At 46.3% G+C, this 60948-nt stretch overlaps 4 protein-coding genes and 5 pseudogenes across 4 annotated transcripts; 7 read left to right on the top strand and 2 right to left on the bottom strand.

Moving 5' to 3' along the window:
* Window positions 1-1690: 1690 nt before the first annotated feature.
* On the top strand, window positions 1691-1965 carry LOC132382808 (histone H2AX-like; annotated as a pseudogene).
* Window positions 1966-11878: 9913 nt separating this feature from the next.
* LOC132382807 (histone H2AX-like) lies at window positions 11879-12153 on the top strand (annotated as a pseudogene).
* A 9968-nt stretch (window positions 12154-22121) lies between these two features.
* Window positions 22122-22770, top strand: LOC132383197 (late histone H2A.2.2-like; annotated as a pseudogene).
* An 8215-nt stretch (window positions 22771-30985) lies between these two features.
* On the top strand, window positions 30986-31414 carry LOC132383201 (late histone H2A.2.2-like). The gene has a single exon (XM_059954090.1). It carries the CDS (start codon window positions 30986-30988, stop codon window positions 31376-31378), a length of 393 nt encoding a protein of 130 aa, XP_059810073.1. The 3' UTR covers window positions 31379-31414.
* Window positions 31415-32921: 1507 nt separating this feature from the next.
* LOC132383206 (histone H2B 7-like) lies at window positions 32922-33499 on the bottom strand. The gene has a single exon (XM_059954095.1). The coding sequence runs from the start codon at window positions 33447-33449 to the stop codon at window positions 33087-33089; it is 363 nt and encodes a 120-aa protein (XP_059810078.1). The 5' UTR covers window positions 33450-33499; the 3' UTR covers window positions 32922-33086.
* Window positions 33500-40467: 6968 nt separating this feature from the next.
* On the top strand, window positions 40468-40742 carry LOC132382806 (histone H2AX-like; annotated as a pseudogene).
* Window positions 40743-50702: 9960 nt separating this feature from the next.
* On the top strand, window positions 50703-51095 carry LOC132382805 (late histone H2A.2.2-like; annotated as a pseudogene).
* Window positions 51096-51834: 739 nt separating this feature from the next.
* LOC132383205 (histone H2B 7-like) lies at window positions 51835-53210 on the bottom strand. The gene has a single exon (XM_059954094.1). The coding sequence runs from the start codon at window positions 53157-53159 to the stop codon at window positions 52797-52799; it is 363 nt and encodes a 120-aa protein (XP_059810077.1). The 5' UTR covers window positions 53160-53210; the 3' UTR covers window positions 51835-52796.
* A 3884-nt stretch (window positions 53211-57094) lies between these two features.
* LOC132383200 (late histone H2A.2.2-like) lies at window positions 57095-57575 on the top strand. The gene has a single exon (XM_059954088.1). The coding sequence runs from the start codon at window positions 57130-57132 to the stop codon at window positions 57520-57522; it is 393 nt and encodes a 130-aa protein (XP_059810071.1). The 5' UTR covers window positions 57095-57129; the 3' UTR covers window positions 57523-57575.
* The last annotated feature ends 3373 nt before the right edge of the window (window positions 57576-60948 follow it).

Raw genomic sequence — 60948 nt, 5'->3', positions numbered from 1 at the left:
ATACCAGGTTGGGGATTTAAGAAAAAAGACCACTGATGGCCCGGAGCTGGGCAATCCCAGTATTACGCTGTAACTCTCTCTGATAAACTTCCTCAGCATCGTACTGTAGGAAATAGATCTTTACTAAAACCAGTTGTAGAAACGTGAACATTAAAGAAAATTTACAAATACTGAAAATCTAAAATAAAAATAGAAAATGCTGAAACACTACCATAACACGCTACATCTGGCAATTATTTCCAGCGTTTCCAGGGTAATCTAGAACCAGGAGAGACCCTGAAGGACTGGTGAGTGTCCAATGTTGTACCTCCATTTAAGAAGGGAATAGGAGAAAATCCTGGGAACTATAAACTGATGAGTCTCACTTCAGTTGTTGGAAAATTGCTGGAGAAGCCTCTTAGCGACAGCATATATGAACATTTGGAAACTCATGGCCTAGTTGGTGAGAGCCAATATCGCTTTGAGCATGTCAGGCTGTGCTTGACTAAATTGACTGAGTTTGACTAGGTAACAAGAGAGACTGATGAGAGTAAGGCAGTAGATATTGTGTACATGGACATAGGCGTTTGACGAATTCCCTCATGGGAGATGAATCCAGAAGATTTAGATGCATGGGATCTGCCGCGAATTGTCTGTTTGGAATCAGAATTGGCTTGCCACTGGAAGACAGTGGGTCATGGTTGAAGGGACCGATTCGAGCAGGAGGTCTGTAAATAGTGGAGGTCTGCAGGGATCTGTGATGTATATAAGAGGCCTGTGTAAAAAGTAGAAGGGCGGGTTAGTTAATTTGTGGATGATACCAAGATTGCTGGAGTTCTGGATACTGTAGCAGTCTGGCAAAGACTACAGCACCGTGTTTGAAGGGACAAAGAAGATGAACAATACACCAGCTCCAAGTATATCACCAAAGGTTGCTGAAACCCCAAATGGCTCTATCTTTCCAAGAAAGGTCTCCATTTTCAATCACTTGTCTCAGTGAAACTTTTCGGTGACAATGAATGAGGTTGAATAGGATTTATGTGTTTGCTGTTGTTTGTATTCGAGTTATGAAGTAAAGCCTCTCAATTACTCCACTATACTGTTTCCTAAGTGCCCTGAATCTGTATGAGAATAAATTAACTCTCATATCGCTGTTTCTGTGCTTCCACCATAGTTTGTGAAGAGACCTTTCGATGATGTGATGTGTTTTCACAAAAAGGGATACATTCCCAGAGACAGTTATGATATAATTAATTTACTTTCCGTGCGGACAGAATAGGACTGGTCATGTGGGCTGTATATGCTCGCTCAGATATTGCTGACAGCTTTGTTTGTACTACAGTTTAATTTTTTTCCCTTGGCGGGCTTTTAAAATTTCAGGTAATTTTAGGTACTGACAGTCATTTTCCGCACTTTTCCCGCTGCCGTCTGGTCATTGGAGAATTGGACACTCGCTGATTGGTTAATTCCAAAGCAGCAATTGGAGAAAGTGCTGCAGCACCAATCGTAAGTGCCCCTCCGCAATCCCCCAGAACCTATAAAAACGGCGAACGTGGAACAATCTTCTCATTCTCTGTTCAGGAGTGTGTGGAAATGAGTGGATGAGGGAAAACCGGTGGTAAGGCTAAGAGCAAGCCCAAGTCTCGCTCGTCTCGGTCCGGACTGCAGTTCCCGGTGGGCCGTGATCACAGGCACCTGAGAAAGGGTAATTATGCTGAACGAGTGGGTGCCGGAGCCCCAGTCTACCTGGCTGCGGTACTCGAGTACCTGACGGCTGAAATCCTCGAGTTGGCCGGCAACGCGGCCCGAGACAACAAGAAGACCCGCATCATCCCCAGGCACCTGCAGCTGGCCGTCCGCAACGACGAGGAGCTCAACAAGCTGCTGGGAGGGGTGACCATCGCTCAGGGCGGGGTACTGCCCAATATCCAGGCCGTGCTTTTGCCCAAGAAATCCGGCGGACCCGCCAACCCCAAGGACAAATAAACATGTGAAACGTCAGTTAAAAGACCCAAAGGTTCTTTTCAGAGCCACCTATATTGTCTACAGAAAGGGCTGATACAGACTGGGGAGACTCCGGGTGTTTTCCATCTGCGCGTCAATCCTAGTTTATTACACACTGTCTGAAACGCTTTTCCTCCCCTGAAAATAATATTAATCTGCAGACGGAGCGCGCTCTCTGAACCTGGCCTCCATCATCGTCCCGTATATTACTGAAAATTAATATTTTTTTGCTTCTGGATGACTGCAGAGCGGTGCTTGATTGGCGGTAAATTGCCTAATCTCATTTCTCAGTCCCAGATGGAAACGCCCAAAAAGAGAGCGTCCTTAATCGCCAATGAACAGGCAATAGGAGAAGCGCCAAAACTGACGGCCAGACCGCTAAAATTGTGAAAGTTGTAACGTCCGCCAAGAGAAAGATAATTTTATAGAACCGTCCGAAAGTTCGTGTGTGTACTTATATTACACGGTTTGTGAATGGGGCCACATGATCCTGATCCGTTTATAATAGACTGGGCGAATTAATTTTAATGTTCAAAGTAAAATTATCAAACAGTGTGGACAATGTACAGCCTTGAAATTCTTCTTGCAGAAACCCGCAAAACAAAGACAATTGAATCCACCAGAAACCATACTTAAAGACCGATGACCAACCAATGTGCAGGAGGATAAATCACGCAAATAATTGAAAAACAAATAAAATTGTGAAATTTGTAAACTCAGCCAGGAGGAAAATAACTTTATATAAAAGTTTATGTTTGGACTGCTATATACATATGCCTGTGAGAAAGACACCATGATCCTGATCCACTTATACTGTGTGAATTTAGTTTACAGTTGAAGAGAAAATTTATTATCAGAGTACACCCGTGTCACCATTTTCAACCCGGAACTTCACTTTCCTGAGAGCAAGGTAATGTTTCAGAGTAAAATTACCAAATTATGTACACTATACACAGTCTTGAAATTCTTCTTTCAGGAACCCACTAAACAAAGGCACATAAACTACCCAACAAAGACTGACTGCAACCAATGCGCAAAAGACGACGAATCGGGTTACTAATCCCAAAAACACACAAACAAGCAATTAATTCACATTAATTACAATTACATTCACCGGCAGGGTCGCCGAACGTTAGTATTCCGATATGAGAGTGACTGTGAATTAAATTTCCATTTTTATCACCGATCGGTACAAATACGGCATCAGAATATGACAGGGTTCTGTTTTAATTTGAAACGCATCCGGCTATGGACGGTTCGCTGTTCATAACTTATCGAAGCCGAGACGGCAATGTGAAAAAACCGTGCACCTATACTGAATCACAAGTACAAATTGCCAGCAATGTCTCCCAATACCCAGTCCATCTGGAGTGACTTTCTAACCCATTTCAAACGGCAGTGGTCCGTCACGCCACTGTGCCTGGAGTTGCACAGAGGCTGTCGAAAGGACGGCAGATTTCCTCCCCTAAAGGGTATTAGAAAGATAGAAAACGTACAGCAGAATACAGGCTCTTCGGCCCACAAATTTGTGTCGATCATGTCCCTACCTCGGAAATTACTAGGCTAACATATAGCCCTCTATTTTTCGAAGCTCCATGTACCTATCGAAAAGGCTCTTAGAAGACCCTAATGTATCCGCCTCAGCATCGTTACCGGCGGCCCATTCCACGCACTCACCACTGTGAGTAAAAAACTTGCCCCGACATCTCCTCTGTACCTACTCACCAGCCCCTTAAACCAGTGTCCTCTTGCGGCAGCAACCATTTCAGCCCTGGGAAAAAGCCTCTGACTATCCACACGATCAATGCCTCTTATCATCCTGTACACCTCTATCAGGTCACCTCTCATCCTCCTTCACTCCAAAGAGAAAAGGCCAAGTTCACTCAACCTATTCTCACAAGGCATGCTCCCCAATCCAGGCAACATCCTTGTAAATCTCCTCTGCACCCTTGCTATCTCTTCCGCATCCTTCCCGTAGTGAGGCGACCAGAACTGAGCACAGTACTCCAAGTGGGATCTGACCCTATATAGATGCAACATTACCCCTCGGCTCCTAAACTCAATCCCACGATTGATGAAGGCCAATAAACCGTATGGTTTCTTAACCAAAGAGTCAATCTGCTCAACTGCTTTGAGCGTCCTATGGACTCAGATCCCAAGTCATCCGATCCTCCACACTGTCAAGAGCCTTACCATTAATACAATATTCTGCCATCATATTTGACCGTCCGAAATGAACCACTTCACACATATCTGGATTGAGCTCCATCTGCCACTTGTCAGCCCAGTTTTGCATCCTATTCTTGTCCCGCTGTACCTTTGACAGCCCTCCACACTGTCCACAACACCTCCAACCTTTGTGTCATCAGCAAACCTACTACCCCATCCCTCCACTTCCTCGTCCAGGTCATTTATAAAGATCACGAAGAGGAAGGGTCCCAGAACAGATCCCTGAGGCACTCCACTGGCGACCAAACTCCAGGCAGATTATGATACGTCTACAACCACTCTTTGCCTTCTGTGGGCAAGCCAGTTCTGGATCCACAAAGCAATGTCCCCTTGGATCCCATGCCTCCTTACTTCCTTAATAAGCTTTGCGTGGGGTACCTTATCAAATGCCTTGCTGAAATCCATACACACTACATCTACTGCTCTTCCTTCTTCAATGTGTTTAGTCACATCCTGAAAAAAATTCAATCAGGCTCGTAAGGCACGACCTGCCCTTGACCAATCCGTGTTTGCTACTCCTAGTCATATTATTGTCATAAGGAGGGCGTTGGGAATGGACCCAAATGCAAGACACAGACTCTGAAGTACTAGGGAGAGGACTGGGTGTATCAAGAAAGCAAGGGAAGTGGCGAAGAAACGACACTGGACAAGACTCGGTGTCAGGTCATGGGCTAGGACCTGACATGGGCAGGAAAGTGGGACCTTGACGAGGAACTAGGAACTGGGAACCTGGGCAAGGAATCCGAGCCAGAGACGGGACACGGACCCGGAACCTGGGTCTTGACTCGGGCTCAGACACCGGATCTAGCTGAGGACTGGACGCGGCAAGGCAACAGGACTGGACGTGGGGCAGGATGCGGGACTCCAGGGGTGAACAAAGACTTGAAGATCAGACCTGGACGAGGACATGAAGCTCAGACTTGGTCTTGATCGACGGAGAGCAGGAACACAGAGCCTAGGTCGAGGGAGAGCAAAGCAGAAGCGTGGAGACATGGACACTCGCCCCGGACGGGACCAGGAATCAGGGCCTCGGCTACGACTTGGACTTGGTCATGGACTGAAACCTCCTTGGAGCCTTGGACATGGAATGGAACCTCCTCAGAACCTCGGACTTGAGCACAGGAACACTCAGACTAGGACTAGAGCACAGGAACACAGAACACAGAGCCAGGATCCTTTTTTGGGAACAGGACGTAGGGCCGGGGCTTTATACAGAGTCAGATCCCCTCCTGGGGATAGGACATAGGACCGGCACTCATACATGGACACTAAACACAGGGACACAAAGAGACAGTTCCAAGCTTAACGATATATAGTTCCTTCTGTTGGCATGGCAAGGCTCCGGTCTCACTCCGGCTGCTGAACTTGACGGCAATACACGCAAGGACGCAGGTGAGGTAACCGGCAAGGCTTCAGAGCGAAGGAAGTGCCCAGCCCAGCCTCAAGGTAACGGCAAGGACAGCTGACTTACCCACCGGAGGCAAGGGCAGGAAGGGACAGATCACACCATAGGTTGACAGCAAGACCAGCCTGACTTACCCCACAGGGGCAAGGACAGGATACCGACAAGACAAACCAACATCTGCACTCGAACCCAGGGCCACTTATATTCCAGGTCCCAATATGAGAATCAGGTGCCTATGATTAAGCCCGAATGAAACAACGGAAAGCTAGAAGACCCCGAGTCTGGACTTAATGGACCGGACCATGAACCAGAACGCGGTCTTCACGGACTGGACCATGACAATTAGACCTCTCCAGATGTTCATAAATCTTGCTTCTCAGGATCTTCTCCATCAGTTACCAACCACTGAGGTAAGACTCACTGTTCTATAATTTCCTGGGCTATCTCTATTCCCTTACTTGAATAAAGGTACAACGTTCACAACCCTCCAATCCTCTGGAACCTCTCCTGTCCCCACTGATGACGCAAAGATCATCATCAGAGGCTCAGCAATCTCCTCCCTCGCCTCCCACCGTAGTCTCGGGTACATTTCGTCCGGTCCCGGCAACTTATCCAACTTGATGATTTCCAAATGCTCCAGCACATCCTCTTTCTTAATATATACATGCTCAAGCTTTTCAGTCTGCTGCAAGTCATCACTAAGATCCTTTTCCATAGTGAATACTGAAGTAAAGTATTCATTCAGTACCACTTCTATTTCCGTCGGTTCCATACACACTTTCGCACTGTCACACTGTCACACTGTCTGGCTCTCCTAATTTCCTTTTGCAGCTCAGTTCTAGTAGCCTTATAATCTTCTAGATCTCTAACATTAACTGGCTCCCTGAACCTTTTGTAAGCTTTTCATTTCTTCTTGATTATATCTATTACAGCTTTTGTACACCACGGTTCCTGTACCCTACAATAACTTCCCTGTCTCATTGGAAAGTACCTATACAGAACTGTACACAGATATCCTCTGAATATTTGCCACATTTCTTAGGTACTTTTCCTTGAGAACATCTGTTTCCAATGTAAGCCTCCAATTTCCAGTCTGATAGCCTCATAATTCCCCTTACTCAAATTAAACGCTTTTCTAACTTGTCTGTTCCTGTCCCTCTCCAATGCTGTTATAAAGGAGATGGAATTATGATCACTATCTCCAAAATGCTCTCCCACCGAGAGATCTGACATCTGACCAGGTTCATTTCCCAATACCAAATCAAGTACAGCCTCTCCTCTTGTAGGCATATCTACATACTGTGTCAAGACACCTTCCTGAACACACCAAACAAACTCCACCCCATTTAAACCATTGCTCTAGGGAGATGCCAATTGATATTTGGGAAATTAAAATCTCCCATCATGACAACTCTGTTGTTATTACACCTTCCCAGGAACTGTTTCCTTAACTGCTCCTTAATAACTCAGTTGCTATTGGGCAGCCTACAAAAATCATCCAGTAAAGTTATTGACCCCTTCCTTTTCCAAAGCTCCACCCACAGAGACTCCGTATACAATCCTTTCATGGCGTCCATATTTTCTGCAGCCATGACACTATCTCTGATCAGCAGTGCCACGACCCTACATCTTTTGCTTCCCTTTATGTCCTTTATGAAACATCCAAAACCCGGCACTTGAAGTAACCAATCCTGTCCCTGAGGCATCCAAGTCTCTGTAATGGCCACCACATCATATCTCCAAGTACTGATCCACGCTCTAAGCTCATTCGCTTTGTTCACAACACACCTTGCATTAAAATAGACACATCTCAAGCCTCTAGTCTGAGATTATCTATCTCTATCATCTGCCTATCCTCCTTCTCGCACTGTCTACGAGCTTTCTCTATTTGTGAGCTAACCTCTTCTTCCTCAGTCTCTTCAGTTCTGTTCCCAACCCTCAACAATTCTAGTTTAAATTGTCCCCATTGGCCTTAGCAAACCTCCCTGCCAGGATATTGGTCTCCCTGCGAAAGTACAACCCATCCTTTTTGTACAGGTCACACCTGCTCCAAAAGAACTCCCAATCATCCAGAAATCTGAAGCCCTGCCCCCTGCTCAAATCCCCCAGCCACACATTTATCCTCCACCTCATTGTATTCCTATTCTCACTGCCGCGTGGCACAGTCAGTAATACCGAGATGACTACATTTGCCGTCCAGCTTTTCAACTTCCTTCCAACCTCCCTGTAGTCTTTCTTCAGGACCTCTTCCCTTTTCCTACCTACGTAACCGGTACCAATTTTTACCACGACCTCTGGCTGTTCACGTTCCCACGGCAGGATATTTTGGATGCGATCCGAAAATCCCGGACCCTGGCACCTGGGAGGCAAACTGCCATCCGAGTTTCGTTCCTGCATCCACAGAATCGCCTGTCTGACCCCTTAACTATAGAGTCCCCTGTCACTACTGCCTTCCTCTTCCCTTCCCTGCCCTTCTTAGCCACAGGGCCAGACTCCGTGCCAGAGGCATGGCCACTGCCGATTCCCCTAGGTAGGCTGTCCCCCCTACAGTATAACAGGAGTACTTCTTGTCAAGGGGTTCAGACACAGGGATACTCTGTAGTACCTGAATATTTACCTTCCCCCTCCGGAACGTAACCGACTTGTCTGTCTCCTGTGACCCCGGTGTGACCACCGGCCTATAACTCCTCTCTATCACCTCCTTGCTTCCCTGACCAGGCGAAGGTCATCGACCTGCATATCCAGTTCCCCAACTCGGTTCCCTCAGGAGCTGCAGCTCAACACACCTGGTGCGGACATGGCCGTCCGGGAGGCTGGGAGACTCCAGGATCCCCCACATCTGACACTGCGCACAGAAAACTGGCCTCGCACACATGCTTCCTACCTTGCCTTGTCCCAATACCGCATAAGCCCATTGAGCCAAAGCCCTACCACTCTGCTGCCTCTCACTCCGTTGTCCGCTGGATACAGCGATCTTCATTTAAAAACTTTCGTGCTTTACTGGCTGATGTCATGCGCCTGCGCAGTCTCGCCCCTCTTTTACCCCAGTGTTAAAAATCTCACTTTGCTCTGAAAAATTAGCAGTTTACTCTGCGCCTACTTGATCTTGATGGGTTTTCACATCAGGCCAGTACTGACAACAATGGACTAACCGTTTAATCCAACGCAGGTAGTCTGCTGTGGTGCCGACTGCCTTTGGGCCCCCACACACTAAATGTTTAGAAGTTGAAAGTAAGTACAGTATGCTGATGAGGGCAGTGTTGTTTACATAGACTTATCTGAGGCCTTTGCATTTCAGGCATGCGAGTCTGGTCCAAATGATCAGAACCCATGAGATACAAAGTGAAGAGCAAACTGGGTCTAAAAGCAGCTTGGCTTATGGGAGGCACAGGGTAGTGGTGGAGAGTTGTTGTTCTCACTCTACGTTGGTGACCAGTGGTGTGGTGTGTCACGTCGATTGGGGCTAGGATCCTTTCTGTTTCTGGTAGACATCAACAACTTGGATGTTAATGTAGTTGGTGAGATCAGCACGATACAAAAAATCTGCTGATGTGAAGATAGTGAGGAGGATTGTCTTAGACATGACATGGTCTTCATCATCTGGATATCCAGGCAGAGGAATGGCAGATGGAATTTAATCTTGTCTAGTGAGAGGGAAATAGTACATTGGTCTTTATTAAAGGTGGGTTGGAAATTAGAAATAGGGAATTATGTTTTCGTTTGACAGGGAGTTGTTGAGGTCACACTGGAGGGCTGGGGACAGTTCTGGTCCCCTCACTGAAGAACAGATCACTCAATGGATTCAACAGGACAATTCCAGGGATGACAGAGTTGTTTTATTACAAAATTCCAAAGAAATCAGATCCAAGACCTTCAGGGTTTAGAAAGATGAGTAGTGACTTTCTTGAACCTCACAAGGTCCCTAAGAGGTGTTGACAGGGAGATGTTGTGATGTTTCTAGCAGTGGCTGAAGCTGGAATGGTGGGACACAGGTGAGGGAGTGGTCATTTAAAGTTGAAGTGCAGGAAAGTCTTGCAAAGGGTGAGGAAAACTTGGAGGATGGTTCACTGGAGGAAATTAAAGAGGAGGGTGATACAATTTGGAAAGACCAGGGATTTGAGGGTATGTGCAACTGGTATAGAAGAGGAGCTGAGGCCTGGGACAGATCCATGATCACATTGGGTAGTGGGAAAGGGGTGAGGTGCCAGGTGGGAACTCCTGCTCCTGTTGTCTTGAATTCCTCTGAGTGTGGTTCTCATGTGGGACACTGTCTGCAGGGGTCTTTCAGGGGAAACGACCTGCAGAGTGGTTAGGAGTGAGTGGGGCACAGGACTGATGAGTGTGTTGTACATGGTGATAGCACCTACTGGGTGATTCAAATGGTCTCTTGTGGCCATATATTCCCTCGTATCACATCCCACCCACGTTTAGAGTTCAGAATGGACAATCTTAGTTTGTTAAGTAAGGACACACTGCTGTTAAGACACTGGCACTGTATTCCAAGTACACTGAGCTGCCATAACACAGGACCGGCCAGTGAGGACACAGACCAATACAACACACCACTCCTTAATACCAGGTTGGGGATTTAAGAAAAAAGACCACTGATGGCCCGGAGCTGGGCAATCCCAGTATTACGCTGTAACTCTCTCTGATAAACTTCCTCAGCATCGTACTGTAGGAAATAGATCTTTACTAAAACCAGTTGTAGAAACGTGAACATTAAAAAAATTTACAAATACTGAAAATCTAAAATAAAAATAGAAAATGCTGAAACACTACCATAACACGCTACATCTGGCAATTATTTCCAGCGTTTCCAGGGTAATCTAGAACCAGGAGAGACCCTGAAGGACTGGTGAGTGTCCAATGTTGTACCTCCATTTAAGAAGGGAATAGGAGAAAATCCTGGGAACTATAAACTGATGAGTCTCACTTCAGTTGTTGGAAAATTGCTGGAGAAGCCTCTTAGCGACAGCATATATGAACATTTGGAAACTCATGGCCTAGTTGGTGAGAGCCAATATCGCTTTGAGCATGTCAGGCTGTGCTTGACTAAATTGACTGAGTTTGACTAGGTAACAAGAGAGACTGATGAGAGTAAGGCAGTAGATATTGTGTACATGGACAAAGGCGTTTGACGAATTCCCTCATGGGAGATGAATCCAGAAGATTTAGATGCATGGGATCTGCCGCGAATTGTCTGTTTGGAATCAGAATTGGCTTGCCACTGGAAGACAGTGGGTCATGGTTGAAGGGACCGATTCGAGCAGGAGGTCTGTAAATAGTGGAGGTCTGCAGGGATCTGTGATGTATATAAGAGGCCTGTGTAAAAAGTAGAAGGGCGGGTTAGTTAATTTGTGGATGATACCAAGATTGCTGGAGTTCTGGATACTGTAGCAGTCTGGCAAAGACTACAGCACCGTGTTTGAAGGGACAAAGAAGATGAACAATACACCAGCTCCAAGTATATCACCAAAGGTTGCTGAAACCCCAAATGGCTCTATCTTTCCAAGAAAGGTCTCCATTTTCAATCACTTGTCTCAGTGAAACTTTTCGGTGACAATGAATGAGGTTGAATAGGATTTATGTGTTTGCTGTTGTTTGTATTCGAGTTATGAAGTAAAGCCTCTCAATTACTCCACTATACTGTTTCCTAAGTGCCCTGAATCTGTATGAGAATAAATTAACTCTCATATCGCTGTTTCTGTGCTTCCACCATAGTTTGTGAAGAGACCTTTCGATGATGTGATGTGTTTTCACAAAAAGGGATACATTCCCAGAGACAGTTATGATATAATTAATTTACTTTCCGTGCGGACAGAATAGGACTGGTCATGTGGGCTGTATATGCTCGCTCAGATATTGCTGACAGCTTTGTTTGAACTACAGTTTAATTTTTTTCCCTTGGCGGGCTTTTAAAATTTCAGGTAATTTTAGGTACTGACAATCATTTTCCGCACTTTTCCCGCTGTCGTCTGGTCATTGGAGAATTGGACACTCGCTGATTGGTTAATTCCAAAGCAGCAATTGGAGAAAGTGCTGCAGCACCAATCGTAAGTGCCCCTCCGCAATCCCCCAGAACCTATAAAAACGGCGAACGTGGAACAATCTTCTCATTCTCTGTTCAGGAGTGTGTGGAAATGAGTGGATGAGGGAAAACCGGTGGTAAGGCTAAGAGCAAGCCCAAGTCTCGCTCGTCTCGGTCCGGACTGCAGTTCCCGGTGGGCCGTGATCACAGGCACCTGAGAAAGGGTAATTATGCTGAACGAGTGGGTGCCGGAGCCCCAGTCTACCTGGCTGCTGTACTCGAGTACCTGACGGCTGAAATCCTCGAGTTGGCCGGCAACGCGGCCCGAGACAACAAGAAGACCCGCATCATCCCCAGACACCTGCAGCTGGCCGTCCGCAACGACGAGGAGCTCAACAAGCTGCTGGGAGGGGTGACCATCGCTCAGGGCGGGGTACTGCCCAATATCCAGGCCGTGCTTTTGCCCAAGAAATCCGGCGGACCCGCCAACCCCAAGGACAAATAAACATGTGAAACGTCAGTTAAAAGACCCAAAGGCTCTTTTCAGAGCCACCCATATTGTCTAAGAAAAGGGCTGATACAGACTGGGGTGACTTCGGGTGTTTTCCATCTGCGCGTCAATCCTAGTTTATTACACACTGTCTGAAGCGCTTTTCCTCCCCTGAAAATAATATTAATCTGCAGACGGAGCGCGCTCTCTGAACCTGGCCTCCATCCTCGTCCCGTATATTACCGAAAATTAATATTTTTTTTGCTTCTGGATGACTGCAGAGCGGTGCTTGATTGGCGGTAAATTGCCTAATCTCATTTCTCAGTCCCAGATGGAAACGCCCGAAAAGAGAGCGTCCTTATTCGCCAATGAACAGGCAATAGGAGAAGCGCCAAAACTGACGGCCAGACCGCTAAAATTGTGAAAGTTGTAACGTCCGCCAAGAGAAAGATAATTTTATAGAACCGTCCGAAAGTTCGTGTGTGTACTTATATTACACGGTTTGTGAATGGGGCCACATGATCCTGATCCGTTTATAATAGACTGGGCGAATTAATTTTAATGTTCAAAGTAAAATTATCAAACAGTGTGGACAATGTACAGCCTTGAAATTCTTCTTGCAGAAACCCGCAAAACAAAGACAATTGAATCCACCAGAAACCATACTTAAAGACCGATGACCAACCAATGTGCAAGAGGATAAATCACGCAAATAATTGAAAAACAAATAAAATTGTGAAATTTGTAAACTCAGCCAGGAGGAAAATAACATTATATAAAAGTTTATGTTTGGACTGCTATATACATATGCCTGTGAGAAAGACACCATGATCCTGATCCACTTATACTGTGTGAATTTAGTTTACAGTTGAAGAGAAAATTTATTATCAGAGTACACCCGTGTCACCATTTTCAACCCGGAACTTCACTTTCCTGAGAGCAAGGTAATGTTTCAGAGTAAAATTACCAAATTATGTACACTATACACAGTCTTGAAATTCTTCTTTCAGGAACCCACTAAACAAAGGCACATAAACTACCCAACAAAGACTGACTGCAACCAATGCGCAAAAGACGACGAATCGGGTTACTAATCCCAAAAACACACAAACAAGCAATTAATTCACATTAATTACAATTACATTCACCGGCAGGGTCGCCGAACGTTAGTATTCCGATATGAGAGTGACTGTGAATTAAATTTCCATTTTTATCACCGATCGGTACAAATACGGCATCAGAATATGACAGGGTTCTGTTTTAATTTGAAACGCATCCGGCTATGGACGGTTCGCTGTTCATAACTTATCGAAGCCGAGACGGCAATGTGAAAAAACCGTGCACCTATACTGAATCACAAGTACAAATTGCCAGCAATGTCTCCCAATACCCAGTCCATCTGGAGTGACTTTCTAACCCATTTCAAACGGCAGTGGTCCGTCACGCCACTGTGCCTGGAGTTGCACAGAGGCTGTCGAAAGGACGGCAGATTTCCTCCCCTAAAGGGTATTAGAAAGATAGAAAACGTACAGCAGAATACAGGCTCTTCGGCCCACAAATTTGTGTCGATCATGTCCCTACCTCGGAAATTACTAGGCTAACATATAGCCCTCTATTTTTCGAAGCTCCATGTACCTATCGAAAAGGCTCTTAGAAGACCCTAATGTATCCGCCTCAGCATCGTTACCGGCGGCCCATTCCACGCACTCACCACTGTGAGTAAAAAACTTGCCCCGACATCTCCTCTGTACCTACTCACCAGCCCCTTAAACCAGTGTCCTCTTGCGGCAGCAACCATTTCAGCCCTGGGAAAAAGCCTCTGACTATCCACACGATCAATGCCTCTTATCATCCTGTACACCTCTATCAGGTCACCTCTCATCCTCCTTCACTCCAAAGAGAAAAGGCCAAGTTCACTCAACCTATTCTCACAAGGCATGCTCCCCAATCCAGGCAACATCCTTGTAAATCTCCTCTGCACCCTTGCTATCTCTTCCGCATCCTTCCCGTAGTGAGGCGACCAGAACTGAGCACAGTACTCCAAGTGGGATCTGACCCTATATAGATGCAACATTACCCCTCGGCTCCTAAACTCAATCCCACGATTGATGAAGGCCAATAAACCGTATGGTTTCTTAACCAAAGAGTCAATCTGCTCAACTGCTTTGAGCGTCCTATGGACTCAGATCCCAAGTCATCCGATCCTCCACACTGTCAAGAGCCTTACCATTAATACAATATTCTGCCATCATATTTGACCGTCCGAAATGAACCACTTCACACATATCTGGATTGAGCTCCATCTGCCACTTGTCAGCCCAGTTTTGCATCCTATTCTTGTCCCGCTGTACCTTTGACAGCCCTCCACACTGTCCGCAACACCTCCAACCTTTGTGTCATCAGCAAACCTACTACCCCATCCCTCCACTTCCTCGTCCAGGTCATTTATAAAGATCACGAAGAGGAAGGGTCCCAGAACAGATCCCTGAGGCACTCCACTGGCGACCAAACTCCAGGCAGATTATGATACGTCTACAACCACTCTTTGCCTTCTGTGGGCAAGCCAGTTCTGGATCCACAAAGCAATGTCCCCTTGGATCCCATGCCTCCTTACTTCCTTAATAAGCTTTGCGTGGGGTACCTTATCAAATGCCTTGCTGAAATCCATACACACTACATCTACTGCTCTTCCTTCTTCAATGTGTTTAGTCACATCCTGAAAAAAATTCAATCAGGCTCGTAAGGCACGACCTGCCCTTGACCAATCCGTGTTTGCTACTCCTAGTCATATTATTGTCATAAGGAGGGCGTTGGGAATGGACCCAAATGCAAGACACAGACTCTGAAGTACTAGGGAGAGGACTGGGTGTATCAAGAAAGCAAGGGAAGTGGCGAAGAAACGACACTGGACAAGACTCGGTGTCAGGTCATGGGCTAGGACCTGACATGGGCAGGAAAGTGGGACCCTGACGAGGAACTAGGAACTGGGAACCTGGGCAAGGAATCCGAGCCAGAGACGGGACACGGACCCGGAACCTGGGTCTTGACTCGGGCTCAGACACCGGATCTAGCTGAGGACTGGACGCGGCAAGGCAACAGGACTGGACGTGGGGCAGGATGCGGGACTCCAGGGGTGAACAAAGACTTGAAGATCAGACCTGGACGAGGACATGAAGCTCAGACTTGGTCTTGATCGACGGAGAGCAGGAACACAGAGCCTAGGTCGAGGGAGAGCAAAGCAGAAGCGTGGAGACATGGACACTCGCCCCGGACGGGACCAGGAATCAGGGCCTCGGCTACGACTTGGACTTGGTCATGGACTGGAACCTCCTTGGAGCCTTGGACATGGAATGGAACCTCCTCAGAACCTCGGACTTGAGCACAGGAACACTCAGACTAGGACTAGAGCACAGGAACACAGAACACAGAGCCAGGATCCTTTTTTGGGAACAGGACGTAGGGCCGGGGCTTTATACAGAGTCAGATCCCCTCCTGGGGATAGGACATAGGACCGGCACTCATACATGGACACTAAACACAGGGACACAAAGAGACAGTTCCAAGCTTAACGATATATAGTTCCTTCTGTTGGCATGGCAAGGCTCCGGTCTCACTCCGGCTGCTGAACTTGACGGCAATACACGCAAGGACGCAGGTGAGGTAACCGGCAAGGCTTCAGAGCGAAGGAAGTGCCCAGCCCAGCCTCAAGGTAACGGCAAGGACAGCTGACTTACCCACCGGAGGCAAGGGCAGGAAGGGACAGATCACACCATAGGTTGACAGCAAGACCAGCCTGACTTACCCCACAGGGGCAAGGACAGGATACCGACAAGACAAACCAACATCTGCACTCGAACCCAGGGCCACTTATATTCCAGGTCCCAATATGAGAATCAGGTGCCTATGATTAAGCCCGAATGAAACAACGGAAAGCTAGAAGACCCCGAGTCTGGACTTAATGGACCGGACCATGAACCAGAACGCGGTCTTCACGGACTGGACCATGACAATTAGACCTCTCCAGATGTTCATAAATCTTGCTTCTCAGGATCTTCTCCATCAGTTACCAACCACTGAGGTAAGACTCACTGTTCTATAATTTCCTGGGCTATCTCTATTCCCTTACTTGAATAAAGGTACAACGTTCACAACCCTCCAATCCTCTGGAACCTCTCCTGTCCCCACTGATGACGCAAAGATCATCATCAGAGGCTCAGCAATCTCCTCCCTCGCCTCCCACCGTAGTCTCGGGTACATTTCGTCCGGTCCCGGCAACTTATCCAACTTGATGATTTCCAAATGCTCCAGCACATCCTCTTTCTTAATATATACATGCTCAAGCTTTTCAGTCTGCTGCAAGTCATCACTAAGATCCTTTTCCATAGTGAATACTGAAGTAAAGTATTCATTCAGTACCACTTCTATTTCCGTCGGTTCCATACACACTTTCGCACTGTCACACTGTCACACTGTCTGGCTCTCCTAATTTCCTTTTGCAGCTCAGTTCTAGTAGCCTTATAATCTTCTAGATCTCTAACATTAACTGGCTCCCTGAACCTTTTGTAAGCTTTTCATTTCTTCTTGATTATATCTATTACAGCTTTTGTACACCACGGTTCCTGTACCCTACAATAACTTCCCTGTCTCATTGGAAAGTACCTATACAGAACTGTACACAGATATCCTCTGAATATTTGCCACATTTCTTAGGTACTTTTCCTTGAGAACATCTGTTTCCAATGTAAGCCTCCAATTTCCAGTCTGATAGCCTCATAATTCCCCTTACTCAAATTAAACGCTTTTCTAACTTGTCTGTTCCTGTCCCTCTCCAATGCTGTTATAAAGGAGATGGAATTATGATCACTATCTCCAAAATGCTCTCCCACCGAGAGATCTGACATCTGACCAGGTTCATTTCCCAATACCAAATCAAGTACAGCCTCTCCTCTTGTAGGCATATCTACATACTGTGTCAAGACACCTTCCTGAACACACCAAACAAACTCCACCCCATTTAAACCATTGCTCTAGGGAGATGCCAATTGATATTTGGGAAATTAAAATCTCCCATCATGACAACTCTGTTGTTATTACACCTTCCCAGGAACTGTTTCCTTAACTGCTCCTTAATAACTCAGTTGCTATTGGGCAGCCTACAAAAATCATCCAGTAAAGTTATTGACCCCTTCCTTTTCCAAAGCTCCACCCACAGAGACTCCGTATACAATCCTTTCATGGCGTCCATATTTTCTGCAGCCATGACACTATCTCTGATCAGCAGTGCCACGACCCTACATCTTTTGCTTCCCTTTATGTCCTTTATGAAACATCCAAAACCCGGCACTTGAAGTAACCAATCCTGTCCCTGAGGCATCCAAGTCTCTGTAATGGCCACCACATCATATCTCCAAGTACTGATCCACGCTCTAAGCTCATTCGCTTTGTTCACAACACACCTTGCATTAAAATAGACACATCTCAAGCCTCTAGTCTGAGATTATCTATCTCTATCATCTGCCTATCCTCCTTCTCGCACTGTCTACGAGCTTTCTCTATTTGTGAGCTAACCTCTTCTTCCTCAGTCTCTTCAGTTCTGTTCCCAACCCTCAACAATTCTAGTTTAAATTGTCCCCATTGGCCTTAGCAAACCTCCCTGCCAGGATATTGGTCTCCCTGCGAAAGTACAACCCATCCTTTTTGTACAGGTCACACCTGCTCCAAAAGAACTCCCAATCATCCAGAAATCTGAAGCCCTGCCCCCTGCTCAAATCCCCCAGCCACACATTTATCCTCCACCTCATTGTATTCCTATTCTCACTGCCGCGTGGCACAGTCAGTAATACCGAGATGACTACATTTGCCGTCCAGCTTTTCAACTTCCTTCCAACCTCCCTGTAGTCTTTCTTCAGGACCTCTTCCCTTTTCCTACCTACGTAACCGGTACCAATTTTTACCACGACCTCTGGCTGTTCACGTTCCCACGGCAGGATATTTTGGATGCGATCCGAAAATCCCGGACCCTGGCACCTGGGAGGCAAACTGCCATCCGAGTTTCGTTCCTGCATCCACAGAATCGCCTGTCTGACCCCTTAACTATAGAGTCCCCTGTCACTACTGCCTTCCTCTTCCCTTCCCTGCCCTTCTTAGCCACAGGGCCAGACTCCGTGCCAGAGGCATGGCCACTGCCGATTCCCCTAGGTAGGCTGTCCCCCCTACAGTATAACAGGAGTACTTCTTGTCAAGGGGTTCAGACACAGGGATACTCTGTAGTACCTGAATATTTACCTTCCCCCTCCGGAACGTAACCGACTTGTCTGTCTCCTGTGACCCCGGTGTGACCACCGGCCTATAACTCCTCTCTATCACCTCCTTGCTTCCCTGACCAGGCGAAGGTCATCGACCTGCATATCCAGTTCCCCAACTCGGTTCCCTCAGGAGCTGCAGCTCAACACACCTGGTGCGGACATGGCCGTCCGGGAGGCTGGGAGACTCCAGGATCCCCCACATCTGACACTGCGCACAGAAAACTGGCCTCGCACACATGCTTCCTACCTTGCCTTGTCCCAATACCGCATAAGCCCATTGAGCCAAAGCCCTACCACTCTGCTGCCTCTCACTCCGTTGTCCGCTGGATACAGCGATCTTCATTTAAAAACTTTCGTGCTTTACTGGCTGATGTCATGCGCCTGCGCAGTCTCGCCCCTCTTTTACCCCAGTGTTAAAAATCTCACTTTGCTCTGAAAAATTAGCAGTTTACTCTGCGCCTACTTGATCTTGATGGGTTTTCACATCAGGCCAGTACTGACAACAATGGACTAACCGTTTAATCCAACGCAGGTAGTCTGCTGTGGTGCCGACTGCCTTTGGGCCCCCACACACTAAATGTTTAGAAGTTGAAAGTAAGTACAGTATGCTGATGAGGGCAGTGTTGTTTACATAGACTTATCTGAGGCCTTTGCATTTCAGGCATGCGAGTCTGATCCAAACGATCAGAACCCATGAGATATAAAGTGAAGTGCAAACTGGGTCTAAAAGCAGCTTGGCTTATGGGAGGCACAGGGTAGTGGTGGAGAGTTGTTGTTCTCACTCTACGTTGGTGACCAGTGGTGTGGTGTGTCACGTCGATTGGGGCTAGGATCCTTTCTGTTTCTGGTAGACATCAACAACTTGGATGTTAATGTAGTTCAGCACGATACAAAAAATCTGCTGATGTGAAGATAGTGAGGAGGATTGTCTTAGACATGACATGGTCTTCATCATCTGGATATCCAGGCAGAGGAATGGCAGATGGAATTTAATCTTGTCTAGTGAGAGGGAAATAGTACATTGGTCTTTATTAAAGGTGGGTTGGAAATTAGAAATAGGGAATTATGTTTTCGTTTCATAGGGAGTTGTTGAGGTCACACTGGAGGGCTGGGGACAGTTCTGGTCCCCTCACTGAAGAACAGATCACTCAATGGATTCAACAGGACAATTCCAGGGATGACAGAGTTGTTTTATTACAAAATTCCAAAGAAATCAGATCCAAGACCTTCAGGGTTTAGAAAGATGAGGAGTGACTTTCTTGAACCTCACAAGGTCCCTAAGAGGTGTTGACAGGGAGATGTTGTGATGTTTCTAGCAGTGGCTGAAGCTGGAATGGTGGGACACAGGTGAGGGAGTGGTCATTTAAAGTTGAAGTGCAGGAAAGTCTTGCAAAGGGTGAGGAAAACTTGGAGGATGGTTCACCGGAGGAAATTAAAGAGGAGGGAGATACAATTTGGAAAGACCAGGGATATGAGGGTGATGTGCAACTGGTATAGAAGAGGAGCTGAGGCCTGGGACAGATCCATGATCACATTGGGTAGTGGGAAAGGGGTGAGGTGCCAGGTGGGTACTCCTGCTCCTGTTGTCTTGAATTGCTCTGAGTGTGGTTCTCATGTGGGACACTGTCTGCAGGGGTCTTTCAGGGGAAACGACCTGCAGAGTGGTTAGGAGTGAGTGGGGCACAGGACTGATGAGTGTGTTGTACATGGTGATAGCACCTACTGGGTGATTCAAATGGTCTGTTGTGGCCATATATTCCCTCGCATCACATCCCACCCACGTTTAGAGTTCAGAATGGACAATCTTAGTTTGTTAAATAACGACACACTTCTGTTAAGACACTGGCACTGTATTCTAAGTACACTGAGCTGCCATAACACAGGACCGGCCAGTGAGGACACAGACCAATACAACACACCACTCCTTAATACCAGGTTGGGGATTTAAGTAAAAAAGACCACTGATGGCCCGTAGCTGTGCAATCCCAGTATTACGCTGTAACTCCCTCTGATAAACTTCTTCAGCATCGTACTGTAGGAAATAGATCTTTACTAAAACCAGTTGTAGAACCGTGAACATTAAAAAAAATTGACATACTGAAAATCTAAAATAAAAATAGAAAATGCTGAAACACTACCATAACACGCTACATCTGGCAATTATTTCCAGCGTTTCCAGGGTAATCTAGAACCAGGACAGACCCTGAAGGACTGGTGAGTGTCCAATGTTGTACCTCCATTTAAGAAGGGAATAGGAGAAAATCCTGGGAACTATAAACTGATGAGTCTCACTTCAGTTGTTGGAAAATTGCTGGAGAAGCCTCTTAGCGACAGCATATATGAACATTTGGAAACTCATGGCCTAGTTGGTGAGAGCCAACATCGCTTTGAGCATGTCAGGCTGTGCTTGACTAAATTGACTGAGTTTGACTAGGTAACAAGAGAGACTGATGAGAGTAAGGCAGTAGATATTGTGTACATGGACATAGGCGTTTGACGAATTCCCTCATGGGAGATGAATCTAGAAGATTAAGATGCATGGGATCTGCCGCGAATTGTCTGTTTGGAATCAGAATTGGCTTGCCACTAGAAGACAGTGGGTCATGGTTGAAGGGACGTATTCGAGCTGGAGGTCTGCAGTGATCTGTGCTGGGATCTCTGCTGTTTGTGATGTATATAAATGGCCTGTGTAAAATGTAGAAGGGTGGGTTAGTAAATATGTGGATGATACCAAGATTGCAGGAGTTCTGGATAGTGTAGCAGTCTGGCAAAGACTACAGCACCGTGTTTGAAGGGACGAAGAAAGTGAACAATACACCAGCTCCAAGTATATCGCCAAAGGATGCTAAAACCTCAAATGGCTCTATCTTTCCAAGAAAGATTTATCTTAATATTTCAACAATATTTTTCTGCAACTGCTTCAATATTTCAGTCTTAGGAGATAACGTTTATCAGAATTTTGATGATGACAATTAGTCGTCCCACTACCTGCTGAAATTCTAGTGTTCCTGCACACTGGACTAACACGGAACTTCCCCTTCCTCTCCATTAGTTGGTCTCCATTTTCAAACACTTGTCCCAGTGGAACTTTTCGGCGACAATGAATGAAGTTGAATAGGATTCATGTGTCTGCTGCTGTTTCTATTCGAGTTATGAAGTAAAGCCTCTGAATTACTCCACTATCCTGTTTCCTAAGTGCCCTGAATCTGTATGAGAATAAATTAACTCTCATATCGCTGTTTCTGTGCTTCCACCATAGTTTTGGAAGACACCTTTCGATGATGTGATGTGTTTTCACAAAAAGGGATACATTCCCAGAGACAGTTATGATATAATTAATTCACTTTCCGTGCGGACAGAATAGGACTGGTCATGTGGGCTGTATATGCTCGCTCAGATATTGCTGACAGCTTTGTTTGTACTGCAGTTTAATTTTTTTTCCCTTGGCGGGCTTTTAAAATTTCAGGTAATTTTAGGTACTGACAGTCATTTTCCGCACTTTTCCCGCTGCCGTCTGATCATTGGAGAATTGGACACTCGCTGATTGGTTAACTCCAAAGCAGCAATTGGAGAAAGTGCTGCAGCACCAATCGTAAGTGCCCTTCCGCAATCCCCAGAACCTATAAAAACGGCGAACGTGGAACAATCTTCTCATTCTTTGTTCAGGAGTGTGTGGAAATGAGTGGATGAGGGAAAACCGGTGGTAAGGCTAAGAGCAAGCCCAAGTCTCGCTCGTCTCGGTCCGGACTGCAGTTCCCGGTGGGCCGTGATCACAGGCACCTGAGAAAGGGTAATTACGCCGATCGGGTGGGTGCCGGAGCCCCAGTCTACCTGGCTGCTGTACTCGAGTACCTGACGGCTGAAATCCTCGAGTTGGCCGGCAACGCGGCCCGAGACGACAAGAAGACCCGCATCATCCCCAGACACCTGCAGCTGGCCGTCCGCAACGACGAGGAGCTCAACAAGCTGCTGGGAGGGGTGACCATCGCTCAGGGCGGGGTACTGCCCAATATCCAGGCCGTGCTTTTGCCCAAGAAATCCGGCGGACCCACCAACCCCAAGGGCAAATAAACAAGTGAAACGTCAGTTAAAAGACCCAAAGGCTCTTTTCAGAGCCACCCGTATTGTCTAAGAAAAGGGCTGATTAAGACTGGGGAGACTCCGGCTGTTTTCCATCTGCGCGTCAATCCTAGTTTATTACACACTGTCTGAAACGCCTTTCCTCCCCTGAAAATAATATTAATCTGCAGACAGAGCGCGCTCTCTGAACCTGGCCTCCATCATCGTCCCGTATACTACCGAAAATTAATATTTTTTTGCTTCTGGATGACTGCAGAGCGGTGCTTGATTGGCGGTAAATTGCCTAATCTCATTTCTCAGTCCCAGTTGGAAACGCCCGATAAGAGAGCGTCCTTATTCGCCAATGAACAGGCAATAGGAGAAGCGCCAAAACTATCGGCCAGACCACTAAAATTGTGTAAGTTGTAACGTCCGCGAAGAGAAAGATAATTTTATAGAACCGTCCGAATGTTTGTGTGTGTATTTATATTATACGGTTTGTGAATGGGGCCACATGATCCTGATCCGTTAATAATATACTGCGCGAATTAAGTTTAATGTTCAAAGTAAAATTATCAAACTGTGTAGACAATGTACAGCCTTGAAATTCTTCTCGCAGAAACCCGCAAAACAACGACCATTGAATCCACCAGAAACCATACTTAAAGACCGATGACCAACCAATGTGCAGGAGGATAAATCGCGGAAATAATTGAAAAACAAATAAAATTGTGAAATTTGTAAAGTCAGTCAGGAGGAAAATAACTTTATATGAAGGTTTATGTTCGGACTGTTATATATATATGCCTGTGAGAAAGACAACATGATCCTGATCCACTTATACTGTGTGAATTTAGTTCACAGTTGAAAGTAAAATTTATTATCAGAGTACACCCGTGTCACCACAATCAACCCGGAACTTCACTTTCCTGAGAGCAAAGTAAAGTTTCAAAGTAAAATTACCAAATCATGTACACTATACACAGTCTTGAAATTCTTCTTTCGGGAACCTACAAAACAAAGGCACATAAACTACCCAACAAAGACTGACTGCAACCAATGCGCAAAAGACGACGAATCGGGTTACTAATCCCAAAAAAACACAAACAAGCAATTAATTCATATTAATTACAATTACATTCAGCAGCACGGTCGCCGAAAGTCAGTTTTCCGATATGAGAGTGACTGAATTCAATTTTCATTTTAATCACCGATCGGTACAAATACGGAATGAGAATATGACAGGGTTCTGTTTTAATTTGAAACGCATCCGGCTATGGACGGTTCGCTGTTCATAACTTATCGAAGCCGAGACGGCAATGTGAAAAAACCGTGCACCTATACTGAATCACAAGTACAAATTGCCAGCAATGTCTCCCAATACCCAGTCCATCTGGAGTGACTTTCTGACCTATTTCAAACGGCAGTGGTCCGTCACACCACTGTGCCTGGAGTTGCACAGAGGCTGTCGAAAGGACGGCAGATTTCCTCCCCTAAAGGGTATTAGAAAGATAGAAAACGTACAGCAGAATACAGGCCCTTCGGCCCACAAATTTGTGTCGATCATGTCCCTACCTCGGAAATTACTAGGCTAACATATAGCCCTCTATTTTTCGAAGCTCCATGTACCTATCTAAAAGCCTCTTAAAAGACCCTAACGTATCCGCCTCATCATCGTTACCGGCGGCCTATTCCACGCACTCACCACTGTGAGTAAAAAACTTGCCCCGACATCTCCTCTGTACCTACTCACCAGACCCTTAAACCAGTGTCCTCTTGTGGCAGCAACCATTTCAGCCCTGGGAAAAAGCCTCTGACTATCCACACGATCAATGCCTCTCATCATCCAGTACACCTCTATCAGGTCACCTCTCATCCTCCTTCACTCCAAGGAGAAAAGGCCAAGTTCACTCAACCTATTCTCACAAGGCATGCTCCCCAATCCAGGCAACATCCTTGTAAATCTCCTCTGCACCCTTGCTATCTCTTCCGCATCCTTCCCGTAGTGAGGCGACCAGAACTGAGCACAGTACTCCAAGTGGGATCTGACCAGGGTCCTATATAGATGCAACATTACCCCTCGGCTCCTGAACTCAATCCCACGATTGATGAAGGCCAATAAACCGTATGACTTCTTAACCAAAGAGTCAATCTGCTCAACTGCTTTGAGCGTCCTATGGACTCAGATCCCAAGACATCCGATCCTCCACACTGTCAAGAGCCTTACCATTAATACTATATTCTGCCATCATATTTGACCGTCCGAAATGAACCACTTCACACATATCCGGGTTGAGCTCCATCTGACACTTGTCAGCCCAGTTTTGCATTCTATTCATGTCCCGCTGTAACTTTGACAGCCCTCCACACTGTCCACAACACCTCCAACCTTTATGTCATCAGCAAACCTACTACCCCATCCCTCCACTTCCTCGTCCAGGTCATTTATAAAGATCACGAAGAGGAAGGGTCCCAGAACAGATCCCTGAGGCACTCCACTGGCGACCAAACTCCAGGCAGATTATGATACGTCTACAACCACTCTTTGCCTTCTGTGGGCAAGCCAGTTCTGGATCCACAAAGCAATGTCCCCTTGGATCCCATGCCTCCTTACTTCCTTAATAAGCTTTGCGTGGGGTACCTTATCAAATGCCTTGCTGAAATCCATATACACTACATCTACTGCTCTTCCTTCTTCAATGTGTTTAGTCACATCCTGAAAAAAATTCAATCAGGCTCGTAAGGCACGACCTGCCCTTGACCAATCCGTGTTTGCTACTCCTAGTCATATTATTGTCATAAGGAGGGCGCTGGGAATGGACCCAAATGCAAGACACAGACACTGAAGTACTAGGGAGAGGACTAGGTGTATCAAGAAAGCAAGGGAAGTGGCGAAGAAACGACACTGGACAAGACAAAGGCTCTGGACAGGACTATGAGTCAGGGCATGGGCTAGGACCTGACATGGACAGGAAAGTGGGACCTTGACGAGGAACTAGGAACTGGGAACCTGGGCAAGGAATCCGAGCCAGAGACGGGACAGGGACCCGGAACCTGGGTCTTGCCTCGGGCTCGGACTCCGGATCTAGCTGAGGACTGGACGTGGCAAGGCAACAGGACTGGACGTGGGGCAGGATGCGGGACTCCAGGGCTGGACGAAGACATGAAGCTCGGACGTGGTCGAGAACGTGATGCTCATACTTGGTCTTGATCGAGGGAGAGCAGGAACACAGAGCTTAGGTCGAGGGACAGCAAAGCAGAAGTGGGGAGAAGCATAGCTGGACATGGACACTAGCCCTTGACGAGACCAGGACTTAGTGCCCAGGCTACGACTTGGACTTGTTAACGGACTGGATCCTCCTCGGAACCTTGGACACGGAATAGAACCTTGGACAAGGACTGGAACCCCCTTGAGCACAGGTAACACTCAGACTAGGACTGGAGCACAGGAACATAGAACACAGAGCCAGGAGCTTTTCCTGGGAACAGAACGTAGGGCCAGTTGTTTACACAGTGTCGGGACCCCTCCGGGGGACAGGACATAGGACCGGGACTCATACATGGACACTAAACACAGGGACACAAAGATAGTTCCAAGCTTAACAATAAATAGTTCCTTCTGTTGGTATGGCAAGGCTCCGATCTCACTCCAGCGGCTGAACTTCATTGCGATACAGGCGAGGACGCAGGTGAAGTAACCGGCAAGGCTTCAGGCGTGGGTAGCCGGCAAGGATTCAGAGTGAAGGAAGGGAACAGTCCAGCTTCAGAGTAACGGCAAAGACAGCTGACTTACACAACAGAGGCAAGGACAGGAAGAGACAGAACCTACCGTAGGGTGACAGCAAAAACGGCCTGACTTACCCCACTGAGGCGAGGACAGGATACCGACGAGACGAACCAGCACCTACATTGGAACCCAGGGCCACTTATATTCCCATCCCGAGACGAGAATCAGGTGCCTATCCTTAACCCCAAATGAAACAAGGGACAGCCAGAAGACTCGGAGTCTGGAGTACATAGTCCGGACGGTGAACCAGAACACGGTCTTTATGGACCGGACCATGATAACTATACCTCTCCAAATGTTCAGAAATCCTGCCTCCCAGGATTTTCTCCATCGATTACCAACCGCTGAGATAACTCTCACTGATTTATAATTTCCTGGGCTGTCTCTACTCCCTTACTTGAATAAAGGAACAACATTCACAACCCTCCAATCCTCTGGAACCTCTCCTGTCCCCACTGATGACGCAAAGATCATCACCAGAGGCTCAGCAATCTCCTCCCTCGCCTCCCACCGTAGCCTCGGGTACATTTCGTCCGGTCCCGGCAACTTATCCAACTTGATGCTTTCCAAAAGCTCCAGCACATCCTCTTTCTTAATATATACATGCTCAAGCTTTTCAGTCTGCTGCAAGTCATCACTACAATCACCAAGATCCTTTTACATAGTGAATACTGAAGTAAAGTATTCATTCAGTATCACCGCTATTTCCTTCGGTTCCGTACACACTTTCCCACTGTCACACTTGATAGGTCCTATTCTTTCACGTCTTATCCTCTTGCTCTTCAGATACTTGCAGAATGCCTTGGGGTTTTCATCAATCCTGCTCGCCAAGGCCTTCTCTTGGCCCCTTCTGGCTCTACTAATATCCTTCTTACGCTCGTTCCTAGTAGCCTTATAATCTTCTAGATCTCTAACATTTCCTAGTTCTGAGCCCTTTGTAAGATTTTCTTTTCTTCTTGATTACAGCCTTTACAGCCTTTGTACACTACGATTCCTGTACCCTACAATAACTTCCCTGTCTCATTGGAAAGTACCTAGACAGAACTCTACTCAAATATCCTCTGAATACTTGCCACATTTCTTCCGTACTTTTCCCTGAGAACATCTGTTTCCAATGTAAGGCTCCAATTTCCAGCCTGATAGACTCATAATTCCCCTTACTCCAATTAAACGCTTTTCTAACTTGTCTGTTCCTATCTCTCTCCAATGCTGTTATAAAGGAGATAGAATTATGAGCACTATCTCCAAAACGCTCTGGCCCCGAGAGATCTGACACCTGACCAGGTTCATTTCCCAATACCAATTCAAGTACAGCATCTCGTCTTGTAGGCTTATCTACATACTGTGTCAAGACACCATCCTGAATACACCTAACAAACTCCACCCCATCTGAACCCCTTGCTCTAGGGAGATGCCAATCGATATTTGGGAAATTAAAATCTCTATTATTATTACTCCTTCCCAGGATCTGTTTCTGTATCTGCTCTTCGATATCTCTGTTGCTATTGGGCAGCCTACGAAAAGCACCCAGTAAACTTATTGACCCCTTCCTGTTCCTAAACTCCACTCACAGAGACCCCGTAAACAATTCTTCCATGGTGTCCTCCTTTTCTGCAGCCATGACTCCATCTCTGATCAACAGTGCCAAGCCCCTACATCTTTTGCTTCCCTCCCTGTCCTTTATGAAACATCCAAAACCCGGCACTTGAAGTAACCAATCCTGTCCCTGAGCCATCCAAGTCTCTGTAATGGCCACCACATCATATCTCCAAGCACTGATCCACACTCTCTCATCTGCTTTGTTCACAACACTCCTTGCATTAAAATAGACACATCTCAAGCCTCTGGGCTGAGCGCATCCCTTCACTATCACCTGCATATCCTCCTTCTGGCACTGTCTACAAGCTTTCTCTATCTGTGAGTAACCTGCTCTTCCCCAGTCTCTTCAGTTCGGTTCCCAACCCCCAACAATTCTAGGTTAGACGGTCCCCACTAGCCTTAGCAAACCTCCCTGCCAGGATGTTGGTCCCCCTATGATTCAAGTGCAACTCGTCCTTTTTGTACAGGTCACACCTGCTCCAAATGAGGTCCCAATGATCCAGAAAACTGAATCTCTGCCGCCTGCTCAAATCCCTCAGCCACACATTAATCTTCCACCTCAATCTATTCTTTTTCTCACTGTTGCATGGCACAGACAGTAATCCCGAGATTACTAGCTTTGCAGTCCTGCTTTTCAACTTCCTTCCGAACTCCCTGTAGTCTTTCTTCAGGACCTTTTCCTCTTTCCTACCTATGTAATTGGTAACAATTTGTAAAACAACCTCTGGCTTTTCACCCTCACACTGCAGGATATCTTGGATGCGATATCTTGGGTTTTAACTTCAGGCCAGTACTGACAACAATGGACTAACTATTTATTCCAACATAGGTCTTCTGCTGTGCTGCCGACTGCAATTGGGACCCCACACACTAAATGTTTTGAAGTTGAAAGTAAGTACAGTATCTGCGTCAGGAGTGGCTGGATGTACCCAATCGCAGGACGCAGGCACTGAAGTACTAGGGGGAGGACAGGATGGGGATGCAATGGCATTTAAGGGTAGAGCTGGGGTTCAGCTAGATAGAGTGTCAGGCAGGCGGAGCGGAGCGGGCTCCCGGGGTTCGAGTTCAGGTAGACAGTCTCCCGGGGTTCAGGCGGGCAGGTCCCCGAGTGTCAGCAGGCAGAGCGGAGCGGGGTCCCGGGGTTCGAGTTCAGGTAGACAGTCTCCCGAGGTTCAGGCGGGCAGGTCCCCGAGTGTCAGCAGGCAGAGCGGAGCGGGGTCCTGAAGTTCCAGTCAGGTAGACAGGCTCCCTGAGTTCAGGCAGGTCTAGCTGGCGATAGGGTAGCCGAGAGCCCACCCTGGGCGGGCCGCATGTATCCCGGGTAGGAACGCCTCCCAGGCGGAAACACCGGAGGCCTGGGCACGACGCGGACCCCTAGGCGGGTGCGGGGCACTATCCCAGTGTTCGGGCGGAAGACGAGGACGGGGCAGGCCACGGCGTGTCGGCCGGATCCGCCCGACGGAGGCGAGGGATGGGAACAGGCAGAACCCTCGCCGGACCACGGCGGGTCGGCCAGACTTGCCCGACAGGGGCAAGGGGTAGGAACGGGCATAGGTCCAGGTCGACCAAAACAACAGCAATGTCAACGGGAAATTCGGAAACGGCCGGCAGACAGGGCGACCGCGCGAAAAACAAAACCGAGCGGAGAAGCGGGACCACAGCATGGGAAGAGAGGTGGGAGAGCGGACCAACATGGCAGTACTGGTACGGGTATAGAAGCATGTTGAAGAATAGGTCTGAGCCCGGGCGGGACAACAGAATGTAGAGATGAGTTCGGAGCCGGCGGGGAAACAGAACAAAACAACCACCCGCCTGGTCTAAGTCCCAAGGCCCCTTATAAGCACCGGCAGCTCAATGAGTTACAGGTGTGCCTTCTTGAACCAGGAGGGTCCTAACTAGATCAGGGGTGACGGGAGGCACAACTGCAGGACCCGGAGTCCGGTGCCCTCGGACCGGATCAAAACCCGGGAAGTGGTTCCGGACCGGACCCTGACACAGTGTTGTTTACTTAGACTTCTTTGAGGCCTTTGCATTTCAGGCATGAGGGTAAGGCTCATATTGTGTACACGGACATTGGCATTTGACGAATTCCCTCATGGGAGATGAATCTAGAAGATTAAGATGCATGGGATCTGCCGCGAACTGTCTAGTTTGGAATCAGAATTGGCTTGCCACTAGAAGACAGTGGGTCATGGTTGAAGGGACCGATTCGAGCTGGAGGTCTGCAGTCTGGGACCTCTGCTGTTTGTGATGTATATAAATGGCCTGTGTAAAATGTAGAAAGGCGGGTTAGTAAATTTGTGGATGATACCAAGATTGCTGGAGTTCTGGATACTGTAGCAGTCTGGCAAAGACTACAGCACCGTGTTTGTAGGGACCAAGAAGGTGAAGAATACACCAGCTCCAAGCATATCGCCAAAGGATGCTGAAAGCCAAATGGCTCTATCTTTCCAAGAAAGATTTATCTTAATATTTCAACAATATTTTTCTGCAACTGCTTCAATATTTCAGTCTTAGGAGATAACGTTTATCAGAATTTTGATGATGACAATTAGTCGTCCCACTACCTGCTGAAATTCTAGTGTTTCTGCACACTGGACTAACACGGAACTTCCCCTTCCTCTCCATTAGTTGGTCTCCATTTTCAAACACTTGTCCCAGTGAAACTTTTCGGTGACAATGAATGAAGTTGAATAGGATTTTTGTGTTTGCTGTTGTTTGTATTCGAGTTATGAAGTAATGCCTTCGATGATGTGATGTGTTTTCACAAAAAGGGATACATTCCCACTGACAGTTATGATATAATTAATTCACTTTCCGTGCGGACAGAATAGCACTGGTCATGTGGGCAGTCTATGCTCGCTCAGATATTATTGACAGCTTTGTTTGGACTACAGTTTAATTTTTTTTCCCTTGGCGGGCTTTTCAAATTTCAGGTAATTTTAGGTACTGACAGTCATTTTCCACACTTTTCCCGTTGCAGTCTGATCATTGGAGAATTGGACCAATCGTAAGTGCCCTTCCACAATTCCCCAAAAACTATAAACAGGGCGAACGCGGGACAATTTTCTCATTCTCTGTGTAGCAGTGTGTGGAAATGAGTGGACGAGGGAAAACCGGTGGTAAGGCTAAGAGCAAGCCCAAGTCTCGCTCGTCTCGGTCCGGACTGCAGTTCCCGGTGGGCCGTGTTCACAGGCACCTGAGAAAGGGTAATTATGCTGAACGGGTGGGTGCCGGAGCCCCAGTCTACCTGGCTTCTGTACTCGAGTACCTGACGGCTGAAATCCTCGAGTTGGCCGGCAACGCGGCCCGAGACAACAAGAAGACCCGCATCATCCCCAGACACCTGCAGCTGGCCGTCCGCAACGACGAGGAGCTCAACAAGCTGCTGGGAGGGGTGACCATCGCTCAGGGCGGGGTACTGCCCAATATCCAGGCCGTGCTTTTGCCCAAGAAATCCGGCGGATCCACCAACCCCAAGGGCAAATAAACAAGTGAAACGTCAGTTAAAAGACCCAAAGGCTCTTTTCAGAGCCACCCATATTGTTTAAGAAAAGGGCTGATTAAGACTGCGGAGACTCCGACTGTTTTCCATCTGCGCGTCTAACCTAGTTTATTACACACTGTCTGAAACGCTTTTCCTCCCCTGAAAATAATATTAATCTGCAGAAAGAGCGCGCTCTCTGAACCTGGCCTCCATCATCGTCCCGTATATTACTGAAAATTAATATTTTTTTGCTTCTGGATGACTGCAGAGCGGTGCTTCATTGGCGCTAAATTGGCTAATCTCATTTCTCAGTGCCAGTTGGAAACGCCCGATAAGAGAGCGTCCTTAATCGCCAATGAACAGGCAATAGGAGAAGCGCCAAAACTAACGGCCAGACCACTAAAATTGTGAAAGTTGTAACGTCCGCCAAGAGAAAGATAATTTTATAGAACCGTCCGAAAGTTTGTGTGTGTATTTATATTATACGGTTTGTGAATGGGGCCATATGATCCTGATCCGTTTATAATATACTGCGCGAATTAATTTTAATGTTCAAAGTAAAATTATCAATGTGTAGACAATGTACAGCCTTGAAATTCTTCTCGCAGAAACCCGCAAAACAAAGACCATTGAATCCACCAGAAACCATACTTAAAGACCGATGACCAACCAATGTGCAAGAGGATAAATCACGCAAATAATTGAAAAACAAATAAAATTGTGAAATTTTTAAAGTCAGTCAGGAGGAAAATGACATTATATAAAGGTTTATGTTCGGACTGTTATATACATATGCCTGTGAGAAAGACACCATGATCCTGATCCACTTATACTGTGTGAATTTAGTTTACAGTTCAAAAGAAAATTTATTATCAGAGTACACCCGTGTCACCATTTTCAACCCGGAACTTCACTTTCCTGAGAGCAAAGTAAAGTTTCAAAGTAAAATTACCAAATCATGTACACTATACACAGTCTTGAAATTCTTCTTTCAGGAACCCACAAAACAAAGGCAGATAAACTACCCAACAAAGACTGACTGCAACCAATGCGCAAAAGACGACGAATCGGGTTACTAATCCCAAAAAAACACAAACAAGCAATTAATTCACATTAATTACAATTACATTCAGCAGCAGGGTCGCCGAAAGTCAGTATTCCGATATGAGAGTGACTGTGAATTTAATTTTCATTTTAATCATCGATCGGTACAAATACGGAATCAGAACACGACAGGATTTTGTTTTAATTTGAAACGCATCCGGCTATGGACGGTTCGCTGTTCATAACTTATCGAAGCCGAGACCGCAATGTGAAAAAACCGTGCACCTATACTGAATCACAAGTACAAATAAGACGCAGGACAGTTCCAGCACAGGGAACTGTTGGTGATAAAGCGAATCAGTAACAGCAAGTATCTGCCTCACAACGATGCACTTTGTGTATAGTTGTGTGTGTGCATGTCTGAAGACAGAAACAAGCCGATAACAAAAGGGGAAAATGCTCCGTGACGGACATAGGGTAGTGAGAGCGAGTCCGAGGTTAAAACGGACATACGGATCGCAATAAACAATAATTATTTCTAAACTGAAAATCTGCAAGGAAGGGTTAGTTGTTAATCACTGCTGAAATACTGGAGCAACTCTTTCAGCGATGGAGTGAGTGGCTCTTAAAAGAGCCGTTGTTTTCGGTTTGTTTAGTTGATAGAGCTTCACTTGGAGCTGGTGTACTTGGTGACCGCCTTTGTCCCTTCCGACACGGCGTGCTTGGCCAGCTCCCCGGGCAGCAGCAGGCGCACGGCGGTCTGGATCTCCCGAGAGGTGATGGTCGACCGCTTGTTGTAATGGGCCAGGCGGGAAGCCTCGCGCGCGATGCGCTCGAAAATATCGTTCACGAACGAGTTCATGACGCTCATGGCCTTGGAGGAGATGCCGGTGTCGGGGTGAACCTGCTTCATCACCTTGTAGACGTAGATGGAGTAACTCTCCCTCCTCGACCTCCTGCGCCTCTTGGTGCCCTTGGCCTTGGACACGGCTTTCTTGGCGCCTTTCTTCGGAGCTTTGGTTTCAGGCATTTCTTCAGTCAGTTACCGACCCAGAAAATGCGGAACTCACTCGGAGTGCGGATTAAATCGGCAATGTGGCTCCACCCTATGCTAATGAAGGATTCAGGATAACAAGTTTGTCATTGGTTTGCTTGAACGCATGAAAATTTATATTTATAAATTTATAAATATAAAAATATATTTATCTAACGTTTTGAATAGAAGAATGAAGGGAGCAATTACGGTGGCTGGCTGATGCCAAACTCAACCCGCCAAGACTCCGGCACCGCTGGTGGAAGCGAAGGCGAAATAAGCTGCCGCTGAGAATCATTTAATTTCTACTTGGAACTGAGGATCTTGGAATTGTAGATCTCAGACAGAGTTAATTACAACTAAATAGTGAAAATTCTGATCCACTCACGGCAAGTCTGAACCTGTCATAAGGAGGGCGTTGAGAATGGACCCAAATGCAAGACACCGACACTGAAGTACTAGGGAGAGGACTAGGTGTATCAAGAAAGCAAGGGAAGTGGCGAAGAAACGACACTGGAGAAGACACAAGTACTGGACAAGACTGGAGTCAGGTCATGGGCTAGGTCCTGACATGGACAGGAAAGTGGGACCCTGACGAGGAACTAGGAACTGGGAACCTGGGCAAGGAATCCGAGCCAGACACGGGACAGGGACCCGGAACCTGGGTCTTGACTCGGGCTCAGACACCGGATCTAGGCGAGGACTAGACGTGGCAAGGCAACAGGACTGGACGTGGGGCAGGATGCGAGACTCCAGGGCTGGACAAAGACATGAAGCTCAGACCTGGACGAGGACATAAAGCTCAGACTTGGTCTTGATCGACGGAGAGCAGGAACACAGAGCCTAGGTCGAGGGAGAGCAAAGCAGAAGCGTGGAGAGGTATAGCTGGACATGGACACTAGCCCCGGACGAGACCAGGAATCAGGGCCTGGGCTACGACTTGGACTTGGTCATGGACTGGAACCTCCTTGGAGCCTTGGACATGGAATGGAACCTCCTCAGAACCTCGGACTTGAGCACAGAAACACTCAGACTGAGACTAGAGCACAGGAACACAGAACACAGAGCCAGGATCCTTTCTTGGGAACAGGACGTAGGGCCGGGGCTTTATACAGAGTCAGATCCCCTCCTGGGGACAGACATAGGACCGGGACTCATACATGGACACTAAACACAGTGACACAAAGAGACAGTTCCACGCTTAACGATATATAGTTCCTTTTGTTGGCATGGCAAGGCTCCGGTCTCACTCCGGCTGCTGAAATTGACGGCAATACACGCAAGGACGCAGGTGAGGTAACCGGCAAGGCTTCAGAGGGAAGGAAGTGCCCAGCCCAGCCTCAAGGTAACGGCAAGGACAGCTGACTTACCCAACGGAGGCAAGGGCAGGGAGGGACAGATCACACCATAGGTTGACAGAAAGACCAGCCTGACTTACCCCACAGGGGCAAGGACAGGATACCGACAAGACAAACCAACATCTGCACTCGAACCCAGGGCCACTTATATTCCAGGTCCCAATATGAGAATCAGGTGCCTATGATTAAGCCCGAATGAAACAACGGAAAGCTAGAAGACCCCGAGTCTGGACTTAATGTACCGGACCATGAACCAGAACGCGGTCTTCACGGACTGGACCATGACAATTAGACCTCTCCAGATGTTCATAAATCCTGCCTCTCAGGATCTCCTCCATTAATTACCAACCACTGAGGTAAGACTCACTGTTCTATAATTTCCTGGGCTATCTCTACTCCCTTACCTGAATAAAGGAACAACATTCACAACCCTCCAATCCTCTGGAACCTCTCCTGTCCCCACTGAATACGCAAAGATCATCACCAGAGGCTCAGCATTCTCCTCCCTCGCCTCCCACCGTAGTCTCGGGTACATTTCGTCCGGTCCCGGCAACTTATCCAACTTGATGATTTCCAAATGCTCCAGCACATCCTCTTTCTTAATATCTACATGTTGAAGCTTTTTAGTCTGCTGCAAGTCATCACTACAATCATTAAGATCCTTTTCCATAGTGAATACAGAAGTAAAGTATTCATTCAGTACCACTTCTATTTCCGTCGGTTCCATACACACTTTCGCACTGTCACACTTGATAGGTCCTATTCTTTCACGTCTTATCCTCCTGCTCTTCACATACTTGTAGAATGCACTGGGGCTTTCCTTAATCTTGCCCCCCAAGGCCAACTCATGGCCCCTTCTGGCTCTCCTAATTTCCTTTTGCAGCTCAGTTCTAGTAGCCTTATAATCTTCTAGATCTCTAACATTAACTGGCTCCCTGAACCTTTTGTAAGCTTTTCATTTCTTCTTGATTATATCTATTACAGCTTTTGTACACCACTGTTCCTGTACCCTACAATAACTTCCCTGTCTCATTGGAAAGTACCTATACAGAACTTTACACAAATATCCTCTGAATATTTGCCACATTTCTTAGGTACTTTTCCTTGAGAACATCTGTTTCCAATGTAAGACTCCAATTTCCAGTCTGATAGCCTCATAATTCCCCTTACTCAAATTAAACGCTTTTCTAACTTGTCTGTTCCTGTCCCTCTCCAATGCTGTTATAAAGGAGATGGAATTATGAGCACTATCTCCAAAATGCTCTCCCACCGAGAGATCTGACATCTGACCAGGTTCATTTCCCAATACCAAATCAAGTACCGCCTCTCCTCTTGTAGGCATATCTACATACTGTGTCAAGACACCTTCCTGAACACACCTAACAAACTCCACCCCATTTAAACCCATTGCTCTAGGGAGATGCCAATTGATATTTGGGAAATTAAAATCTCCCATCATGACAACTCTGTTGTTATTACACCTTCCCAGGAACTGTTTTCTTAACTGCTCCTTAATAACTCAGTTGCTATTGGGCAGCCTACAAAAATCACCCAGTAAAGTTATTGACCCCTTCCTTTTCCAAAGCTCCACCCACAGAGACTCCGTATACAATCCTTCCATGGCGTCCATATTTTCTGCAGCCATGACACTATCTCTGATCAGCAGTGCCACGCCCCTACATCTTTTGCTTCCCTCCCTGTCCTTTATGAAACATCCAAAACCCGGCACTTGAAGTAACCAATCCTGTCCCTGAGGCATCCAAGTCTCAGTAATGGCCACCACATCATATCTCCAAGTACTGATCCACGCTCTAAGCTCATTCGCTTTGTTCACAACACTCCTTGCATTAAAATAGACACATCTCAAGCCTCTAGTCTGAGATTATCTATCTCTATCACCTGACTATCCTCCTTCTCGCACTGTCTACGAGCTTTCTCTATTTGTGAGCTAACCTCTTCTTCCCCAGTCTCTTCAGTTCTGTTCCCAACCCTCAACAATTCTAGTTTAAACTGTCCCCATTAGCCTTAGCAAACCTCCCTGCCAGGATATTGGTCTCCCTGCGAAAGTACAACCCATCCTTTTTGTACAGGTCACACCTGCTCCAAAAGAGCTCCCAATCATCCAGAAATCTGAAGCCCTGCCCCCTGCTCAAATCCCCCAGCCACACATTTATCCTCCACCTCATTGTATTCCTATTCTCACTGCCGCGTGGCACAGTCAGTAATACCGAGATGACTACATTTGCCGTCCAGCTTTTCAACTTCCTTCCAACCTCCCTGTAGTCTTTCTTTAGGACCTCTTCCCTTTTCCTACCTACGTAACCGGTACCAATTTGTACCACGACCTCCGGCTGTTCACGTTCCCACGGCAGGATATTTTGGATGCGATCCGAAAATCCCGGACCCTGGCACCTGGGAGGCAAACTGCCATCCGAGTTTCGTTCCTGCATCCACAGAATCGCCTGTCAAACCCCTTAACTATAGAGTCCCCTGTCACTACTGCCTTCCTCTTCCCTTCCCTGCCCTTCTTAGCCACAGGGCCAGACTCCGTGCCAGAGGCATGGCCACTGCCGATTCCCCTAGGTAGGCTGTCCCCCCTACAGTATAACAGGAGTACTTTTTGTCAAGGGGTACAGACACAGGGATACTCTGTAGTACCTGAATATTTAGCCTCTAGTCTGAGATTATCTATCGCTATCACCTGCCTATCCTGCTTCTCGCACTGTCTACGAGCTTTCTCTATTTGTGAGCTAACCTCCTCTTCCCCAGTGCAAACTGGGTCTAAAAGCAGCTTGGCTTATGGGAGGCACAGGGTAGTGGTGGAGAGTTGTTGTTCTCACTCTACGTTTGTGACCAGTGCTGTGGTGTGTCACGTCGATTGGGGTTTCTGGTAGACATCAACAACTTGGATGTTAATGTCGTTGGTGAGATCAGCACGATACAAAAAATCTGCTGATGTGAAGATAGTGAGGAGGATTGTCTTAGCGATGACATGGTATTCATCATCTGGACCACCGGATAGAGGAATGGCAGATGGACTTTAATGTTGTCTAGTGGGAGTGAAATAGTACATTAGTCTTTACTAAAGGTGGGTTGGAGATTGGAAATAGGGAATTATGTTTTCGTTTTACAGGGAGTGTTGAGGTCACACTGGAGGACTGGGGACAGTTCTGGTCCCCTCACTGAAGAACAGATCACTCAATGGATTCAACAGGACAATTCCAAGGATGACAGAGTTATTTTATTACAAAATTCCAAAGAAATCAGATCCAAGACCTTCAGGGTTTAGAAAGATGAGGAGTGACTTTCTTGAACCTCACAAGGTCCCTAAGAGGTGTTGACAGGGAGAAGTTGTGATGTTTCTAGCAGTGGCTGAAGCTGGAATGGTGGGACACAGGTGAGGGAGTGGTCATTTAAAGTTGAAGTGCAGGAAAGTCTTGCAAAGGGTGAGGAAAACTTGGAGGATGGTTCACCGGAGGAAATTAAAGAGGAGGGAGATACAATTTGGAAAGACCAGGAATATGAGGGTGATGTGCAACTGGTATAGAAGAGTAGCTGAGGCCTGGGACAGATCCATGATCACATTGGGTAGTGGGAAAGGGGTGAGGTGCCAGGTGGGAACTCCTGCTCCTGTTGTCTTGAATTGCTCTGAGTGTGGTTCTCATGTGGGACACTGTCTGCAGGGGTCTTTCAGGGGAAACAACCTGCAGAGTGGTTAGGAGTGAGTGGGGCACAGGACTGATGAGTGTGTTTTACATGGTGATACGGTGATTCAAATGGTCTCTTGTGGCCATATATTCCCTCGTATCACATCCCACTCACGTTTAGAGTTCAGAATGGACAATCTTAGTTTGTTAAATAAGGACACACTTCTGTTAAGACACTGGCACTGTATTCTAAGTACACTGAGCTGCCATAACACAGGACCGGCCAGTGAGGACACAGACCAATACAACACACCACTCCTTAATACCAGGTTGGGGATTTAAGAAAAAAGACCACTGATGGCCCGGAGCTGGGCAATCCCAGTATTACGCTGTAACTCTCTCTGATAAACTTCTTCAGCATCGTACTGTAGGAAATAGATCTTTACTAAAACCAGTTGTAGAAACGTGAACATTAAAAAAATTGACAAATACTGAAAATCTAAAATAAAAATAGAAAATGCTGAAATACTACCATAACACGCTACATCTGGCAATTATTTCCAGCGTTTCCAGGGTAATCTAGAACCAGGACAGACCCTGAAGGACTGGTGAGTCTCCAATGTTGTACCTCCATTTAAGAAGGGAATTGGAGAAAATCCTGGGAACTATAAACTGATGAGTCTCACTTCAGTTGTTGGAAAATTGCTGGAGAAGCCTCTTAGCGACAGCATATATGAACATTTGGAAACTCATGGCCTAGTTGGTGAGAGCCAACATCGCTTTGAGCATGTCAGGCTGTGCTTGACAAAATTGACTGAGTTTGACTAGGTAACAAGAGAGACTGATGAGAGTAAGGCAGTAGATATTGTGTACATGGACATAGGCGTTTGACGAATTCCCTCATGGGAGATGAATCCAGAAGATTAAGATGCATGGGGTCTGCCGCGAATTGTCTGTTTGGAAACAGAATTGGCTTGCCACTGGAAGACAGTGGGTCATGGTTGAAGGGACCGATTAGAGCTGGAGGTCTGTAAATAGTGGAGGTCTGCAGGGATCTGTGATGTATATAAATGGCCTGTGTAAAATGTGAAGGGCTGGTTAATAAATTTGCGGATGATACCAAGATTGTTGGAGTTCTGGATACTGTAGCAGTCTGGCAAAGAGTACAGCACCGTGTTTGAAGGGACAAAGAAGGTGAACAATACACCAGCTCCAAGTATATCGCCAAAGGATGCTGAAACCCCAAATGGCTCTATCTTTCCAAGAAAGGTCTGGATTTTCAAACACTTGTCCCAGTGAAACTTTTCGGTGACAATGAATAAAGTTGAATAGGATTTATGTGTTTGCTGTTGTTTGTATTCGAGTTATGAAGTAAAGCCTCTCAATTACTCCACTATACTGTTTCCTAAGTGCCCTGAATCTGTATGAGAATAAATTAACTCTCATATCGCTGTTTCTGTGTTTCCACCATAGTTTGTGAAGAGACCCTTCGATGATGTGATGTGTTTTCACAAAAAGGGATACATTCCCAGAGACAGTTATGATATAATTAATTCACTTTCCGTGCGGACAGAATAGGACTGGTCATGTGGGCTGTATATGCTCGCTCAGATATTGCTGACAGCTTTGTTTGTACTGCAGTTTAATTTTTTTCCCTTGTCGGGCTTTTAAAATTTCAGGTAATTTTAGGTACTGACAGTCATTTTCCGCACTTTTCCCGCTGCCGTCTGATCATTGGAGAATTGGACACTCGCTGATTGGTTAACTCCAAAGCAGCAATTGGAGAAAGTGCTGCAGCACCAATCGTAAGTGCCCTTCCGCAATCCCCCAGAACCTATAAAAACGGCGAACGTGGAACAATCTTCTCATTCTCTGTTCAGGAGTGTGTGGAAATGAGTGGATGAGGGAAAACCGGTGGTAAGGCTAAGAGCAAGCCCAAGTCTCGCTCGTCTCGGGCCGGACTGCAGTTCCCGGTGGGCCGTGTTCACAGGCACCTGAGAAAGGGTAATTATGCTGAACGAGTGGGTGCCGGAGCCCCAGTCTACCTGGCTGCTGTACTCGAGTACCTGACGGCTGAAATCCTCGAGTTGGCCGGCAACGCGGCCCGAGACAACAAGAAGACCCGCATCATCCCCAGACACCTGCAGCTGGCCGTCCGCAACGACGAGGAGCTCAACAAGCTGCTGGGAGGGGTGACCATCGCTCAGGGCGGGGTACTGCCCAATATCCAGGCCGTGCTTTTGCCCAAGAAATCCTGCGGACCCACCAACCCCACGGGCAAATAAACATGTGAAACTTTAGTGGAAAGACCCAAAGGTTCTTTTCAGAGCCACCTATATTGTCTACAGAAAGGGCTGATACAGACTGGGGAGACTCCGGGTGTTTTCCATCTGCGCGTCTAACCTAGTTTATTACACACTGTCTGAAGCGCTTTTCCTCCCCTGAAAATAATATTAATCTGCAGACGGAGCGCGCTCTCTGAACCTGGCCTCCATCCTCGTCCCGTATATTACCGAAAATTAATATTTTTTTTTGCTTCTGGATGACTGCAGAGCGGTGCTTGATTGGCGGTAAATTGCCTAATCTCATTTCTCAGTCCCAGTTGGAAACGCCCGAAAAGAGAGCGTCCTTAATCGCCAATGAACAGGCAATAGGAGAAGCGCCAAAACTAACGGCCAGACCACTAAAATTGTGAAAGTTTTAACGTCCGCCAAGAGAAAGATAATTTTATAGAACCGTCCGAAAGTTTGTGTGTGTATTTATATTACACGGTTTGTGAACGGGGCCACATGATCCTGATCCGTTTATAATAGACTGCGCGAATTACTTTTAATGTTCAAAGTAAAATTATCAAACTGTGTAGACAATGTACAGCCTTGAAAGTCTTCTTGCAGAAACCCGCAAAACAAAGACAATTGAATCCACCAGAAACCATACTTAAAGACCGATGACCAACCAATGTGCAGGAGGATAAATCACGCAAATAATTGAAAAACAAATAAAATTGTGAAATTTGTAAAGTCAGTCAGGAGGAAAATAACTTTATATAAAAGTTTATGTTCGGACTGCTATACACATATGCCTGTGAGAAAGACACCATGATCCTGATCCACTTATACTGTGTGAATTTAGTTTACAGTTGAAGAGAAAATTTATTATCAGAGTACACCCGTGTCACTACTTTCAACCCGGAACTTCACTTTGCTGAGAGCAAGGTAATGTTTCAGAGTAAAATTACCAAATCATGTACACTATACACAGTCTTGAAATTCTTCTTTCGGGAACCCACAAAACAAAGGCACATAAACTACCCAACAAAGACTGACTGCAACCAATGCGCAAAAGACGACGAATCGGGTTACTAATCCCAAAAAAACACAAACAAGCAATTAATTCACATTAATTACAATTACATTCAGCAGCAGGGTCGCCGAAAGTCAGTATTCCGATATGAGAGTGACTGAATTCAATTTTCATTTTAATCACCGATCGGTACAAATACGGAATCAGAATATGACAGGGTTCTGTTTTAATTTGAAACGCATCCGGCTATGGACGGTTCGCTGTACATAACTTATCGAAGCCGAGACGGCAATGTGAAAAAACCGTGCACCTATACTGAATCACAAGTACAAATTGCCAGCAATGTCTCCCAATACCCAGTCCATCTGGAGTGACTTTCTGACCTATTTCAAACGGCAGTGGTCTGTCACACCACTGTGCCTGGAGTTGCACAGAGGCTGTCGAAAGGACGGCAGATTTCCTCCCCTAAAGGGTATTAGAAAGATAGAAAGCGTACAGCAGAATACAGGCCCTTCGGCCCACAAATTTGTGTCGATCATGTCCCTACCTCGGAAATTACTAGGCTAACATATAGCCCTCTATTTTTCGAAGCTCCATGTGCCTATCTAAAAGGCTCTTAAAAGACCCTAACGTATCCGCCTCATCATCGTTACCGGCGGCCCATTCCACGCACTCACCACTCTGAGTAAAAAACTTGCCCCGACGTCTCCTCTGTACCTACTCCCCAGCCCCTTAAACCAGTGTCCTCTTGTGGCAGCAACCATTTCAGCCCTGGGAAAAAGCCTCTGACTATCCACACGATCAATGCCTCTCATCATCCAGTACACCTCTATCAGGTCACCTGTCATCCTCCTTCACTCCAAGGAGAAAAGGCCAAGTTCACTCAACCTATTCTCACAAGGCATGCTCCCCAATCCAGGCAACATCCTTGTAAATCTCCTCTGCACCCTTGCTATCTCTTCCGCATCCTTCCCGTAGTGAGGCGACCAGAACTGAGCACAGTACTCCAAGTGGGATCTGACCAGGGTCCTATATAGATGCAACATTACCCCTCGGCTCCTGAACTCAATCCCACGATTGATGAAGGCCAATAAACCGTATGACTTCTTAACCAAAGAGTCAATCTGCTCAACTGCTTTGAGCGTCCTATGGACTCAGATCCCAAGACATCCGATCCTCCACACTGTCAAGAGCCTTACCATTAATACTATATTCTGCCATCATATTTGACCGTCCGAAATGAACCACTTCACACATATCTGGGTTGAGCTCTATCTGCCACTTGTCAGCCCAGTTTTGCATCCTATTCTTGTCCCGCTGTACCTTTGACAGCCCTCCACACTGTCCACAACACCTCCAACCTTTGTGTCATCAGCAAACCTACTACCCCATCCCTCCACTTCCTCGTCCAGGTCATTTATAAAGATCACGAAGAGGAAGGGTCCCAGAACAGATCCCTGAGGCACTCCACTGGTGACCAAACTCCAGGCAGATTATGATACGTCTACAACCACTCTTTGCCTTCTGTGGGCAAGCCAGTTCTGGATCCACAAAGCAATGTCCCCTTGGATCCCATGCCTCCTTACTTCCTTAATAAGCTTTGCGAGGGGTACCTTATCAAATGCCTTGCTGAAATCCATATACTCTACATCTACTGCTCTTCCTTCTTCAATGTGTTTAGTCACATCCTGAAAAAAATTCAATCAGGCTCGTAAGGCACGACCTGCCCTTGACCAATCCGTGTTTGCTACTCCTAGTCATATTATTGTCATAAGGAGGGCATTGGGAACGGACCCAAATGCAAGACACAGACTCTGAAGTACTAGGGAGAGGACTAGGTGTATCAAGAAAGCAAGGGAAGTGGCGAAGAAACGACACTGGACAAGACTCAGAGTCAGGTCATGGGCTAGGACCTGACATGGACAGGAAAGTGGAGCCTTGACGAGGAACTAGGAACTGGGAACCTGGGCAAGGACTCCGAGCCAGAGATGAGACAGGGACCCGGAACTTGGGTCTTGACTCGGGCTCAGACACCGGATCCAGGTGAGGACTGGACGTGGCAAGGCAACAGGACTGGACGTGGGGCAGGATGCGGGACTCCAGGGCTGGACAAAGACATGAAGCTCAGACCTGGACGAGGACATGAAGCTCAGACTTGGTCTTGATCGACGGAGAGCAGGAACACAGAGCCTAGGTCGAGGGAGAGCAAAGCAGAAGCGTGGAGAGGTATAGCTGGACATGGACACTCGCCCCGGACGGGACCAGGAATCAGGGCCTGGGCTACGACTTGGACTTGGTCATGGACTGGAACCTCCTTGGAGCCTTGGACATGGAATGGAACCTCCTCGGAACCTTGGACTTGAGCACAGGAACACTCAGACTAGGACTAGAGCACAATAACACAGAACACAGAGCCAGGATCCTTTCTTGGGAACAGGACGTAGGGCCGGGGCTTTACACAGAGTCAGGTCCCCTCCTGGGGATAGGACATAGGACCGGCACTCATACATGGACACTAAACACAGGGACACAAAGAGACAGTTCCACGCTTAACGATATATAGTTCCTTCTGTTGGCATGGCAAGGCTCCGGTCTCACTCCGGCTGCTGAACTTGACGGCAATACACGCAAGGACGCAGGTGAGGTAACCGGCAAGGCTTCAGAGGGAAGGAAGTGCCCAGCCCAGCCTCAAGGTAACGGCAAGGACAGCTGACTTACCCACCGGAGGCAAGGACAGGAAGGGACAGATCCCACCATAGGTTGACAGCAAGACCAGCCTGACTTACCCCACGGGGCCAAGGACAGGATACCTACAAAACAAACCAACATCTGCACTCGAACCCAGGGGCACTTATATTCCAGGTCCCAATATGAGAATCAGGTGCCTATGATTAAGCCCGAATGAAACAACGGAAAGCTAGAAGACCCCGAGTCTGGACTTAATGGACCGGACCATGAACCAGAACGCGGTCTTCACGGACTGGACCATGACAATTAGACCTCTCCAGATGTTCATAAATCCTGCCTCTCAGGATCTCCTCCATCAATTACCAACCACTGAGGTAAGACTCACTGTTCTATAATTTCCTGGGATATCTCTATTCCCTTACTTGAATAAAGGTACAACGTTCACAACCCTCCAATCCTCTGGAATCTCTCCTGTCCCCACTGAATACGCAAAGATCATCATCAGAGGCTCAGCATTCTCCTCCCTCGCCTCCCACCGTAGTCTCGGGTACATTTCGTCCGGTCCCGGCAACTTATCCAACTTGATGATTTCCAAATGCTCCAGCACATCCTCTTTCTTATTATCTACATGCTGAAGCTTTTCAGTCTGCTGCAAGTCATCAGTAAGATCCTTTTCCATAGTGAATACTGAAGTAAAGTATTCATTGAGTACCACTTCTATTTCCTTCGGTTCCATACACACTTTCGCACTGTCACACTTGATAGGTCCTATTCTTTCACGTCTTATCCTCCTGCTCTTCACATACTTGTAGAATGCACTGGGCTTTCCTTAATCCTGCCCCCCAAGGCCAACTCATGGCCCCTTCTGGCTCTCCTAATTTCCTTTTGCAACTTAGTTCTAGTAGCCTTATAATCTTCTAGATCTCTAACATTAACTGGCTCCCTGAACCTTTTCTAAGCTTTTCATTTCTTGTTGATTATATCTATTACAGCTTTTGTACACCACGGTTCCTGTACCCTACAATTACTTCCCTGTCTCATTGGAAAGTACCTATACAGAACTCTACAAAAATATCCTCTGAATATTTGCCACATTTCTTCCGTACTTTTCCCTGAGAACATCTGTTTCCAATGGAAGCCTCCAATTTCCAGCCTGATAGCCTCATAATTCCCCTTACTCCAATTAAACGCTTTTCTAACTTGTCTGTTCCTGTCTCTCTCCAATGTTGTTATAAAGGAGATGGAATTATGATCACTATCTCCAAAATGCTCTCCCACCGAGAGATCTGACATCTGACCAGGTTCATTTCCCAATACCAAATCAAGTACAGCCTCTCCTCTTGTAGGCATATCTGCATACAGTGTCAAGACACCTTCCTGAACACACCTAACAAACACCACCCCATCTAAACCCATTGCTCTAGGGAGATGCCAATTGATATTTGGAAAATTAAAATCTCCCATCATGACAACTCTTGTTGTTATTACACCTTCCCAGGAACTGTTTCCGTATCTGCTGATCAATACCTCAATTGCTATTGGGCTGCCTACAAAAAGCACCCAGTAAAGTTATTGACCCCTTCCTGTTCCTGAGCTCCACCCACAGAGACTCCGTATACAATCCTTCCATGGCGTCCATATTTTCTGCAGCCATGACACTATCTCTGATCAGCAGTGCAACGCCCTTAACTCTTTTGCTTCCATCCCTGTCCTTTATGAAACATCCAAAACCCGGCACTTGAAGTAACCAATCCGGTCGCTGAGGCATCCAAGTCTCCGTAATGGCCACCACATCATATCTCCAAGTACTGATCCACGCTCTAAGCTCATTCGCTTTGTTCACAACACTCCTTGCATTAAAATAGACACATCTCAAGCCTCTAGTCTGAGATTATCTATCTCTATCATCTGCCTATCCTCCTTCTCGCACTGTCTACGAGCTTTCTCTATTTGTGAGCTAACCTCCTCTTCCCCAATCTCTTCAGTTCGGTTCCCAACCCCCAACAAATCTAGTTTAAATTGTCCCCATTGGCCTTAGCAAACCTCCCTGCCAGGTTATTGGTCTCCCTGGGAAAGTACAACCCATCTTTTTTGTACAGGTGACACCTGCTCCAAAAGAGCTCCCAATGATCAAGAAATCTGAACCCCTGCCACCTGCTCAATTCCCCCAGCCACATATTTATCCTCCACATTGTATTCCGATCCTCACTGCCGCGTGGCACAGGCAGTAATACCGAGATGACTGCATTTGCCGTCCAGGTTTTCAACTTCCTTCCACACTCCGTGTAGTCGTTCTTCAGGGCCTCTTCCCTTTTCCTACCTACGTAATCGGTACCAATTTGTACCACGACCTCTGGCTGTTCACCCTCCCAAGGCAGGATATTTTGGATGCGATCCGAAAATCCCGGACCCTGGCACCTGGGAGGCAAATTACCATCCGAGTTTCATTCCTGCATTCACAGAATCGCCTGTCTAACCCCTTAACTATACAGTCCCTTGTCACTACTGTCACTCTTCCCTTCCTTACCCTTCTTAGCCACAGGGCCAGACTCCGTGCCAGAGGCATGACCACTGTCGCTTCCCCCAGGTAGGCTGTCCCCCCTACAGTATAACAGGAGTACTTCTTGTCAAGGGGTACAGCCACAGGGATACTCTGTAGTACCTGAATCTTTTCCTTCCCCCTCCGGACTGTAACCGACTTGTCTGTCTCCTGTGACCCCGGTGTGACCACCGGCCTATAACTCCTCTCTATCACCTCCTTGCTTCCCTGACCAGGCGAAGGTCATCGACCTGCATCTCCAGTTCCCCAACTCGGTTCCCTCAGGAGCTGCAGCTCAACACACCTGGTGCAGACATGGCCGTCCGGGAGGCTGGGAGACTCCAGGATCCCCCCACATCTGACACTGAGCACAGAAAACTGGCTTCGCACACATGCTTCCTACCTTGCCTTTGCCCATTACCGCCTAAGTCCATTGGGCCAAAGCCCTACCACTCTGCTGCCTCTCAGTCCGTTGTCCGCTGGATACAGCGATCTTCATTTAAAAACCGGCTGATGTCATGCGCCTGCGCAGTCTCGCCCCTCTTTTACCCTAGTGTTAAAAATCTCACTTTGCTCTGAACAATTAGCAGTTTACCCTCGGCCGACTTGATCTTGATGGGTTTTCACCTCAGGCCAGTACTGACAACATTGGACTAACAGTTTAATCCAACGTAGGTAGTCTGCTGTGGTGCCGACTGCCTTTGGGCCCCCACACACTAAATGTTTAGAAGTTGAAAGTAAGTACAGTATGCTGATGAGGGCAGTGTTGTTTATATAGACTTATCTGAGGCCTTTGCATTTCAGGCATGCGAGTCTGATCCAAACGATCAGAACCCACGAGATACAAAGTGAAGTGCAAACTGGGTCTAAAAGCAGCTTGGCTTATGGGAGGCACAGGGTAGTGGTGGAGAGTTGTTCTTCTCACTCTACGTTTGTGACCAGTGGTGTGGTGTGTCACGTCGATTGGGGCTAGGATCCTTTCTGTTTCCGGTAGACATCAACAACTTGGATGTTAATGTAGTTGGTGAGATCAGCACGATACAAAAAATCTGCTGATGTGAAGATAGTGAGGAGGATTGACTTAGACATGACATATTCTTCATCATCTGGACCACCGGGCAGATGAATGGCAGATGGAATTTAATCTTGTCTAGTGAGAGGGAAATAGTACATTGGTCTTTATTAAAGGTGGGTTGGAGATCAGAAATAGGGAATTATCTTTTTCGTTTTACAGGGAATTGTTGTGGTCACACTGGAGGGCTGGGGACAGTTCTGGTCCCCTCACTGAACAACAGATCACTCAATGGATTCAACAGGACAATTCCAGGGATGACAGAGTTGTTTTATTACAAATTTCCAAAGAAGTCAGATACACATCCTTCAGGGTTAAGAAACATGAGGAGTGACTTTCTTGAACATCACTAGGTCCCTTAGGGGTGTTGACAGGGAGATGTTGTGATGTTTCTACCAGTGGCTGAAGCTGGAATGGTGGGACACAGGTGAGGGAGTGGTCATTTAAAGTTGAAGTGCTGGAAAGACTTGCAAAGGGTGAGGAAAACTTGGAGGATGGTTCACTGGAGGAATTTAAAGAGGAGGGAGATACAATTTGGAAAGACCAGGGATATGAGGGTGATGTACAACTGGTATAGAAGAGGAGCTGAGGCCTGGGACAGATCCATGATCACATTGGGTAGTGGGAAAGGGGTGAGGTGCCAGGTGGGAACTCCTGCTCCTGTTGTCCTGAATTCCTCTGAGTGTGGTTCTCATGTGGGAGTCTGTCTGCAGGGGTCCTTCAGGGGAAATGACCTGCAGAGTGGTTAGGAGTGAGTGGGGCACAGGACTGATGAGAGCGCTGTACAAGGTGATAGCACCTACTGGATGAGTCAAATGGTCTCTTGTGGCCATATATACCCTCGTACCACATCCCACCGACGTTTAGAGTTCAGAATGGACAATCTTAGTTTGTTAAGTAAGGACACACTTCTGTTAAGACACTGGCACTGTATTCCAAGTACACTGAGCTGCCTGAACACAGGACCGGCCAGTGAGGACACAGACCAATACAACACACCACTCCTTAATACCAGGTTGGGGATTTAAGAAAAAAGACCACTGATGGCCCAGAGCTGGGCAATCCCAGTATTACGCTCTAACTCTCTCTGATAAACAACTTCAGCATCGTACTGTAGGACATAGATCTTTACTACAACCAGTTGTAGAAACGCGAACATTAAAAAAATCGACAAATACTGAAAATCTAAAACAAAAACAGAAAATCCTGTAACACTAACAGAACACGCCACATCTGGTAATTATTTCCAGCGTTTCCTGGATTATCTTCATGTCTTTACTAGAAACAGGTGAGACCCTGAAGGACTGGTGAGTGTCCAATGTTGTACCTCCATTTAAGAAGGGATCGAGAGAAAATCCTGGGAACTATAAACTGATGAGTCCCACTTTAGTTTTTGGAAAATTGCTGGAGAAGTCTCTTAAGGATAGGATATATGATCATTTGGAAACCCATGGCCTAGTTGGGAGAGCCAACATTGCTTTGAGCATGTCTTTTCGTATTTTACCAACTTGACTGAGTTTGACAAGGCAACAGGAGAGATTGATGAGGGTAAGGCTCATATTGGCATTTGACGAATTCCCTCATGGGAGATGAATCTAGAAGATTAAGATGCATGGGATCTGCCGCGAACTGTCTGTTTGGAATCAGAATTGGCTTGCCACTAGAAGACAGAGGGTCACGGTTGAAGGGACCGATTCGAGCTGGAGGTCTGCAGTGATCTGTGCAGGGACCTCTGCTGTTTGTGATGTATATAAATGGCCTGTGTAAAATGTAGAAGGGCGGGTTAGTAAATTTGTGGATGATACCAAGATTGCTGGAGTTCTGGATACTGTAGCAGTCTGGCAAAGACTACAGCACCGTGTTTGTAGGGACCAAGAAGGTGAAGAATACACCAGCTCCAAGCATATCGCCAAAGGATGCTGAAAGCCAAATGGCTCTATCTTTCCAAGAAAGATTTATCTTAATATTTCAACAATATTTTTCTGCAACTGCTTCAATATTTCAGTCTTAGGAGATAAAGTTTATCAGAATTTTGATGATGACAATTAGTCGTCCCACTACCTGCTGAAATTCTAGTGTTCCTGCACACTGGACTAACACGGAACTTCCCCTTCCTCTCCATTAGTTGGTCTCCATTTTCAAACACTTGTCCCAGTGAAACTTTTCGGCGACAATGAATGAAGTTGAATAGGATTTTGTGTTTGCTGTTGTTTGTATTCGAGTTATGAAGTAATGCCTTCGATGATGTGATGTGTTTTCACAAAAAGGGATACATTCCCAGAGACAGTTATGATATAATTAATTCACTTTCCGTGCGGACAGAACAGGACGGGTCATGTGGGCAGTCTATGCTCGCTCAGATATTGCTGACAGCTTTTCTTTGGACTACAGTTTAATTTTTTTTCCCTTGGCGGGCTTTTCAAATTTCAGGTAATTTTAGGTACTGACAGTCATTTTCCGCACTTTTCCCGCTGCCGTCTGCTCATTGGAGAATTGGACAACTCGCTGATGGCTAATTCCAAATCAGCAATTGGAGAAAGTGCTGCAGCACCAATCGTATGTGCCCCTCCGCAATCCCCCAGAACCTATAAAAACGGCGAAACCGGAACAATTTTCTCATTCTCTGTTTAGGAGTGTGTGAAAATGAGTGGATGAGGGAAAACCAGGGGTAAGGTTAAGAACAAGCCCAAGTCTCGCTCGCCCCGGGCCGGCCTGCAGTTCCCGGTGGGCCGTGTTCACAGGCACCTGGGAAAGGGTAATTATGCTGAACGGGTGGGTGCCGGAGCCCCAGTCTACCTGGCTGCTGTACTCGAGTACCTGACGGCTGAAATCCGCGAGCTGGCCGGCAACGCGGCCCGAGACGACAAGAAGACCCGCATCATCCCCAGACACCTGCAGCTGGCCGTCCGCAACGACGAGGAGCTCAACAAGCTGCTGGGAGGGGTGACCATCGCTCAGGGCGGGGTACTGCCCAATATGCAGGCCGTGCTTTTGCCCAAGAAATCCTGCGGTCCCACCAACCCCAAGGGCAAATAAGCAAGTGAAACGTCAGTTAAAAGACCCAAAGGCTCTTTTCAGAGCCACCTATATTGTCTACGGAAAGGGCTGATACAGACTGGGGAGACTCCGGGTGTTTTCCATCTGCGCGTCTAACCTAGTTTATTACACACTGTCTGAAGCGCTTTTCCTCCCCTGAAAATAATATTAATCTGCAGACGGAGCGCGCTCTCTGAACCTGGCCTCTATCCACGTCCCGTATATTACCGAAAATTAATATTTTTTTGCTTCTGGATGACTGCAGAGCGGTGCTTGATTGGCGGTAAATTGCCTAATCTCATTTCTCAGTCCCAGTTGGAAACGCCCGATCAGAATCGCCAATGAACAGACAACAGGAGAAGCGCCAAAACTAACGGCCAGACCACTAAAATTGTGAAAGTTGCAACGGCCGCGAAGAGAAAGATAATTTTAGAGAACCATCCGAATGTTTGTGTGTGTATTTATATTACACGGTTTGTGAATGGGGCCACATGATCCTGATCCGTTTATAATAGACTGCGCGAATTAAGTTTAATGTTCAAAGTAAAATTATCAAACCGTGTGGACAATGTACAGCCTTGAAATTCTTCTCGCAGAAACCCGCAAAACAAAGACCATTGAATCCACCAGAAACCATACTTAAAGACCGATGACCAACCAATGTGCAGGAGGATAAATCGCGGAAATAATTGAAAAACAAATAAAATTGTGAAATTTGTAAAGTCAGTCAGGAGGAAAATAACTTTATATAAAAGTTTATGTTCGGACTGTTATGTACATATGCCTGTGAGAAAGACAACATGATCCTGATCCACTTATACTGTGTGAATTTAGTTTACAGTTCAAAGTAAAATTTATTATCAGAGTACACCCGTGTCACCACTTTCAACCCGGAACTTCACTTTGCTGAGAGCAAAGTAATGTTTCAAAGTAAAATTACCAATTTATGTACACTATACACAGTCTTGAAATTCTTCTTTCAGGAACCCACAAAACAAAGGCACATAAAATACCCAACAAAGACTGATCACAACCAATGCGCAAAAGACGACAAATCGGGTTAATAACTCCCGAAAAGAATCCACAAACAAGCAATTAATGCACATTAATTACAATTACATTCACCAGCAGGGTCGCCGAAAGTTAGTATTCCGATATGAGAGTGAATTTAATTTTCATTTTAATCATCGATCGGTACAAATACGGAATCAGAACACGACAGGATTTTGTTTTAATTTGAAACGCATCCGGCTATGGACGGTTCGCAGTTCATAAGTTACGACGGAGGCCGAGACTGCAATGTGAAAAAACCGTGAACCTATACTGAATCACAAGTACAAATAAGACGCAGGACAGTTCCAGCACAGGGAACTGTTGGCGATAAAGCGAATCAGTTACAGCAAGTAACTGCCTCACAACGATGCACTTTGTATATAGTTGTGTGTGTGCATGTCTGAAGACGGAAACAAGCCGATAACAAAAGGGGAAAATGCTCCGTGACAGGACACAGGGTAATGAGAGCGAGTGCAGGGTTAAAACGGACATACGGATCGCAATAAACAATAATTATTTCTAAACTGAAAATCTGCAAGGAAAGGTTAGTTATTAATTACTGCTGAAATACTGGAGCAACTCTTCCATGGAAAGTGTGAGTGGCTCTTAAAAGAGCCGTTGTTTTCGGTTTGTTTAGTTGATGGAGCTTCACTTGGAGCTGGTGTACTTGGTGACCGCCTTTGTCCCTTCCGACACGGCGTGCTTGGCCAGCTCCCCGGGCAGCAGCAGGCGCACGGCGGTCTGGATCTCCCGAGAGGTGATGGTCGACCGCTTGTTGTAATGGGCCAGGCGGGAAGCCTCGCGCGCGATGCGCTCGAAAATATCGTTCACGAACGAGTTCATGACGCTCATGGCCTTGGAGGAGATGCCGGTGTCGGGGTGAACCTGCTTCATCACCTTGTAGACGTAGATGGAGTAACTCTCCCTCCTCGACCTCCTGCGCCTCTTGGTGCCCTTGGCCTTGGACACGGCTTTCTTGGCGCCTTTCTTCGGAGCTTTGGTTTCAGGCATTTCTTCAGTCAGTTACCGACCCAGAAAATGCGGAACTCACTCGGAGTGCGGATTAAATCGGCAATGTGGCTCCACCCTATGCTAATGAAGGATTCAGGATAACAAGTTTGTCATTGGTTTGTTTGGACGTATGAAAATTATTATATTTATCTAACGTTTTGAATAGAAGAATGAAGGTAGTAATTACGGTGGCTGGCTTTTGCCAATCTCAACCCGCCCAGACTCCGGCACCGCTGGTGGAACCGAAGGCGAAATAAGCTGCCGCTGAAAATAATTTAATTTCTACTTAGAACTGAGGATCTTGGAATTGTAGATCTCAGACCGAGTTAATTAAAACTAAATTGTGAAAATTCTGATCCACTCACGGCAAGTCTGAACCTACATGGGTGTGAGGGGATGGTCTGAACAACCTGTGTTATCCCGTGTGGGCTGAAAGGCCTTATCTGTGCCAGACTTTCCTGGGATTGGTTTAATTCTTTGAAGGTGTGTGGGCATTGCCAGCAATGTCTCCCAATCCCCAGTCCTTCAGAGGGCAGAGAAGGGTCTGTCACACCACTGTGCCTGGAGTTGCACAGAGGCTGGCGAAATGACGGCAGATTTCCTCCCCTAAAGGGTATTACTGATTCGGATGGGTTTACACCACAGGCAGTACAGATCACAACGGACTAATTGTTTATTCCAATGTAGGTACTCGCTGTGGTGCCGACTGCCTTTGGGCCCCCACACACTAAATGTTTAGAAGTTGAAAGTAAGTACAGCATGCTGATGAGGGCAGTGTTGTTTACATAGACTTATCTGAGGCCTTTGCATTTCAGGCATGCGAGTCTGATCCAAACCACCAGAACCCATGAGATACAAAATGAAGTGCAAACTGGATCTAAAAGCAGCTTGGCTTATGGGAGACACAGGGTAGTGGTGGAGAGCTGTTCTTCTCACTCTACGTTTGTGACCAGTGGTGTGGTGTGTCACATTGATAGGGGCTAGGATCCTTTCGGTTTCTGGTAGAAATCAACAACTTGGATGTTAATGTAGTTGGTGTCGGATAAACCTCATCAGCATCGTACTGTAGGACATAGATCTGTACTACAACCAATTGTAGAAACGTGAACATTTAAAAAAATTGACAGATACTGAAAATCTAAAACAAAAATAAAAAATTCTGAAAAACTAACATAACACAGTACATCTGGTAATTATTTCCAGCATTTCCAGGATTATCTTCATGTCTTCTCTTGACACAGGTGAGATCCTGAAGGACTGGTGAGGGTCTAATGTTGTACCTCCATTTAAGAAGGGAACGAGAAAATCCTGGGAACTATAGACTGACGAGTCTCACTTCAGTTGTTGGAAAATTGCTGGAGAAACCTCTTAGGGATACTATATATATATATATATGAACATTTGGAAACCATGGCTAGGAAAGTTGACAAGGGTAAAGCAGTGGATGTTGTCTATATGGACTTCAGTAAGGCCTTTGACAAGTTTCCGCACGGAAGGTTAGTTAGGAAGTTTCAATCATTAGGTATTAATATTGAAGTAGTAAAATGGATTCAACAGTGGCTGGATGGGAGATGCCAGAGAGTAGTGGTGGATAAGTGTTTGTCAGTTTGGAGGCCGGTGACTAGTGGTGTGCCTCAGGGATCTGTACGGGGTCCAATGCTGTTTGTCATATACATTAATGATCTGGATGATGGGGTGGTAAATTGAATTAGTAAGTATTCAGACGATACTAAGATAGGTGGCGTTGTGGATAATGAAGTAGGTTTTCAAAGCTTGCAGAGAGATTTAGGCCAGTTGGAAGAGTGGGCTGAAAGATGGCAGATAGAGTTTAATGCTGATAAGTGTGAGGTGTTACATTTTGGTAGGAATAATCAAAATAGGACATACATGGAAAATGGTAGGGCATTGAAGAATGAAGTAGAACAGAGTGTTCTAGGAATGATGGTGCATAGTTCCCTGAAGGTGGAATCTCATGTGGGTAGGGTGGTGAAGAAAACTTTTGGTATGCTGGCCTTTATAAATCAGAGCATTGAGTATAGGAGTTGGGATATAATATTAAAATTGTTCAAGGCATTGGTAGGGCCAAATTTGCAGTATTGTGTACAGTCCTGGTCACCGAATTATAGGAAAGATGTCAACAAAATAGAGAGAGTACAGAGAGGATTTACTAGAATGTTACCTGGGCTTCAGCACATAAGTCACAGAGAAAGGTTGAACAAATTAAATCTTTATTCTTTGGAGCATAGAAGGTTGAGGGGGAACTTGATAGAGGTATTTAAAATAATGAGGGGCATAGACAGAGTTGACGTGGATACGCTTTTTACATTGAGAGTAGGGGAGATTCAAACAAGAGGACATGAGTTGAGAGTTAGGGGGTAAAAATTTAAGGGTAACACGAGGGAGAATTTCTTTACTCAGAGAGTGGTAGCTGTGTGGAATGAGCTTCCAGTAGAAGTGGTAGAGGCAGTTTCAATATTATCATTTAAAGTAAAATCGGATAGGTATATGGACAGGAAAGGAATGGAGCGTTATGGACTGAGTGCAGGTCAGTGGGACTGGGTGAGAGTAAGCATTCGGCGCAGACTAGAAGGGCTGAGATGGCCTGTTTCTGTGATGTAATTGTTATATGGTTATATGGTCTAGTTGTGGAGAGCCAACATTGCTTTGAGCATGTCAGTTCGTGTTTTAACAACTTGACTGAGTTTGACTAGGTAACAAGAGAGATTGATGAGGGTAAGGCTCATATTGTGTACACGGACATTGGCATTGACAAATTCCCTCATGGGAGATGAATCCAGAAGATTAAGATGCATGGGATCTGCTCCAAATTGTCTGTCTGGAATCAGAATTGGCTTGCCACTAGAAGACAGAGGGTAATGGTTGAAGGGACCGATTCGAGCTGGAGGTCTGTATTTAGTGGAGGTCTGCAGGGATCTGTGCTGTAACCTTGGCTGTTTGCGATGTATATAAATGGCCTGCATGAAATGTAGAAGGGCGGGTTAGTAAATTTGTGGATGATACCAAGATTTCTGGAGTTCTGGATACTGTAGCAGTCTGGCAAAGACTACTACACCGTGTTTGAAGGGACAAAGAAGGTGAACAATACACCAGCTCCAAGTATATCACCAAAGGATGCTGAAACCCCAAATGGCTCTATCTTTCCAAGAAAGATTTATCTTAATATTTCAACAATACTTTTCTGCAACTGCTTCAATATTTCTGTCTTAGGAAATAACGTTTATCAGAATTTTGATGATGACAATTAGTCGTCCCTCTACCTGCTGAAATTCTAGTGTCCCTGCACACTGGACTAACATGGAACTTCCCCCTCCTCTCCATTAGTTGGTCTCCATTTTCAAACACTTGTCCCAGTGGAACTTTCGGTGACAATGAATGAAGTTGAATAGGATTTTTGTGTTTGCTGTTGTTTGTATTCGAGTTATGAAGTAATGCCTCTCAATTACTCCACTATACTGTTTCCTAAATGCCCTGAATCTGTATGAGAATAAACTAACTTGTCACATCGCTGTTTCTGTGCTTCCACCGTAGTTTGTGAAGAGACCCTTCGATGATGTGATGTGTTTTCACAAAGGGGGATACATTCCCAGAGAGTTATGATATAATTAATTCACTTTCCGTGCGGACAGAACAGGACTGGTCTTGTGGGCAGTTTATGCTCGCTCAGATATTGCTAACTGCTTTTTTTTGGACTACAGTTTAATTTTTTTCCCCCTTGTCGGGCTTTTCAAACCTCAGGTCCTTTTGTTAAGTGACGGTTATTTTCCGCGCTTCTCTCTCTGCCGTCTGATCATTAGAGAATTGAACAGCTCGCTGATTGGGTTTTTCCAAATCACCAATTGGAGAAAGTGCTGCAGCACCAATCATAAGTGCCCTTCCGCAATCCACCAAAAGCTATAAAAAAGGCGAATGCGGAACAATTTTCTCATTCTCTGATTAGGAGTCTGTGAAAATGAGTGGACGAGGGAAAACCGGTGGTAAGGCTAAGAGCAAGCCCAAGTCTCGCTCGTCTCGGGCCGGACTGCAGTTCCCGGTGGGCCGTGTTCACAGGCACCTGAGAAAGGGTAATTATGCTGAGCGGGTGGGTGCCGGAGCCCCAGTCTACCTGGCTGCTGTACTCGAGTACCTGACGGCTGAAATCCTCGAGTTGGCCGGCAACGCGGCCCGAGACAACAAGAAGACCCGCATCATCCCCAGACACCTGCAGCTGGCCGTCCGCAACGACGAGGAGCTCAACAAGCTGCTGGGAGGGGTGACCATCGCTCAGGGCGGGGTACTGCCCAATATCCAGGCCGTGCTTTTGCCCAAGAAATCCGGCGGACCCGCCAACCCCAAGGGCAAATAAACAAGTGAAACGTCAGTTAAAAGACCCAAAGGCTCTTTTCAGAGCCACCCATATTGTCTAAGAAAAGGGCTGATACAGACTGGGGTGACTCCGGGTGTTTCCGATTTGCGTCGTAGCGTCTTACACTCTGAATCTAAAACGCTTTTCCTCCCCTGAAAATTAGAACATTTATCTGCACGTAGACCGCTCTCTCTGAACCCGGCCTCCGCCCCAGTCCCGAATTTTTTCTTTGGCGGTCGCCCTACGCTCTTGGTTGACTGCAGAGCGGTGCTTGATTGGGAGTAAATTGCCTAAACTGATTGGGGATTTCCTAATTCTCAAAGGAAATGCCCGATCAGAGAGCGCTCTTTTTCACCAATGAACGGGCAACAAGACGAGCTCTAAAACTAACTGCCAGACCACAAAAATTCTGAAATTTGTAAAGCCCGCCAAGATGAAAGTAATTTTATAGAACAGTACGAAACTAAATTTTATGTACATCTATAAGTTTGTGAATAGGACCACATGACCCCCATCCACTTATAAAATAGATTATGTTAATACTCAAAGTAAAATTTACTATCAGAGCACATCCGTCTCACCACATGCAACCCTGAATACTTTTTGATGCGTTCAAAGTACTGTTCAAAGTAAAATGACCAAACTATGTACAACATGGAGATAAGGAAATTTTACCTTAATCTAAATTTTTGATTGATTGAAGGGAGCAATCACGGTGGCTGGCTGAAGCCAAACACAACCCACCGAGAGACCACATTCTGATCCACATACAGCAAGTCTGAACATAATATGGCTGTGAGGCGACGATGGGGGATGGGTCTGAATAACCAGTGTTGCCCCGTGTGGCCTGACTGGCCTTAATCTGCACCAGACCTTCCTGGGAATGGTTTTATTCTTTTCCCAGTGTGTGGGCATCGCCAGCAGGGATACCAACATCTCCCGATCTCCAGTCCTCCTGGAGTGACTTTCAGAGGACAGAAGAGTCCGTCACGCCACTGTGACCTGGAGTCACACTGAGGCTGGCGAAAGGACGGCAGATTCGCTCCTCTAAAGGGAGTTACTGACACTGATGGGCTTTCACCACAGGCCTGTATTCGTCACACTGGACAAGCTGACTGTACCAGACCTATGGCTCTCCTGTGGTGCCCACTGGATCTGGTGCCCCACACACTAAAGTTTTGAAGTGGAAAATAAGTATATTGATGAGGGCAGTGTTGTTTACATACACTCCAACGAGGACGTTAGCATTTCAGGCATGGGAGTCCGGCCCAAACAGTCATAGCCTATCAGTGGGGTGAGGTGGCAAACCGGATCTAAAATCAGCTTGGCTTATGGGAAGCAGAGGGTAGTGGTGGTGAGTTGATAGTCTGTGACCAGTGGTGTGTCGCACAGATTGGTGCTAAGACCCTTTCTGTTTGTGGCAGACATCAACAACTTGGATGTTAATATAGTTGGTGTGATCAGCAAGTTTACAAACGACACAAAAATCTGCAGATGTGAAGATAGTGAGGAGGATAGTCTTAGACACATGATCTTTATCATCTGGACCACCAGGCAGAGGAATAGCAGATGGAATTTAATCTTGTGTACTGAGAAGGAAATGGCATATTGGTCTTTATGAAAGTGGGTTGGAGATTAGATATAGGGAATTATTGTTGTGTTTTACAGGAATTGTTGAGGTCACACTGGAGTACAGGGGATAGTTCTGGTCCCCAGACTGAAGAACAGATCACTTAAATGGATTCAACAGGACAGTTCCAGGGATGAGAGAGTTGTCCTATTATAAAATTCCAGAGAAATCAGATCCAAGTCCTTTAGGGTTTAGAAAAGAGCGGAGTGACTTTCCTGAATCATGTTGTCAGGGAGATGTTGAAATGACCTCCCACCCATGTTTAAAGTGTAGAATGGCAATTTCTGTTTGTGTAATAAGGATAAACTTCCGTAAAAATACTGGCACTGTATTCTAAGCACAGCACCGACCAGTGAGGACACAGACCAGTACAACATGCCACTCTCTAATTCAAGGACAGAGATTTAAGAAAACACAACACTGATTAGGTTTGCTAGAGAGGCTCCAGTGGAATTAAATTAGATATAAAGGGAGAGGGGAACCAAAGAGTAGGAACAGTTGTATGGGAGAAGGAAGAAAAAGAAGACAGTAAAGTTCTTTGTACTGTTAGAGATAAACAGAGAGGTAGAGGTGGAGAATTTCTTAAATGCATTTATTTTAATGCTAGGAGCATTGTAAGAAAGGTGGATGAGCTTAGAGCATGGATTGATACCTGGAAATATGATGTTGTAGCTATTAGTGAAACATGGTTGCAGGAGGGGTGTGATTGGCAACTAAATTTTCCTGGATTTTGTTGCTTCAGGTGTGATAGAATTGGAGGGACAAGAGGCGGAGGTGTTGCGTTGCTTGTCAGCGAAAATATTACAGCAGTGCTCTGGCAGGATAGATTAGAGGGCTCGTCTAGGGAGACTATTTGGGTGGAATTGCGGAATGGGAAAGGTGTAGTAACACTTATAGGGACGTAGTATAGACCATCTAATGGGGAGCGAGAATTGGAGCAGCAAATTTGTAAGGAGATAGCAGATATTTGTAGCAAGCACAAGGTTGTGATTGAGGGAGATTTTAATTTTTCACGCATAGACTGGGAAGCACATACTGTAAAAGGGATGGATGGTTTGGAGTTTGTGAAATGTGTGCAGGATAGTTTTTTGCAGCAATACATAGAGGAACCAACTAGAGAAGGGGCAGTGTTGGATCTTCTGTTAGGAAATTAAATAGGTCAGGTGACGGAGGTATGTGTTGGGGAGCACTTCGGGTCCAGTGATCACAATGCCATTAGTTTCAATATAATTATGGAGAAGGATAGGACTGGACCCAGGGGTGAGATTTTTGATTGGAGAAAGGCTCAATTTGAGGCAATGCGAAATGATTTAGAAGGAGTGGATTGGGACAATTTGTTTTATGGGAAGGATGTAATAGAGAAATGGCCGTCATTTAAAGGTGAAATTTTGAGGGTACAGAATCTTTATGTTCCTGTTAGGTTGAAAGGAAAGGTTAAAAGTTTGAGAGAGCCATGGTTTTCAAGGGATATTGGAAACTTGGTTAGGAAAAAGAGAGATATCTACAATAAATATAGGCAGTATGGAGTAAATGAGGTACTTGAGGAACATAAAGAATGTAAGAAGAATCTTAACAAAGAAATTAGAAAAGCTAAAAGAAGATACGATGTTGCTTTGGCAAGTAAGGTGAAAATAAATCTGAAGGGTTTCCACAGTTATATTAATAGCAAAAGAATAGTGAGGGATAAAATTGGTCCCTTAGAGAATCAGAGTGGACAGCTATGTGTAGAACCGAAAGAAATGGGGGAGATTTTGAACAATTTCTTTTCTTTGGTATTCACTAAGGAGAAGGATATT

The sequence above is a fragment of the Hypanus sabinus genome, chromosome 29, assembly GCF_030144855.1.
Source record: "Hypanus sabinus isolate sHypSab1 chromosome 29, sHypSab1.hap1, whole genome shotgun sequence".
In the NCBI taxonomy this organism is placed as follows: Eukaryota; Metazoa; Chordata; class Chondrichthyes; order Myliobatiformes; family Dasyatidae; genus Hypanus; species Hypanus sabinus.
Note: the sequence above shows the minus strand (reverse complement) of the source record. Positions and strands in the feature narration are given on the sequence as shown.

What these genes read in the sequence shown, in the direction of transcription:
- LOC132383201 (XM_059954090.1), top strand. Translation starts at nt 30,986, where the DNA reads ATGAGTGGACGAGGGAAAACCGGTGGTAAGGCTAAGAGCAAGCCCAAG.
- LOC132383206 (XM_059954095.1), bottom strand. Translation starts at nt 33,449, where the DNA reads ATGCCTGAAACCAAAGCTCCGAAGAAAGGCGCCAAGAAAGCCGTGTCC.
- LOC132383205 (XM_059954094.1), bottom strand. Translation starts at nt 53,159, where the DNA reads ATGCCTGAAACCAAAGCTCCGAAGAAAGGCGCCAAGAAAGCCGTGTCC.
- LOC132383200 (XM_059954088.1), top strand. Translation starts at nt 57,130, where the DNA reads ATGAGTGGACGAGGGAAAACCGGTGGTAAGGCTAAGAGCAAGCCCAAG.